This window comes from Trachypithecus francoisi, unplaced genomic scaffold (genome assembly GCF_009764315.1).
Source record: "Trachypithecus francoisi isolate TF-2019V2 unplaced genomic scaffold, Tfra_2.0 Lachesis_group2, whole genome shotgun sequence".
Classification (NCBI taxonomy): Eukaryota; Metazoa; Chordata; class Mammalia; order Primates; family Cercopithecidae; genus Trachypithecus; species Trachypithecus francoisi.
In genome coordinates this window covers 168,546,621-168,618,709 of record NW_022681465.1, presented here as the reverse complement: position 1 = coordinate 168,618,709, position 72,089 = coordinate 168,546,621, and the positions used below count along the sequence as shown (strand labels likewise).

Sequence of the window (72,089 nt, the reverse complement as noted above, 5' to 3'; positions counted from 1 at the left end):
GTATATTATTTAATCTTGGTTAAATGTAACTTCAAATTTTATTTCAAATCTTTAAATCTCATATTTCCATAAGGACACATAAGGGTGACTATAGTTCTTTATATATTTTACATATTAATATCATTTATATTGTGAAGGCTTAAAAGAATAAAGGTTATGCCTGCGGATAGTTCACTTTGTTTTGATTCAAACTTGTATGCCTTAATTGAAATGGCATATAGCAAGAAATGCTCTATTTTGTGTAAGAAAGCATCACGTTTTATTGTCATGAATTAGCTATGAAATGGTCTCATTTTCAAAAAGATATGCAGGACATATGCTTGCACATTCTGTTAGCAGTTGGTGATCCAAGTGGAGAAAACATTTCCATGAGAAAAGAAAGTTACATAATGAAAGAACACTAATAATCCAGAGAAGACTATCAAAAAATTCCGTATCATCCACATGAAGGATACACATTTTGAAATGTTTAAAATAAGAAGTGTTCTCTTTGTTGATGATAATTTGTATTTAGTTAATGACCTAACAAGATCATCCAGGATATTTTCTTTAGTGAAATCCTCCCCCTGCTCAGAAAAGCATGTTTCAGACAAAGAGGCCCTTTGTTGCTGTTGGTTGAAGTGCATACTCTGTGTGCTCTGGTGGTACATTCATTTTCCTGACTCATCTTCAGCTTCAAAAAATTGCATGTTTGTTTGGCTGTTTGAAAAAACCTTCCAGTATTTTTTTTTCTCATGTCTGAAATGGTTCGTATTAAAGCTTTCATAATACCCTTCGGTTTCTGTGTTAAATTGATGTTTAAATTGGAAAGAAAGTGGGAACCTTGGCAGTTTAGATAATTCACTTCATCTGGTGGCCAGCTATGTTAACAATCACATCATATGCCAGCACTTAGATGAGATGAAAGGAGCCCCCGGGGCACTGAAGCTACATTTTAGGAGCAGAGGGAAAATACAGTTAGAGTTCTTTGTTTCATCATTTTATTCTATAAAATGGTAAATTATTTTGACCAGAATTTTAAAATGTTAAAAGAACAATTTAAAGGTTATGTGATGCCTTAGCTGTGAAGCTGAATGCAGATTGTTGATCAGTATGCTGGACAGAAAGTGTTGAGCCCCATGTCAGCAAATGATGTCTTTTATTCCCTGTGTATTGAGTGCTGTGAGGAAATGGTGATATTGTTAGCATATGAATAACATCAAAGCCCTCCACTGGAAGATAAACCTCCATCTTCTGAAATAGAGTGCACAGCCTCTCCTCGTGTATTGAAGTACCTCCTTTTCTAACAGTGTGTTCTGTCCAACCCCAGAGCAGTTTCATCCAGAACAGGCAAGTTGATATTCAGCACTGGGTTGCTGGTGCATGACTGCACATTCCATCACTTAGGAGAAAACATTTTCACATCAAATTGCCTTTCTACATGAAGGGTAGGAAGGCTATTAGCTTTTTTTTGTTTGTTTGTTTAGCTTTTTTGGAGGGGAAAGCAACACTTTCTTTTGAGGTCCCGCAAGATGTTCACAATTTTTATTATTTGTCCTAAAAATGAGGGACTGATCTAACCAGTTGATAAGAGAGTGGATAACGTAACTGCCTCTTCTTTGAATGCAGACATGACTCTTTTTACTGCTGCTGGATTCTTCAATCAATACTGACATGCTGGCCAGACACAATTTTAAAATAATGCATTGGTCCCATTCCTCTCTCTGTGAATATTATTTGAGCATGATAAGCAGTTCTCTTCACACACCTTCCCTTCCCAACTGTCCTGATCAACAAATGCTGCTGCTACTCAAAATGGAATTTCAGTTCAGCAGCAGAATGACTGGGGCTTTTAGGAGCAACATCCATGTCAAATGGGTCCTGGGATGATAAACTGTATGACAGCCCATAGCAGAACAAGTAATTCCAGATGCCTTGGATGTTTAGTCTATTAGTTCATGGGGACATGTAAGAAATAGTCAGTTTCCATTAATGTTCAATTTATTATTGGCCAAGATGCTTAGGATATGATGCTGCTAGTCATTTTCTGTAACAACTTTATGTATAGAGGAAGTCTTTTCTGAAAGGTACATGACTGGAACTTCATTTCTGAGCTCATACGTTATGCTGACCAAAAACGTCTGTCAAAACTTAGATCAATGTCATGTGCTATATTTTCATTTTCATTAATCTTGGAATCCTTTTTAAAAAATTCATGTTGCCAGCTGTTATATGAACATTCAGTTAAGTTTAGGTTAGCTGAACTCCAGCCTATGGTTTAGAAATAAGCAGAGCATAATGCTGACGTGATTGATTTCCAGTTACTCTGTGTGGTTTCTCTTGCATATATAAAGACGTATCTGTGTACAAAAGCAAAGCAACAACACATTCGCTTTATAAAGACTGAATGTATGAGACTGATGGAGAGCTGTTTTGGTGTTATTGTAATAGAATAGCTTTTCTTAGTTTTTGTCTCTAACACAGTATAGCAAGTTACTGTTCTCATATTCTCACTGAGTGATATACTTTGAGAGTGTGAATCTTGGTTAGTTAAACTTGTTTGATTGTTGGATTCTGGGCTGCTTCCAAATGGGAGGTTAGAATCAAAGGAACAAACACAAAGGTTTCCCGGACATGTTAGGAATACCAAGTACTATCTCTAGATTTTGTAATTAATTTTCAAGACAAATGCTCAGGAAATTACAACAATGGACCTGATTCAGCTCACATTTTAAACCTAGTGGATTTTAATAAGAATTAGTATCCTACTTTTAGATGATTTTTCACTTTAGGTTTTAGTTTATTTAGTTTTAATATTTTAAGTCCTAGACTCCTTTTTTTTTTGACCCATATATTGATCAGCAAATGTCGTTGCTCTAAAGTGGATTTTCCTCTCTGAAGAAGAGGCAGCTTCATTTATATCTATTCAAGAAAGATGAAAAAGACATCTGAATTCAATAATGGATAGGTTCACATGCCTGGCAGAGCATAAGAGCCTGCTAGTTACTCTTCTAATTATTTTTTAATAATATCCCTTGGTAATAATTTATACATTTTAAAGAACACTTTACACAGAAGTTAGGAGGGCAGAGGTTGGAATGAACCAAACGATTTCACCGATAAAAAGAATAGTCTTATTTAATGATGTCAGAGTTGGATGAACTGATGGTTTTATATGTCAGAGATTTCAAAGCATCTAAATTACTCTCAAGTTATTGTCAGCTATCCTGATTGGGATAACTATGAAACATCATACACAATCATTAATATCCAAGCTGGCAAAAAAAAAAAAGATGATGTAAGAGACCTATAGAAATAAGAAATACCATACTAGCAGAATGTAAAAAAAGTCAACTGGTCAAGTATTATTATGAGACTAAATAGAGTATGAAAACCTTTTTGCCAGTGCGGTTTAAAGCAACTCGTTCCGTGAATAATGATTGAATAAGGTCATGTATCTCTACTAGAATCAGGACCTTGGTTGCCAGAGAGTCTAGTGACTAAATATGTTTCTTTCTGGAATATTAATAATAATCTCACTTCCCCAAATCCACCCTTCACAGGTTGTAGTCGAATAGTAATTTCTAAGGCATCTTCAAAGTATATTTTTACTTAAAAGTCTGCTGAGTTATGTCTAGTTCTAAGTATTCTCTTTCTATTCCTATGAAACGTTACTGTCTAACAAGGACTTAAAAATAATTGTATTTCAAAACGAGATGGTAGCCTTTGGGGTGGCATACTATAATTCTTCAGGAGCAGCTGTTTTATTTATCTTGGTCTTTTAAAAATTAGATGGATATATTTTTTCTTTATTAGAATTGTATGTTATTTGGTCAAAGGAATTATTTGGAGGAGTTAATGATCAGGAAATGAGTACAGATATATCACTGTACTCTTATATAAGTAAATTAAAAATATTTTTAATCATTATGGACACACAATAGTTGTTATATTACATATTTATGGGGTTCATGTGATGTTTTGACCCAGGCATGCAATGTGTAATGATCAAATCAGGGCAATTGGGCTATCCATCACCTCAAGCATTTATCATTTCTTTGTGTTAGGAACATTCCACTTCACCTCTTCTAGTTATTTTGTAATATACAATAAATTATACTTAACTCTAGTTGCCCTGTTGTACTACTGAACATTGGATCTTGTTCCTTTTGTCTAACTGTATGTAGTACCCATTAATCATTTTCACTTTTTCTTCTACCTACCTACTACCCTTCCCAACATTTGATAACCTTCCTTCTACTCTCTCTCTATGAATTCAAGTTTTTTAAATTTATTTTTGATTTTTTTAGTTCCCACTTACGGTGAGTACGTGTGACATTTATCTTTTTGTGCCTGGCTTATTTTACTTAATGTCCTTCAGTTCCATCTGTGTTGTTGCAAATGACAGGATTTCATTCTTTTTTTGTGTGTGGCTGGATATATTCCGTTGTGTATATATACCACATTTTCTTTATTCATCTGATAATAGACACTTAGGTTCATATGTTGGATATTGTAAATACTGCTGCAATCAACATGGGACAGCAGATATCACTTTAATATACCGATTTCCTTTCTTTTGGATATATACCCAGCAGTGGGATTGCAGGATCATATAGTAGTTTGATTTTAAGTTTCTTTTGAGAAACCTCCATACTCTTCTTGATAGTCGCTATACTAATTTACATTTCCACCAACAGAGTATGAGAGTTCCCCTTTCTCCACATCCTTGCCAGCATTCAGGATTGCTTGTCTTTTGTACAAAAGCCATTTTAACTGGGGTGAGGTAATATCTCATTGTTTTAATTTGCACATCTCTGATGCTTAGTGATGTTAAGCATTTTAAAATATACCTGTTGGATATTTGTATGTCTTCTTTTGAGAAATGTTTGTTCAGATCTTTTGCCCATTTAAAAATTGGATTGTTTATTTTTTATTAAGCTGTTTGAGCTCCTTATATGCTCTGGTTAGTAATCCCTTGTCAGATGCATAGTTTGCAAATATTTTCTCCCATTCTGTTGTTTGTCTCTTTACTTTGTTGATTTCTTCTTTTCTGAGCAGACGCTTTTAAGCTCGATGTGATCCTATTTGTTAATTTTTGCTTTGGTTGCCTACACTTTTGAGGTCTTACTCAAGAAAGCTTTGCCCAGACCAATGTCCTGGAATGTTTCTTCAAGATTTTTGTCTAATATTAATAATTTCATAGTTTTAGATCTTAGATTTAAGTCAGATTTAAGTCTTCATTTTTGTTTTTTCTTTGTATATGGTGAGAGATAAGGGTCTAGTTTTATTCTTTTGCATATGAATATCCAGTTTTCCAGCACCGTTTATTGAAGACACTGTCCTTTCAGCAATGTATATTCTTGTCACCTTTGTCAAAAATGAGTTGATTGTGAATATAAATAATTTATTTCAGGATTCTCTATTCTGTTCCATTGATCTATGTGTCTGTTTTTATGCCAGCACCATGCTGTTTTGGTTACTATAGCTTTGTAGTACAATTTGAAGGCAAGTAGTATAATGTGATGCCTCTAGGGTTTTTGTTTGTTTGTTTGTGTGTTTTTTTGCTCTGAATTGCTTTGTTTATTCTGGGTATTTTTTTCTACATAAATTTTATGATTATTTTTTCTATTTTGTGAAGAATGTCATTGGTATTTTGATAGGGATTGCATTGAGTCATATGATCTATAAATTGCTTTGTGAGAATACACATTTTAACAATATTGATTCTTGTAATCTATGAACATGGAATACCTTTTCATATGTTTGTATCCTCTTCAATTTCTATCAAGGTTAAATTTCAGGGTTCAAAACCTTGAATTTCAATGTTTTACAGTTTTCATCATAGATGTATTTCACTCCTTAGATTAAGTTTATATTAGGTAGTTTTCTAGTATTTGTAGCTACTGTAAATGATACTACTGTCTCGATTTCTTTTTCAAATTGTCTGCTGTTGGTATATAGAAATGCTATTGGTTTGTGTATGTTGATTTTGTGTCCTGCAACTTTACTGAATTTGTTTATCAGCCTAATAGTTTTTAGGTGACGTTTTTAGGGTTTTCTGAATATAAGATTATATGATCTGCAATCAACACTAATTTGACTTCTTCCTTTCCAATTTGGATGCGCTTTCTTTTTCTTGTCTCATTGCTCTGGCTAGGACTTCTAGCACCATGTTGATTAAAAGTGGTAATGGGGACATGGTTGTATTGTTCCAGATCTTAGAGGAAAGGCTTTCAGTTTTACCTCACTCAGTATAATACTAGCTGTAGATATGTTGTGTATGATTTTTATCACATTGAGATATGTTTCTTCCATACCCCTCCCCATTACCTGCAGCCGGACCTGTCTTTGATTCTTGGCACCTACTCTTATTAACTGCACCTGCGTTCAGTACTCTGGCCAAGCATAATACCATAAGGTGTTAATTAATTCATGCTTGTATGACATAAGAACAATTAATGGATAAACTCTCAACTGCTCCCTATACCAGGCCTTACAATAAAATTCCACAAACCTCCCCTCCCCCATCTCTGACCTCACCAACCCAGGAAAAAGGCACCCTTGCCAAACCCCAAAAACAAAAAAGTCTTAATCCAATTCAGCCAGAGCCTGAATATTTATATTTTAGCTATGGGTATTCTCAACAGCTACCCCTCAACTAATGCATTTATTTTTAGAAACTCCACTCCATTACCCTCCCAAATCTAATTCTATTTTTATAGTAACTTCATCTGATGCATATACTCATCCATTACTAAGCCCATACCCTACATTGATGCACCCCCAAAAACATCACCTATCTCCCCACCCCACTCCTCCAACCACTCACCAGTACTGGCAACTACTCCACCAACTCCTGCTAACTCCACTTGAAACCCCTAAGCCCTACAACTGTGGATAATATTTGTCTCTTCTAGGCTCCAATTTTTCACTTAATGTATATGCAGTTTATGTAGCTTAATTATTAAAAGCATGACCCTGAAAATGTCTAGACGGACTTACATTACCCGATAAACGCATAGGTTTGGTCCTGGCCTTTCTATTAACTCCTAGTAAGATTACACATGCACGTATCCCCATCCCAGTGAAAATACCCTCTAAATCATTACAATCAAAAGGGGTAAGTATCAAGCATGCACAAATGCAGCTCAAAACACTTTGCTCAGTCACACCCCCACGGGAAACAGCAGTGATAAACCTTTAGCAATAAACGAAAGTTTAACTAAACTATACTAATACCCAGGGTCGGTTAATTTCGTGCCAGCCACCATGGCCATACGATTAACTCAAGTTAATAGAATTCGGTGTAAAGAGTGTTTTAGATTTATTGTCAACAAAGCTAAGCTTCATCTAAGTTGTAAAAAACCCTAGCTGAAATAAAATAAACTACGAAAGTGGCTTTAATATTTCTGAAGACACAATAGCTAAGACCCAAACTGGGATTAGATACCCTACCATGCTTAGCCCTAAACTCCAATAGTTAAATCAACAAAACTATTCACCAGAACACTACAAGCAATAGCTTAAAACTCAAAGGACTTGGCAGTGCTTTATAACCCTCTAGAGGAGCCTATTCTATAATCGATAAACCACAATTTACCTCACCATCTCTTGCTCAGCCTATATACCACCGTCTTCAGCAAACCCTAGTAAAAACCGCAAAGTAAGCACAAGTATCTACATAAAAATGTTAGGTCAAGGTATAGCCCATGAGGTGGTAAGAAATGGGCTACGTTTTCTGCTCCTAGAAAATCTCATGACAACTCTTATGAAACCTAAGGGCCCAAGGAGAATTTAGCAGTAAATTAAGAGCAGAGTGCTTAATTTAATAAGGCCATAAAGCACGCACACACTGCCTGTCACCCTCAAGTATATTTTAAAGACACGATTAACTAAACCCCCTATTAATCCTCCAGTTTTTTGAGAATTTTTATTGTGAAAGGATGTTATATTGTGTTGAATGTTTTTTGGCATCTCTTGAAACAATCATATAGTTTTTGTCCTTCATTCTGTTAATTAGATTTTATCACATTTATTGATTTTTGTATATTGAACCATCCTTGCATCCTTGGGATAAATCCCACTTGATCATGATGAACGATCTTTGTAATGTGTTGTTGAATTCAGTTTCCAGTATTTTTTTTTTTTTTTTTTTTTTTGAGATAGAGTTTCACTCTTGTTGCCCAGGCTGGAGTGCAATGGCGCAATCTTGGCTTACCGCAACCTCTGCCTCCCGGGTTCAAGTGATTCTCCTGCCTCAGCCTCCTGAGTAGCTGAGATTACAGGCATGCACCACCACGCCAAGCTAATTTAGTATTTTTAGTAGAGACAGCATTTTTCCATGTTGATCAGGCTGGAGTCAAACTCTCCACCTCAGGTGATCAATCTACCTCGGCCTCCCAAAGTGCTGGGATTACAGGCATGAGCCACTGCACCCGGCCAGTTTCTAGTATTTTTGAATATTTTTATATCTATGTTCATCAGGGATATTGGCCTGTAGGGGTGTGTGTGTGTGTGTGTGTGTGTGTGTGTGTGTGTCTTTGACTAGTTTTGATATCAGGATGATACTGGCCTTGTAGGATGAGTTTGGAAGTATCACCTCCTCCTTGACTTTTTGAAATAGTTTAAATAGGATTGATATTAGTTCTTCTTTAAATGTTTGGTAGAATTCAGTAGTAAGGCCATCAGGTCCTGGGCTTTACTTTCATGAGAGACATTTTATTACTGCCTCATTCTCGTTATTTGTTGTTGGTCTGTTCATAGTTCAATCTTGTTAGGTTGTGTGTGTCTAGGAATGTATCCATTATTTCTAGATTTTCCAATTTATTGCCATGTAGCTCCTCACTATACTCTCTAGTGATCCTTTGAATTTCTGTAGCGTCAGTTTTAATGTTTCCTTTTGCATCTATTATTTTATTTGGGTCTTTTCTCCTTTTTTCTTAGTCTGGCTAAAGGTTTGTTGACTTTGCTGATCTTTTCAAAATTATTATTTTTTTCTTTTTTGTATATTTTAAGCCTCTATTTCCTTTAGTTCTGCTCTTATCTATCTTTCTTTCCTACTAATTAAGGATTTGGTTTGCTCTTTTCTAGTTTTTTTTTTTCCTTTTTTTTTTTTATTTTTATTTTATTTTTTATTTTTTATTATACTTTAAGTTCTAGGGTACATGTGCATAACGTTTATATCATGTATAACTCCCCAATGCAATCCCTCCCTCCTCCCCCCTCCCCATGATAGGCCCCAGTGTGTGATGTTCCCCTTCCCGAGTCCAAGTGATCTCATTGTTCAGTTCCCACCTATGAGTGAGAACATGCGGTGTTTGGTTTTCTCTTCTTGTGATAGTTTGCTAAGAATGATGGTTTCCAGCTGCATCCATGTCCCTACAAAGGACGCAAACTCATCCTTTTTGATGGCTGCATAGTATTCCATGGTGTATATGTGCCACATTTTCTTAATCCAGTCTGTCACAGATGGACATTTGGGATGATTCCAAGTCTTTGCTATTGTGAATAGTGCCGCAATAAACATACGTGTGCATGTGTCTTTGTAGTAGAGTAATTTATAATCCTTTGGGTATATACCCAGTAGTGGGATGGCTGGGTCATATGGTACATCTAGTTCTAGATCCTTGAGGAATCGCCATACTGTTTTCCATAATGGTTGAACTAGTTTACAATCCCACCAACAGTGTAAAAGTGTTCCTATTTCTCCACATCCTCTCCAACATCTATTGTTTCCTGACTTCTTAATGATTGCCATTCTAACTGGTGTGAGATGGTATCTCATTGTGGTTTTGATTTGCATTTCTCTGATGGCGAGTGATGACGAGCATTTTTTCATGTGTCTGTTGGCTGTATGGATGTCTTCTTTTGAGAAATGTCTGTTCATATCCTTTGCCCACTTTTTGATGGGGTTGTTTGTTTTTTTCTTGTATATTTGTTTGAGTTCTTTGTAGATTCTGGATATTAGCCCTTTGTCAGATGAGTAGGTTGCAAAAATTTTCTCCCATTCTGTAGGTTGCCTGTTCACTCTGATGGTAGTTTCTTTTGCTGTGCAAAAGCTCTTTAGTTTAATGAGATCCCATTTGTCAATTTTGGCTTTTGCTGCCGTTGCTTTTGGTGTTTTAGACATGAAGTCCTTGCCCATGCCTATGTCCTGAATGGTACTACCTAGATTTTCTTCTAGGGTTTTTATGGTATTAGGTCTAACATTTAAGTCTCTAATCCATCTTGAATTAATTTTCGTATAAGGGGTAAGGAAAGGATCCAGTTTCAGCTTTCTACTTATGGCTAGCCAATTTTCCCAGCACCATTTATTAAATAGGGAATCCTTTCCCCATTTCTTGTTTTTGTCAGGTTTGTCAAAGATCAGATGGCTGTAGATGTGTGGTATTATTTCTGAGGACTCTGTTCTGTTCCACTGGTCTATTTCTCTGTTGTGGTACCAGTACTATTGATGGAACGTACCTCAAAATAATAAGAGCTATTTACGACAAACCCACAGCTAATATCATACTGAATGGGCAAAAACTGGAAAAATTCCCTTTGAAAACTGGCACAAGACAGGGATGCCCTCTCTCACCACTCCTATTCAACATAGTGTTGGAAGTTCTGGCTAGGGCAATCAGGCAAGAGAAAGAAATCAAGGGTATCCAGTTAGGAAAAGAAGAAGTCAAATTGTCCCTGTTTGCAGATGACATGATTGTATATTTAGAAAACCCCATCGTCTCAGCCCAAAATCTCCTTAAGCTGATAAGCAACTTCAGCAAAGTCTCAGGATACAAAATTAATGTGCAAAAATCCCAAGCATTCATATACACCAGTAACAGACAAGCAGAGAGCCAAATCAGGAATGAACTTCCATTCACAATTGCTTCAAAGAGAATAAAATACCTAGGAATCCAGCTTACAAGGGATGTAAAGGACCTCTTCAAGGAGAACTACAAACCACTGCTCAGTGAAATCAAAGAGGACACAAACAAATGGAAGAACATACCATGCTCATGGATAGGATGAATCAATATCGTGAAAATGGCCATACTGCCCAAGGTGATTTATAGATTCAATGCCATCCCCATCAAGCTACCAATGACTTTCTTCACAGAATTGGAAAAAACTGCTTTAAAGTTCATATGGAACCAAAAAAGAGCCCGCATTGCCAAGACAATCCTAGGTCAAAAGGACAAAGCTGGAGGTGTCACGCTACCTGACTTCAAACTATACTACGAGGCTACAGTAACCAAAACAGCTCTTTTCTAGTTTTTTAAGATGCATCTGTAGGTTTTTTATTTGACGTTTTTCCACTATTTTGTTGTGGGCATTTGTTGCTATAAACTTCTTTCTTAGTACGGCTTTTGCTGTATCCTATAGGTTTTGGTATGTTGTATTTACATTTTTATTTGTTTCAACAAATTTTTAAATTTTCTTCTTAATTCCTTTATTTACCCAATGGTCATTCCGGAGCATACTGTTTGATTTCCACGTGTTTTTATAATTTTCAAACTTCCTCTTGTTATTGATTTCTAGTTTTATTCCACTTTGATCAGAAAAAATACTTGATATGTTTTCAATTTCTTTGAAATTTTTGAGTCTTGTTTTGTGGATTACATGTAATCTATCCTTGAGAATGTTCCATGTGCTGAGGAGAAGAATGTGTATCCTGCAGCTGTTGGAGAAAATTTTCTGTAAATGTTTATTAGGTCCATTGTCTACAGTACAGATTAAGTATGAAGTTCCTTTGTTGATTTTCTATCTGGATGATCTGTTCAATGCTGGAACTGGGCTGTCGAATTCCCCAGCTGTCATTGCATTGGGGTCTATCTCTCCCTTTAGCTCTAATAGTGCTTGCTACAAATATATCCACATGCTCCCATGTTCAAGGCATACAAATTAACACTTGTTATAGCTTCTTGCTAAATTGACCCCTTTATCTGTATATAATGAACTTCTTTTGTCTTTTTACAGGTTTTGCCTTGAAATCTGTTTTATCTGCTATGAATATAGCTATTCCTGTTCTTTCTTCATTTCCATTTGGATGACATATCCTTTCCCATCCCTTTATTTTGAGTCCACCTGTTTCTTTGTAGGCAAAGTAAGTTTCTCGTAGGCAAAATATGATAGAGTCTTTTTTAAAAATCCACTCAGCCACTGTATGCACTGTATGTCTTTTGATTGGACAATTTAGTCAATTTGCATTCAATGTTATTGACAGTTTAGGACTTATTACCGCCATTTTGTTATTTTTTTTTTTTTTCTGACTGTTTTATTTGTTGGTCCTGTCCCATTTTTCTTGCTTCCTTTGTGTAAAAGTGATTTCCTTGGGTAATATCTTTTAATTTCTTGCCTTAAATTGTTGTGTATTTGTTATGAATTTTGATGATTGCAAATAACATCGTATAACCAATTATTTTAAATGAATGAAAGCATAGCTCTGATTATAAATAAAAGAAAAAGCAAGAGAGAAAACTAAAAAAAAAACTACAATTTAACTCCATCCTTGCCCCCTACCTTTTTTACTTTTTGTTGTCTCTATTTATATCTTTTTATATTGTCTGTCTCTTAAAAAGTTATAGTTATTATTTTTGATAGGTTTGGCTTCTCATCTTTCTACTAAAGATATGAGTGGTTTATACACCACAATTATGTCAGAACATTCAGTTTTTCAGTGTTTGTGCACTTACTATTACCATTGAATTTTATACCTTCAGATTATTTATTTTTGCTAATTAATGTTTTTTTTTTCGGAATGAACATTTTCCTTCAGCATTTCTTTTTTTATCAACATTTATTTTAAGTTCTGGGATACATGTTCAGGATGTGCAGGTTTGTTACATAGGGAAACATGTGCCATGGTGGTTTGCTGCACAGATCAACCCATCACCTACGTATTAAGCCCAGCACCCATTAGCTGTGCTTCCTGATGCTCTCCCTCTCCCTGCTCCCGCAACAGGCCCTAGTGTGTTGTTGCCCACCATTTGTCCATATATTCTTATTGTTCATCTCCCAATTATAAGTTAGATCATGTGGTGTTTGGTTTTCTCTTCCTGCATTAGTTTGCTGAGGATAATGGTGTCCAGCTCCATCCATGACCCTGTAAAAGACATGATCTCATTCCTTTTTTGATTCCATGTGTACCATGTTGTATATGAACCATGTTGTCTTTATCCAGTCTATCACTGATGAACATTTAGGTTGATTGCATATCTTTGCTATTGCAAACAGTGCTGCAATGAACATATGCATGCATATATCTTTATAATAGTATGGTTTATTTTCCTTTGGGTATATAGCTAGTAATGGGATTCCTGGGTCAAATAATATTTTTGCCTCTAGGTTTTGAGGAATCACCACAGTGTCTTCTACAATAGTTGAACTAATTTACATTCCTGCCAAGAGTGTAGAAGCATTCCTTTTCTTCCGCAACTTCACCAGCATCTGTTTTCTCGACTTTTTAATAACTGTCATTCTGACTGGCATGAGATGGTTCCCCATTGTGGTTTTGATTTGCATTTCTCTAATGATCAGTAATATTGAGCTTTTTTTAAACGTTTGTTGGGCACACAAATGTATTCTTTTGAGAAGTGTCTTTTCATGTATTTTGCCCCGTTTTTTAATGGGTTTGTTTGTTTTTCTTCTTGTAAATTTGTTTAAGTTCATTGTAGATTCTGGATATTAGTCCTTTGTCAGATGGATAAATTGCAATTTTTTTCTCCCATTCTGTAGGTTGTCTGTTCACTCTGATGATAGTTTCTTTTGCTGTACAGAAGCTGTTTAGTTTAATTATTAGGTTGTTGCAAAATTAATTGCTATTTTTGCTATTAAAAAGTAATTAGAAGTAATGGCAAAAACAGCAATTACTTTTGCACCAATCTAATAGATTCCATTCGTCAATTTTTGCTTTTGTTGCAATTGCTTTAGGCATTTTTGTAATGAATTCTTTGCCCATGCCTTTGTCCTGAATAGTATTGCCTAGATATTCTTCTAGAGTTTTTATAATTTTGAGTTTTACATTTAAGTCTTTAATCCATCTTGAGTTGGTTTTTATATAAGGTGTAAGCAAGTTTGAATTTTTTGCATATAGATAGCCAATTCTCCCAGTACCATTTATCAGATAGGGATTTCTTTCTCTATTGCTTGTTTTTGTCAGGTTTGTCAAAGATCAGATGGTTGTAGGTGTGTGGTCTTATTTCTGAGTTCTCTATTCTGTTCCATTGGTCCATGTGTCTGCTTTTGTACTGGTACCATGCTGTTTTGGTTACTCTAGCCTTGTAGTATAGTTTGAAGTCAGGTAGTGTGGTGCTTCCAGGTTTGTTCTTTTTGCTTAGGATTGTTTTGGCTACACAGCCTTTTTTTTGATTCTGTAGGAATTTTAAAATAGTTTTTTTAAATTATGTGAGCAATGTCAATGGTAGTTTAATGGGATTAGAAATGAATTTATGAATTACTTTGGGAAGTATGGTCATTTTCATAGTATTGATTCTGCTTATCCATGAGCATGGATATTTTCCCCTTGTTCGTGTCCTCTCTGATTTCCTCAAGCAGTGGTTTGTAGTTATCTTTGAAGAGGTCCTTCACTTCCCTTGTTAGCTGTATTCATAGGCATTTTACTCTTTTTGTAGCAATTGTGAATGGGAATTCATTCATGATTTGCCCCTCCACTTGTCTGTTGTTGGTGTATAGAAATGCTAGTGATCATGTTGTCTGCAAACAGGCATAGTTTGACTTCCTCTCTTTCTATTTGGACACTCTTTATTTCTTTCTCTTGCTTAATTGCCCTGGCAAGGACATCCAATACTGTGTTGAATAGGAATGGTGAGAGAGGGCAACCTTGTCTTGTGCTGGTTTTCAAGGGGAATGCTTCCAGCTTTTGCCTATTCAGTATGATGTTGGGTTTGTCATTGATGGCTCTTATTATTTTCAGGTATGTTTCTTCAATACCTAGTTTGTTGAAAGCCTTTAACATGAAGAGATGTTGATTTTTATTGAAGGCCTTTTCTGTGTCTATTGAGATAATCATGTAGTTTTTGTCTTCAGTTGTGTTTATGTAATGAATTACATTTATTGATTTGTGCATGTTGAACCAACCTTGCATCCCAGGAATGAAGCCAACTTGATCGTGATGGATAATCTTTTTGATGTGCTGCTGGATTCAGTTTACCAGTACTTTATTGAGAATTTTTTTCATTGATGTTAATTGGGGATATTGGCCTGATATTTCCTTTTTTTTTTGATGTGTCTCTGCCAGGTTTTGGAATCAGGATGGTGCTTGCCTCATAAAATGACTTAGGGAGAAGTCCCTACTTTTCTATAGTTTGGAATAGTTTCAGTAGAAATGGTACCAGCTCCTCTCTGTACCTCTGGTAGAAGTAACCTGTGAAACTGTGTGGTCCTGTGCTTTTTTTGGTTGGTAGGCTATTTATTGCCACTTCAATTTCAGAACTTTTTATTGGTCTATTCAGGGATTCACTTTCTTCCTGATTCAGGCTTGGGAAGGTGTACGTGTCCAGGAATTTATCAGCTTCTTCTAGATTTTCTCGTTTATGTGCATAGAGGTGTTTATAGTATCCTCTGAAGGTTGTTGTATTTCTGTGGTGTCAGTGGTGATATCCCCCTTATCATTTCTGGTTGTGTCTATTTGATTCTTCTCTCTTTCCTTCTTTATTAATCTAGCCAGAGGTCTAGCTATTTTATTAATTTTTTCAAAAAACCAGCTCTTGGATCCATTGATTTTTTTTTTTTTTTTAAAGAATTTTTCGTGTCTCTATCTCCTACAGTTCTACTCTGATCTTAGTTATTTTTTGTCTTCTGTTAACTTTGGGCTTTGTTTGCTCGTGGTTCTCACTCTTTTAATTATGATGTCAGGTTGTCAAATTGAGATCTTTCTAGCTTTTTGATATGGGCATTTAGTGTTCTAAATTTCCTTCTTAACACTGCTTTAGCTGTGTCCCAGAGATTCTGGTATGTTGTCTCTTTGTTCTCATTAGTTTCAAAGAACTTCTTGATTTCTGTCTTAATATCATTAATTACTCAGTAGTCATTTAGAAGCAGGTTGTTCAATTTCTATGAAACTGTGGTTTTGAGTGAGTTTCTTAATCTTGAGTTCTAATTTGATTGTGCTGTGATCTGAGACTGGTTGTTATGATTTCAGTTGTTTTGCATTTGCTGAGGAGTGTTTTACTTCCTATCATGTGATCAATTTTAGAGTAAGAGCCATGTGGTGATGAGAAGAAGGTATATTCTGTTTTGGGTGGATAGTTCCATAGATATCTATCAGGTTCATTTGAGCTAGAGCCGAGTTCAGGTCCTGAATATCTTTGTTAATTTTCTGTCTTGATGATCTGTCTAATATTGTCAGTGGGGTGTTAAAATCTCCTACTATTATTTTATGGGAGTCTAAGTCTCTTTGTAGGCCTCTAAAAACTTGCTTTATGAATATGGGTGCTCCTGTATTGGGTGCATCGATATTTAGGATAGTCAGCTCTTCTTGTTGAATTGAACCCTTTACCATTACATAATGTCCTTCTTTGTCTGTTTTGATCTTTGTTGGTTGAAATTTCATTTTGTCAGAAACTTGGATTGTAACCCTGCTCTTTTCTGTTTTCCATTTCTTTGGTACATTTTCCTCCATCCCTTTATTTTGAGCCTATGTGTATTTTTGTATGTGAGGTGTGTCTCTTGAAGACAGCATACCCATTGTGCTTCACTCTTTATCTAGCTTGCTGTTCTGTGCCTTTTAAGTGGGGGCATTTAGCCCATTTATATTTAAGGTTAATATTGTTGTGTGTAAATTTGATCCTGTCATCATGATATTACCTGGTCATTTTGCAGATTTGTTTATCCAGTTACTTCACAGTGTCACTGGTCCGTGTACTTCAGTGTGTTTTTGTAGTGGCTGGTAATGATTTTTCCTTTCCATATTTAGTGTTTCCTTCAGAAGCCTTTGCAAGGCAGTCTGGTGGTGATGAATTCCCTCAGCATTTGCTTGTCCGACAAGAATCTTATTTCTTCTTCCCTTATGAAACTTAGTTTGGCCACATACGAAATTCTGGCTTGGAAATTCTTTTCTTTAAGAATGTTGAATATTGGGTTGGGCATGATGGCTCATGCCTGTTATCACAGTACTTTGGGAGGCTGAGGCGGGCAGATCACTTGAGGTCAGGAATTTGAGATAAGCCTGGCCAACATGGTGAAACACCATCTCTACTAACAGTACAAAAATTAGCCAGGCGTGGTGGTGTGCACCTGTTATGGCAGCTACTCAGGAGGCTGAGGCAGGAGAATTGCTTGAACCTGGGAGGCAGAGGTTGCAGTGAGTCAAGATCACGCCACTGCCCTCCAGCCTGGGTGACAGAGCAGCACTCTATCTCAAGAAAAAAAAAATGGGGTGAATATTGGCCCCCAAATCTCTGCTGGCTTGTGGGGTTTCCTGTGAGAAGTCCACTGTTAGTCTGATGGGCTTCTGTTTGTAGGTGACCTTGCCTTTGTCTCTTGCTGCCGTTGACATTTTTTCTTTCATTTTTACCTTGGAGAATCTGATGATTATGTGTCTTGGGGTTGATCTTCTCATGTGTTATCCTACTTGGGTTCTCTGCTTTTACTGATTTGAATGTTGTCCTGTCTTGCTAAGTTGGGGAAGTTCTCCTGGATGATATCCTGAAGTATGTTTTACAACTTGGCTCCATTCTCCCCATCTCTTTCAGGTAGCCCAATCTTTCATAGGTTTGGTCTTTTTACATAATTTTCTATTTCTCAGCGGTTTTGTTCATTCCTTTTCATTCTTTTTTTTTCTATTCTTGTCTTCCTATCTTATTTCAGAAATACAGTCTTCAGGCTCTGAGATTTGTTCCTCTTGTTAGTCTATTTGGCTGTTGATACTTGTGATTGCATTGTGAAGTTCTTGTGCTGTGTTTTTCAGCTCCATCAGGTTGGTTTATTTTCCTCTCTAAACTGGGTATTCTGGTTATTAGCTCCTATAATGTTTTATCATGATTCCTAGCCTTTGTGCTCAATCTTTGAGGCTGCTGATCTTTCAATAGGGTTTTTGTGGGGTTGTTTTTGTTGATATTGTTGTTGTTGTTGCTTTCTGTTTGTTTTACAGTCAGGCCTCTCTTCCATAGGGCTGCTGCAGTTTGCTGGGGGTCTGCTCCAGACCATAATCTCCTCAGACCTTTCCTCACCAGGAGGTATCACCAGTGAAGGCTACAAAACACCAAATATGGTAGCCTGCTCCTTCCTCTGGTAGGTCTGTATCAGGGATCACTGACCTAATGCTTGCTGGAACGCTCTTGTAGGAGGTGTCTGGAAATCCTTACTTGGTGGTCTCACCCAGTAAGGTGGTACAGGATCACTCAGACTCTCAGCACTCAGCCTGCCCCTTGGCCAGGCAGGTGTACTGTGCTGGGGGGAATCTCCCTTGTCCACACCACCTGTACTTTTCAGAGCCATCAGGTGGGAAAGGCTGTCAGCTTAGCTGCAAATACAGCAGCTGCCCCTCCTCTCAGTGGCTCTGTTCCAGGAAGAGATCAGAATTCTGTTCATAAAACCCTGGCTGGAGTTTTGGAAATTCCCACAGGGAGGCCCTGCCAGGTGAGGAGGGATAGATTGAGTATCCACTTAAAGAAACAGCCTGGCTATGATCTGCCACAGTAGCTGTGCTGGCTGTGGGGAATTCCTCCTGGTCTGGACTGCCCAGACTCCCTGGATCCAGCAGGCCAAAATGGTGGTCTTGAGCCTCAGAAGTCATCTACCATTTCTTGCAAGACAGATCTGGTGTTGATGAAATCTCTCAGCTTTTGATTGTCTGGGAAAAATCTTTATTTCTTCTTCATGTTTGAAAGATAAGTTTGCTGAATATAATATTCTACATTGGAAGTTATTTTTTCCCTTCAGTAGTTTAAATACGTTCTTCTACTCTCTCCTGGCCCATAAGATTTCCACTGAGAAGTCTATTTCCAGATGTATAGGTGCTCCTCTATATCTTGTTTTCTTTCTCTTGCTGCTTTTGAGATCCTTTACCTTTTACCTTTGAGAGCTTGATTATTATATTCCTTGAGGTAGTCTTATTTGGTTGAAAACTTCTTGGTGTTCTTTGACCTTCTTGTACCTAGATATTCACATATTTCTCTAGTTGTACAAAATTCTGTGTTCTGCTTAATTTGAATAACATTTCTAACCAAACCTCTATCTATATGTATCCTCTTTAAGGCCAATAATTCTTAGGTTTTTCTCTTCTGAGGCAATTTTTTTAAATATCGTGTAGGATTGCTTTATTAGATCATATTCTTTTTTCTCCTCTAACTGTATTTTCATAGATTGTCTTGGAGATAATTAATTCTTTTCTTCTGCTTGATCAATTCTGCTAAGAGACTCTGATGCAGTCCTGACTGTTAGAAGGAAAACTAACAAACAGAAAGGACATCTACACCAAAACCCCATCTGTATGTCACCATCATCCAAGACAAAAGGTAGATAAAACCACAAAGATGGGGAAAAAACAGAGCAGAAAAGCTGAAAATTCTAAAAATCAGAGCACCTGTCCCCCTTCAAAGGAACACAGCGTTTCGCCAGCAATGGAACAAGGCTGGACAGAGAATGACTTTCAGTTGAGAGAAGAAGGTTTCAGATGATCAAACTTCTCAGAGCTAAAGGAGGAAGTTTGAACCCATCGCAAAGAAGCTAAAAATCTTGAAAAAAGATTAGATGAATGGCTAACTAGAATATTCAGTGCAGAGAATTCCTTAAATGACCTCATGGAGCTGAAAACCATGGCACGAGAACTACGTGACAAATGCACAAGCTTCAGTAACCAATTCGATCAACTGGAAGAAAGGGTATCAGTGATAGAAGATCACATGAATGAAATGAAGTGAGAAGAGAAGTTTTCAGAAAAAAGAGTAAAAAGAAATGAACAAAGCCTCCAAGAAATATGGGACTATGTGAAAAGACCAAATCTACTCTGATTGGTTTACCCGAAAGTGATGGGGAGGATGGAACCAAGTTGGAAAACACTCTTCAGGATATTATCCAGGAGAACTTCCCCAACCTAGCAAGGCAGGCCAACATTCAAATTCAGGAAATACAGAGAATGCCACAAATTTACTCCTTGAGAAGAGCAACTCCAAGACACATAATTGTCAGATTCACCAAAGTTGAAATGAAGGAAAAAATGTTAAGGGCAGCCAGAGAGAAAGGTCAGGTTACCCACAAAGGGAAGCCCATCAGACTAACAGAGGATCTCTTGGCAGAAACTCTACAAGATGGAAGAGAGTAGGGGGCAATATTCAACATTCCTAAAGAAAAGAATTTTCAACCCAGAATTTCATATCCAGCCAAACTAAGCTTCATAAGTGAAGGAGAAATAAAATCCTTTACAGACAAGCAAATGCTGAGAGATTTTGTCACCACAAGGCCTACCTACAAGAGCTCTGGAAGGAAGCACTAAACATGGAAAGGAACAACCGGTACCAGCCACTGCAAAAACATACCGAAATGTAAAGCCCATTGATGCTAGGAAGAAACTGCATCAACTAACGAGTAAAATAACCAGCTAACATCATAGTGACAGGATCAAATTCACACATAACCATATTAACCTTAAATGTAAATAGGCTAAATGGTCCAATTAAAAGACACAGACTAGCAAATAGGATAAAGAGTCAGGACCCATCAGTGTGCTGTGTTCAGGAGACCCATCTCATGTGCAGAGAAACACATAGGCTAAAAATAAAGGGATGGAAGAAGATTTGCCAAGGAAATGGAAAACAAAAAAAGCAGGGGTTGCAATCCTAGTCTCTGATAAAACAGACTTTAAACCAACAAAGATCAAAAGAGATAAAGAAGCCATTACATAATGGTAAAGGGAACAATTCAACAAGAAGAGCTAACTATCCTAAATATATATGCACCCAATACAGGAGCACCCAGATTCATAAAGCAAGTCCTTAGAGACTTACAAAGACACTTAGACTCCCACACAATAATAATGGAAGACTTTAACACCCTGCTGTCAATATTAGATAGATCAATGAGACAGAAAGTTAACAAGGATATCCAGGAATTGAACTCAGCTCTGCACCAAGTGGACCTAATAGGCATCTACAGAACTCTCTACCCCAAATCAACAGGATATACATTCTTTTCAGCACCACATCACACTTATTCCAAAATTGACCACATAATTGGAAGTAAAGCACTGCTCAGCAAATGTAAAAGAACAGAAACTATAAAAACGCTTCAAAAAATCAATGAATCCAGGAGCTGGTTTCTTGAAAAGATCAACAAAATTGATAGACCACTAGCGAGACTAACACAGAAGAAAAGAGAGAAGAATCAAATAGACACAATAAAAAATGATGAAGGGATATCACCACTGATCCCACAGAAATACAAACTACCATCAGAGAATACTATAAACACCTCTACGCAAATAAACTAGAAAAGCTAGAAGAAATGGATAAATTCCTGGACACATGCACCCTCCCAAGACTAAACCAGAAAGAAGTTGAATCCCTGAATAGACCAATAACAGACTCTGAAATTGAGGCAATAATTAATAGCCTACCAACCAAAAAAAGTTCAGGCACAGATGGATTCACAGCTGGATTCTACCAGAGGTACAAGGAGGAGCTGGTACCATTCCTTCTGAAACTATTTCAATCAATAGAAAAAGAGGGAATCCTCCCTAACTCATTTCATGAGGCCAATATCACCCTGAAACCAAAGCCTGGAAGAGACACAACAAAAAAGAGAATTTTAGACCAATATCCCTGATGAACATCAATGCAAAAATCCTCAGTAAAATACTGGCAAACTGAATCCAGCAGCACATCAAAAAGCTTATCTACCATGATCAAGTGGGCTTCATCTCTGGGATGCAAGGCTGGTTCAACATATGTGAATAAATAAATGTAATCCATCACATAAACAGAACCAAAGACAAAAACCATGTGATTATCTCAATAGATGTAGAAAAGGCCTTTGACAAAATTCAACAGCCCTTCATGCTAAGAAGTCTCAATAAATTTGATATTGATGGGACATATCTCAAAATAATAAGAGGTATTTATGACAAACCCACAACCAATATCATACTGAATGGGCAAAAACTGGAAGCATTCCCTTTGAAAACTGGCACAAGACAGGGATGCCCTCTCTCACCAGTCCTATTTAACATAGTGTTGGAAGTTCTGGCCAGGGCAATAGGGCAGCAGAAAGAAATAAAGGGTATTCAATTAGGAAATGAGGAAGTCAAATTGTCCCTGTTTGCAGGTGACATGATTGTATATTTAGAAAACCCCATTGTCTCAGCCCAAAATCTCCTTAAGCTGATAAGCAACTTCAGCAAAGTCTCAGGATACAAAATCAGTGTGCAAAAATCACAAGCATTCTTATACACCAATAACAGACAAACAGAGAGCCAAATCATGAGTGAACTCCTATTCACAATTGCTTCAAAGAGAATAAAATACCTAGGAATCCAACTTACAAGGGATGTGAAGGACCTCTGCAAGGAGAACTACAAACCACTGCTCAATGAAATAAAAGAGGACACAAACAAATGGAAGAACATTCCATGCTCATGGATAGGAAGAATCAATATCATGAAAATGGTCATACTGCCCAAGGTAACTTATACATTCAATGCCATCCCCATCAAGCTACCAATGACTTTCTTCACAGAATTGGAAAAAAACTACTTTAAACTTCACATGGAACCAAAAAAAGCCCACATAGCCAAGACAATCCTAAGCCAAAAGAACAAAGCTAGAGGCATCAAGCTATCTGACTTCACACTATAATACAAGGCTACAGTAACCAAAACAGCATGGTACTGATACCAAAACAGAGATATAGACCAATGGAACAGAACAGAGTCCTCAGAAATAATACCACACATCTACAACCATCTGATCTTTGACAAACCAGACAAAAACAAGAAATGGGGAAAGGATTCCCTATTTAATAAATTGTGCTGGGAAACATTGTGCTAGCCATATGTAGAAAGCTGAAACTGGATCCCTTTCTTACGTCTTATACAAAAATTAATTCAAGATGGATTAAAAACTTAAATGTTAGACCTAAAACCATAAAAACCCTAGAAGAAAACCTAGGCAATACCATTCAGGACATAGGCATGGGCAAGGACTTCATTACTAAAACACCAAAAGCAATGGCAACAAAAACCAACATTGACAAACGGGATCTAATTAAACTAAATAGCTTCTGCACAGCAAAAGAAGCTACTATCAGAGTGAACAGCCAGCCTACAGAATGGGAGAAAATTTTTGCAATCTACTCATCTGACAAAAGACTAATATCCAGAACCTACAAAGAACTCAAACAAATTTACAAGAAAAAAACAACCCCATCAAAAAGTGGGTGAAGGATATGAACAGACACTTCTTGAAAGAAGACATTTATGCAGCCAACAGACACACGAAAAAATGCTCATCATTACTGACCATCAGAGAAATGCAAATCAAAACCACAATGAGATACCATCTCACACTAGTTAGAATGGTGATCATTAAAAAGGCAACAAACAACAGGTGCTGGAGAGGATGTGGAGAAATAGGAACACTTTTATACTCTTGGTGGGACTGTAAACTAGTTCAACCATTGTGGAAGACAGTGTGGCTAATCCTCAAGGATATTGAACTAGAAATACCATTTGACCCAGTCATCCCATTACTGGGTATATACCCAAAGGATTATAAACCATGCTGCTATAAAGACACATGCACATGTATGTTTATTGCGGCACTATTCACAATAGCAAAAACTTGGAACCAACCCAAATGGCCATCAATGATAGACTGGGTTAAGAAAATGTGGCATGTATACACCACGGAATACTATGCAGCCATAAAAAGGATGAGTTCATGTCTTTTGTAGGGACATGGATACAGCTGGAAACCATCATTCTCAGAAAACTATCACAAGGACAGAAAACCAAACACTGCATGTTCTCACTCATAGGTGAGATTTGAACAATGAGATCACTTCGACACAGGGGAACATCACACCCCGGGGCCTATTGTGTGGTGGGGTGAGGGGGAGGGATAGCATTAGGAGATATACCTAATGTAAATGATGAGTTAATGGGTGCAGCACACCAACATGGCACATGTATACATATGTAACAAGCCTGCACATTGTGCACATGTACCATAGAACTTGTATAATAAATATAAGTATAATAAAAAGAAATAAAAGCATATGCATGTCTCAGTATTTAATTTTAAAATTATTACATAATTATGTACTCCTTTGAATCAGAAAAAATGCAAATGCAGCTATATATTATTTTCTCCTATGTATTTTCAAAATGAGAGGGTAAGCCAGTCCCTCTCCCTCTGCCATGCCTAATAACTCAAAGTTAAAGGTAAAGAAACAAGAAAATATGGTGAAAGTTAACCAGCTTCACTTCAGAGGAAAGGCATGTTGTAAAGTTCACAAAGTTAAAAAACTCCCTGTTGTCAGTAAGTATTCAAACACAATTTTGAACCTGCAGGATTACTTTAGGGAAGTTGCATATAGAAATTGCCTAGAGAAGAGAGAGATGTTAGGTGGAAAAAGTTGTCTTAAGTCAGGTTACAGTGAATATTGTTTTATGGCAAAAATTGTATTTTCCTTCTTGCAGAGTTTTTCAATAACAGAAGATGAGGATTTAGAGGGCTAGAATTCCAGCTTCCCTTATGTTTAGTCTTCTCATTCTGCTTCACAAAGTGCTTTTTATTTGACAAAGCAGATGAGAAAAATAAGCTCAGATGAATATGGTCTAATAAGTGGCTATTTTTGGCCGGGCGCGGTGGCTCAAGCCTGTAATCCCAGCACTTTGGGAGGCCGAGACGGGCGGATCACGAGGTCAGGAGATCAAGACCATCCTGGCTAACACGGTGAAACCCCGTCTCTACTAAAAAATACAAAAAACTAGCCGGGCGAGGTGGCGGGCGCCTGTAGTCCCAGCTACTCGGGAGGCTGAGGCAGGAGAATGGCGTAAACCCGGGAGGCGGAGCTTGCAGTGAGCTGAGATCCGGCCACTGCACTCCAGCCCGGGCGACAGAGCGAGACTCCGTCTCAAAAAAAAAAAAAAAAAAAAAAAAAAAAAAAAAAAAAGTGGCTATTTTTGTGAAAGGAAAGTTCAGTTTGATATACTCCTAAATGAATGATGTTTTTAAAGACACCCAACCCACAGTCTTACAAACAATGAAAATCATACTGTATATAAATGAACAATATTTACATTTTACAGATCTAAGAAGTAACTTATACAGTATCATGCACCTTCCCTTATTTATTCAAAAATTGAGGCTTCTATTTCAACCCAGTTGCTTGGTATTTGGAATGGAGCGAATGCAGCATGAGAAATCTCAATGAGCAGACTGATGTGACTAAATGAGATAAACGATTTCATTGAAAGAGTATCAAAGAATACTCTGGCACCGGATGTTACTGAAGTCCATCATTTTTTTTTTTTAAAAAAACTTTATATTGATAACTAATTTTAAAGAGACATGTCTTTGGTAATTTTTTTAGACTTTAACAAAATTAATTGTTCACATGGATGGAAGTTACAGAGATATTTCAATGAATTGATTGTGTTCTAAGGTTTTTTTGAACTACTACTGGCTAAGATTTTTAGTTTTTGATCATTGTGTTGTTATTTTAGTCTTGGTATGGGTCCAGCACTCTTTATTTTCTGGGTTTGACTAGTTTTATTGTCAGAGCCTGGGAGCATGAAGAGGAATGCCAGAGAGGTGGCACACTGTAAGCCATGTGTGTCTATTCATCAGCTACCTGAGTCACTCCCCAGCCATGCCTCTCACAGGAGGAATTTAAAGTTACTACAGTTAGTACTAAAGATAAAGTTTGGTAGCCCCATATCTAAATTATAGTAATTATTTTGCTTCTAGCATTCTCTAATGGTGTTTGGTTTTGAGAGCTAATGACATTTCTATTTTTTTCCACAGTAAATAACAGTTTAATTAAATCATTAGGGTTGGGTCCAATAGTTACAAGAGATTGACTTCTATGTAAATCAACAGAAAAGGCTTACAGATCACATGATATGTTTGATAGTTTACTGGAGTTTTTCTGATGGCCACCTTACTTATAGTCAGACAGCATAAAGATTGGAGATGTGGGGTTGGAGGTGGGTTGAAAGAATACCCGGAGAGAAAAAGAGCTATGAGAAATGTGTTACATTCTTTCACACTAAAATAAGAAGTTGGGTCATATTCACAGTTCTAAAGAGTGACAGAAGTATAATATAGCTTAAACAACTAGTTGGGGACTTACGTTCCTAGATTATATGATTTAGTAGCTATACATGGGGTTTTATTACACACGAGGTACTTTGAAAAGTCAGCCAATAAAAAGAAAACATAGGATAGCTTACATTTTTGTCTATGGTTTCTATTTCATTATGCCTAGTAACTTTAAGAATACAGAAGCATACGTGTTAAAATGAAGAAATTAATATTATGGGGAACGCTGAAATCTATTTTGGAAAATCAAGTTCAGAGTATCAACTGTGGGAATTCAATAAAACTTTTGGCCTTCAATATAAGATAGACCATAAATCAATGAAGTTTAAATAGTTCTGCTGTCTTGAACACCTGCTTATCTGTCTTGAGAAAATTCTGTAGTGTTTTAACCATCATTTTATGACATTAAAAAGTAATGCTCACTATTGTAGTACTTGGAAAGGCTATTAAAGTTAAGGGTCTGTCAGCCATTCCATTATAAACCCTGATTTCCAGGAGTTTAATATAATGTAGACATTGCATGTAATAAACCCTAATGCAGGAATCTGAGACTTGGATCATTATTTTCTCTATTTAAAGACCGATTCCCCGACAAAGACTCTCTTTAGCTATGGCAAATACTTTTTGGATAAGTTGCAATTTAAAAAATTTACCAAATGCTATCTTTTTTCCTTTCTGTAATATTTTATCTCTAATTTAAGATAATCCTGCACAAAGGAATGCTGTGTGTAAAATGGCTTTTGAATAAAGTTAATCTATGTACTTGGAAAGGTGTCGCCCACCAGAATTTCTTGCTGTTTCTCATAGTGAAATACCTGTGGGCCCATAAATATGGCATATTTTCTATTTTGCTGTAACAAACTGATACAAACTTAGTGCCTTACAATACCATAAATTTATTCTCTTAAGGTTCTGGAGGTCAGAAGTCTGAAATTAGTTTCACTGGGCTAAAGTCAAGGTGTCAGCAGGGCTGGATCCTTCTGGATCCTTCTGACAGAGAATGTTTCCTTGTCTTTCTGAGCTTCCTGTAAAGCAGCTTCTGTTCCTTGGCTTGGGGTGAGGTCCCTTCTTCCATTTTTAATGCGTATTACTCCAATATCTGCTTCCATCAGCAGGTGCTGGAGTAATCAGTATTTCTTAATGAAATGGGAGTTTCCTGATTCCCCTCACAGGATGTGCAACAGGGATGTCGCTTGACTATTTGGTAGCCCTGCAGCTCAAACCCTTTACGAGACAGGGAGCATGCAGATAGGCAGGTGCAGGAACCGCGATGAATGCTTTTGGGCTCTGTCCAAATGGCAGTGCCTAGGGGTGGGTGTCTGCAACTCCTGAAGCCCAGCTGGGCATGTGTTACCATGTGTTCTTCTAGCTTTGCTGTCTGCAGACAGCTTGTGTGTTCATCAGCCTCATGGATCATCTGCCTTATGGCAAGGACAGGGGGCCATTGTGACAGACTTCTGTATTCCAAGCTCTTGCCCAGTGTCCTGAAAGAATTGGATCCAATGTGGGCTCAAAGCATGAGTGTAAGGTTTTATTGAGTGGTGGAGGTGGCTCTCAGCGAGATGGACGGGGGGCTGCAAAAGGGGATGCAGTGGTAAAGTGGTCTTCCCCTGGAGTTGGGTTACTCAGCGCCAGACTCTTCTCTGACTGCCCCAGCTAAACTCCCCTGGATGTCCATACATCCCTTCTCTTCTTTGTCTGCCGCATTGTTCTGCCATTACTGGTCTGCTGATCTGCCAGTCCACGAGTCTGCTTGCCTTCTCATCTCCTCGCTTGCAGGTCTTGTCTGGAACTTAGGGTTTGAGGTTTATATGGGGGTAGAATGGGGGTGTAGCGGGCCAAAAGGCAACTTTTTGGGCACAGAACCAGAAATGTCTGTCCTCATTTAGGGCTGTAGGTCTTCAAAGGCTTGAGGGTTGGGCCTTTGCTGGCAAACCACCCTCTTCTACTCAGTATTTTCCTGTCTCCTGTGCATGTCATTATGTAGATAGTATGAAAAATTAATTGTCTAGGATATGAATTGTTAGGTGGTCCCAAGTTCCCGAGTGGTGATGCTTGGATAGGATAAGAAGAAAATTTCAGAAGCTGACAAGTTTGCTGACTCTCAAGAGCTTTATATATGCCTCAAACTGGGGTATGGGCTTTGATTTTCTTCAGTATTGTGAGTTAATCACAAGAAAAGCCCTCAGAGTGACTTTATATTTTGAAATTAAGTTTAGCTTGAGATACATCTTCAGGTAACTCTGAGTCTCAAATATCTGAGGTGCACATAAAAATGAGTACTTAAGCCTGCCCAGAACTTGGGAGAAAGGAGTATGTTTTGGAGGAATGGAGAGGAAGAAAGATGTGGAGAAGTAGTTTTGTTTCTTGTTCACTGATGATCTCTGCTGTGGGACAGGCTAAGATGTGATGCTCAGCAGCCTCACTGGATGTCATCACCGTGTACTCCTCCAAAAGCAAGACAGTTTGTTTGTCATGGGTGCTGGGTGTCTTATGGTTATTATATTTGTGGTGGGAGGTCTGCAGAGATAAGTGTTCCTTGATGAATTGTATTCCTTTCTCTTTGTCTGTTACAGGATATATGTTTCTGAAGAAATCATGTTGTAAATAATATTTTTGGAAAGAAACTTAGGATCCCAAATTAGCTTGCCAACATAGCTTTATTAATCCCTGATGGAGCCAATATATTTGTTTTAGGGAATGAAGTGTAAGAAGTGTAAGAACAGAAGAAAGAATAAGAAATGGTAACAGGCAAGTTGACCAATTCAAAAGAGAAGTGTGTATTAAATTAATTTCTACTTCGTGATGATTTAAATGAGGTTTTATTTCTTTTTTTCTCTTCTTTTTTAAAGATACTGAGAAAGTAACTTGTGTAGGCCCTTGTTTCTCTGAGTGTTTTCTAAGTGACGAAGAATCAAAGAAGAAGCTTTTTGAGGGCCACCTGGTAGAGTCAGGAGTCTCAAGACCACTCCTAGGCTCAGTGCTTCACTAGAAGGACTCACAGGTCTCAGGCTGTTGTACTCACAGTTGTGGTTTATTACAGTGAAAGGATACAGATCAAAATCAGCAAAGGGAGAAAGCACACAGGCAAAGTCCAGAAGAAAGCTGGCACAAGGTTCCTGGTGTTCCCTCCCAGTAGAATCACATGGAGATTTCTCCCAGAAATGATGTATGATGACATGGGTAAAGTATTGCAAACCAGAGAAGCTCTCCTGAACTTTAGTGTCCAGGTATTTTACTGGGGGTCAGTTACATACGCATGCAGCCCCTGTGTGATTAATCTGAGTCACTCAGTCTCCTGTCCTATAAAAGTTAAACTGGCACATGTATGTTAGGGCCTCAGTTGCATGAAAACGCACATTCACCACATGTCACATTTTAGCAGAAACTGTTTGGTCAAACTGATACAACCTGGTCCAAGGCCTCAGGCATATAAAAACACTCTATGAGGCAGGATGTTCCAAAGGTTCAGAGGTCATGTTTAGGAGGTGGTCAAGGGCCAGCCCTCTTGAAGTCATATCTTTCGAATGTGCAGGGCTTGAGCAACGTGGGCCTGCAGAGTTGTTTACTGTTGAGTCACCTTGATGTTGCACAATTTAACTGAGGCAGCAGAAACAATGATATTTATGGCACAGAACCTTTTCTAAAGCCTTTTCTGGAAATCATGTCTCTAAGCTCTCAGCTCTGAAGCGCCTGTTTACCTTGTTATTAATATAATCATTTTCTCTGAATACTGAAGGGATATTACATAGAAGGATTCTTTTTTTTTTCACTTTCTTCATCCAGGGTTCAAGGGAGACAGACAGAATAAGTAACCATTTCATGGCAAAAGGATTTTCCTCTTCACCATCCTTTATCCTCATGGCTCCTCCTTTCTCTCATCTCTTCCAGTGATTTATTGACTTGAAACACAAGAATGTAAAGAGCCAATTGAGCCACATCTGTGTGAACAGTAGAAGTACTGCCCACAGCTCTGTCATGGAACATGGAGTGAAAAATATGTAAAATTCTAAGAATATATTTATCAAGCATGTGAATTATAATATCTCAGTTTAGTAAAGAAAGTAAGTGGATTAAACTTTTTGCCCCTAAAAAGCCCCCAAATGGAAGACCCTCTGCTCTTAACTTGAAATTGGCTTGTTTTGGTGGGTAATTCAATTCCTCTGGCTTATGTGATTATTACAGGATTGGTTCGTGTGTTACAGTGTAAGCTTAAGGGGTTATGTGTGTGATTGTACCATTATGTCATAACTTTACAGCTATTTGAAGTTCACCACTTATTTTATTAGAAAAATATCTGGGTTTTGGGGAAAGAGCCAACATTTCTTGAGTTTCATGTGTTGTCAGTAATGGATGCCTTTTCTCCCTTGTAAATATAAGCAGCATAGATTTTATTGGTATTCACCAAATTTTCAATCCAGAAATCCCTAGATTCAGCACAGATGTCTGGTTCCGGTTCTTATCAATTGTCACGGGACTATAGCTAGTGACACTGTGTCAGTGCTAACCATGAGCCTTTAATACCTCGATCTAAAAGGAAACTTAGTACTACAGTCTAAAAGTCTTACAGCTACTGCATCTGGCACTCTTGGAGTCTTGTGGGCTTTTCCTTCTCTTCTCAAGGGAATTTGGCACTGAAATAGTTTCCATGCCATGCAAGACAGAAAAACACATCATCCTGGATCAAAACAACCTGCTTTCTTTTTCAAGGATTTTTTTTTTTTTTTTAAATCACTAACATCTGTCAGCAACATGAAACCTGCAGGATTTATAAAAAGCATTTCCTTAAGGACTGTTGTGTGTGATTACTTCTCATTGGTCTGACATAATTTAACCTAGACATCTTTCTGCATTTACTTACTTTTAAGTTTCAATATATTGTTTATAGGCTATTTTTGGAGCCACTGTGAGGAAATTGCCCATATGTAATGCATTTCTCAGGAAGACCATGTGTTTTCAGTGATGAATCAAACAAAGCCGTGCAGCTGATGCTAATGGAGAAGAATCTTTCTCCTCTCTCTGTTTCTCCCTCTCTCTCTCTCTCTCTTTCCTTGTATCCTGAGCCAGGGAGACAGCTGTTTTCTCCCACACAGTGGAGGAGAGGATGAATACTAAGCTGTGGTGTCTGGCTGCCTGTCAGAACAATAGTAAACTGCACACCTGTCGGCTCTTGGCAAGCAGGGATGGTAAAATGACTAACATTGTTTTCCTAGCTTTCTCTTCTTGACAAGCACACCACTGGCTACGTTTCTTTCTCATTGGGTTCACAAAGGCTTAGATTTCTCCCTAGAGGCACCAAGGGAATTAAGCAGTTTTACTACTGCTTCTAATAAACAGCTTCCTTTAGAGAAGGTGGATTTTCTTGTGGGACATGGTTTATTGCCATCTCTCCACCCTTTTTCCCACACTAGCCCCCTTCACCCTCCCAGGAGCACTGCCACAAGAGTGCTTTCTCCCTTTCTAATCGCTGCTTTGCATCTGTAAGCATTTTTCTTTTGCAGCCACTCTGATTTCCTAGAGGCAGTCCAAAAGCCCCTTCAGCTAATGGCTCATTTAGCGATCAATTTGTCAAATAATGTTCACAGATGTTTTTCTGATGGAGCAGCATGCAGTGCAGGTAATGACTGAGTGAGTGATCACTTGTGATAGGTGACAGGATCAAGCCACTGCCTTGCCAGGCAACTTAGAGGTTGGGGTTACTGGTCAACCAGAAGGAGGACAAGCTCCTTTTTATTTTAAAACATTAAAACAGTCCCTATGATTCCATTTCAACTGAGTCACGGACTGGCAGCTTCAGAAGTTCCTTATATCCATACTGGAAGAGTCAAACTGGCATGATACATATGGGGAAGTAAAAGCCATGTCTCCCTTAACTCTGTGCTTCCTGGTTTTTGTGCTTTGACCATAATGCTAGGACTGGGTATATAAAAAGAGCATAAAAATATTATACATGTAGTAACATCATAAGTGGCTTGAAACTGCCTTGATACCTGTTGACACTTTCTAGCCTCAAACACAACTCAGAGTCAGTCAAAAGAAACATTTACAACAAACATGGAAAACTCTGTAGACATTAATCTGGAATGATCTGTTGAAGATCTAGAAGAATGGAATCCAACTGAGCTTTACCTAAGCCAGGACAGGACTACTGAAGTGAGCAGGCTGAGATTCCCACAGCTGTACTACCTATGCTTTCTTTCATGGTCCTGAATTGTTGCCATTAGCCTGAAAAGGGTTATAAAACCTACAATCAATTTAGTTTCTGGGGCATTGTGTTTTGAATACCGTTTAATAGGGTGTGACAAAAACACATAATTTCTCCACATGTTCTTACATTGCAAGCAGATCTTATGTGGTGCTCGGCAGTGCACCAAATAATGTGAGCAGTACCAGAAGCTTTGGAATTGGAAATAAAGGAGCAGCAACAGACAGCTAGAATGTTTAGGGTATGAGGAGAATTTAAAATTTACTAGTTGAGCACAAAGCGATAACCAAAATCTTTATCCTCTGCTTTCAACTCAGCCTGGCATTAGCCAGAGATAAAGAAATTTAATTATTTCATACATGAAAAGTAAAATCATGTTTCAGAAAGGAAAAGATGAGCTAGAACACAGATGGACAGAATACATTTAATAAGAACATTAATAAGAAGAGATGGGTTGAATCTGATTTGCAGCTGTGGGTGTTATACGATAAGGATTTCTGCTCCCTTTTGATGAGGAGAAATTGAACTGCTCTTCCAACTTGATGCCCAGAATCTTCTTTTTTTTTTTGTCCTCAAATGAGCAGGCTCATTTATTTTAATGAGAGTTTTTTGACTAAGGACAGAGACCAGCTCAGCTCTGCAACCGCTCTTAATCCATTTAGGCACTGTCTGAATTTCTCTCTTTCATGGTTATGTTGTCTCCTAACACTGCAGTGGGTTACTAAAAAATAGGATCTGCTGGTGCTTGTTAAAATTGCTAAATTTGCATACTCTGGAAATTTCATTACTTGGCATACTTGTGATGTAGGTATTTTAGGTGACTTACAGAACACAGGAACACAGATTGCTCAGCTATAATAGACAACAGATTGAAACGTGAGCCACATAGTTGTCAGAATGTTTCTCAGCTTCACTAGCCCACAGTACACTGTTCAGGGCAGGCATAATACACCCTGCTTTTGGCCTGTTTGATCTGAATGTGGGGATGTTAAACTCACTGGTGAGAAATAGCTGTGACACTGTCTCTCTACTTGGACTCCTGTGCACGATACTAGCATGTTGGAAGTTTTTATGAACTTCATATTCAAATTTTCACTTGGAAATTTGACTAGGATGTGTGAAGAATCTTTCTAGGCAAATTGATTTACCATTAGTTGAACTTATTTTTTGCACTTGCTGTTAGCACTTTATGGATATTAGTTAATTTAGTTCTCAAAGCAGGTCTCTGAATTAGATATTATTGTCCCTATTTTACAAGGGAAGAATTTAAACATTAAAGAGATTAAATCTTGCTGACACAGGCTATTGTATGAACTGAAATTTTACTCTGAAATTCGTACTGTTATAGCTTTTAATTTTAAAAAAAGTTGTAAAAAATTTCAAACAATCCAGGCATTTCAAAGAAAATCAATCCTTCATAATAACATTAATAATGTTTTTGTGAACATGTTTTCAGACATCACACCATTCATATATGTACAGGCATACCTCATTTCATTTCCCTTCACTTTGTTGTGCTCCACAGATACTGTGTTTTTTACAAATTGAAGGTTTGTGGCAATCTCGGGTCAAGCAAGTCCATTGGTGCAATATTTCCAATGACCTGTGTCACATTTTGGTAACTCTTGTGATATTTCAGACATTTCATCATTATTATATGTTGTGGTGATCTGTGCTCAGGAATCTTGGATGTTACTATTCCAGTTGTTTTGGAGCATCACAAACTGCACCATATAAGATGGTGAACATAACCGACAAATGTTGGGTGTTCTGACTGCTCCAGTGACCAGTGGTTCCTCCATCTCTCTCCCTGTCCTTGGGCCACCCTATTCCTGAGTCACAACATAAGGCTAATTAATAGTCCTACAATGGCCTCTAAGTGTTCGAGTGAAAAGAGTCGTATGTCTCTCACTTTAAGTCAAAAGTTAGAAATGATTAAGCCTAGTGAGGAAGGCATTTTGAAAGCTGAGGTAGACCAAAAGCTATGCCTCTTGTGCCGAACAGTCAAGTTGGGAATGCAAAGAAAAAGTTCTTGAAGAAAATTAAAAGTACTATTCCAGTGAACACATAAACAATAAGAAAGTGAAACAGCCTTATTGCTGATATAGAGAATGTTTGAGTGGTCTGAATAGATCAAACCAGCCACAATATTCCGTTAGGCTAAAGCCTAATCCAGAGCAAGTCCCTCTCTTTAATTCTAAGTAGGCTGAGAGAAGTGAGGAAGCTTCAGAAGAAAAGTTTGAAACTAGCAGAGGTTGGTTCATGAGGTTTAAGGAAAGAAGCTGTCTCCATCACATAAAAGTGCACGGTAAAGCAGCAAGTGCTGATGTAAAAGCTGCAGCAAGTTATCCAGAAGATCTAGCTAAGATCATTAATGAAGGTGACTCCACTAAACAACAGATATTCAGTGTAGACGAAACAGCCTTCTATTGGAAGAAGAGGTCATCTAGGACTTTCATGGTTACAGAGGGGTGGTCCTTGCCTGGCTTGAAAGCTTCAAAAGATGGGCCAACTTTCTTGTTAGGGACTAATGCAGCTGGTGACTTAAAGTTGAAGCCAATGCTCATTTACCATTCCAAAAATGCTAGGGCCTTTAAGAATTGTGCTAAATCTACTCTGCCTGTGCTCTATAAGTGGAACAGCAAAGCCTGTGGGATAGCACATCTGTTTATGTCATGGTTTCCTGAATTTTTAAGCCTACTGTTGAGACTTACTGCTCAGGAAAAAAGTTACTTTTGAAATATTACTGCTCAGTGATAATGCACTTAGTCACTCAAGAGCTCTGATGGAATGTACTAAGAGATGTATGTCATTTTCATGCCTATTAACACAACATCCGTTCTGTGGTCCATGGATCAAGGAATAATATTGACATTCAAGTCTTATTTAAGAAATACATTTCTTCTAATGGATCTGGGCAAAGTAAATTGAAGACCTGCTGGAAATAATTCACCATTCTAGATGCCATTTAGAGCATTCAGAATTCATGGGAAGAGGTCAAAATAGCAACATGACCAGGAATTTAGAAAAAGTTGATTCCAGTCCTCATGGATGACTTTCAAGAGTTCAGGACTTTAGTGGAGAAGGTAACTGTAGGTATGGGGGAAATAGCAAGAGAGCTAGAGTTAGAAGTGGAGCCTGAAGATGTGACTGAATTGCTGTAATCTCATGATAAACCTTTAATGGATGAGAAGTTGTTTTCTATGGATGAGAAAAGAAAGAGCTTTTTTCCTTCTAGATGGAATCTACTTCTGGTGAAGATTCTGTGAACATTTAAAAAATGACAGTAAAGTGTTTAAAAGATTACATAGACTTAGTTGATAAAGCAGCAGCAGGCTTTAAGAGAATTGACTCCAACTTTGAAAGAAATTCTATTGTGGTTAAAATGCTATCAAACAGCACCACATGCTACCGGCAACCATTCATGAAAGAGTCAGTAGAAGTGGCAAACTTCCCTGTTGTCTTATGATAAGAAGTTGCCACAGGCACCCCAACCTTTAGCAACAACCACCCTGATCAGCCAGCAGTCATAAACATTGAGGTAAGACCCTTCTTCAGCAAAAGATTACAGTTTGCTGAAGGCTAAGATGATTGTTAGTATTTTTTGTAGCTATAAAGTACTGCACACTTAATAGACTACAGTATACTGTATATATCACTTTTATATGTACCAGGAGACCAAAACAACTGGGTAACATGCCTTTTTTTTGTGTGTGTGATATTTGCTTTATCATGGTGACCTGGAACTGAACTCAAAATATCTCCAAGGTATGCCCGTATTCATAACCAAAATCTTCTAAGATTGGGTGATGACGTCTGTGTGTTGGGTTGGGGTTGGGTGGAGGGATTGGAAGGCACCTGCACATTCAACTTTCTAATAATTATGAAAAAGCTTCCAAAATGATATATATCATTTCTGCCAATTTGCAAATGGCTTAATAAAAGTTAACACTGTAAACCATGTTCATCTAGGCTCATGGGATATTATGTATTTTTGCAGGGTGCCTTATGGCCTGAAAGAGTTCATTCTCCTTCCAAAATTAAAATGTATTAGTCTGGAACCAAAGATGCAATATCTCTTGAGACATGCCTATACCTATACTAAAAGTCTGAAATTTCATATAAATTAGATCTTAATAAACCTGCCTATAACTTGCTTTTTCAAAAAATATGTTAGATATTTTTCCCTTAAATATCTATGCCACATTTAAAAAAAAAAGCTGTGTGATATTGCAGTGTATGTATCAACTAACTCTACTCAACTAATACCATATGGATAGTCATATAAGTTGCTTCCAGGTTTCACTGATATAAATAATGATTAAAGAATCACCTCTTTTGTGCATACCCCTTCCCTTTTTCAGTTATACTATAATCTTTTTTTAAAATAGAATTACCATTATGAGTTAAAGACTACGTGCATTTAAATGTTGAGGTAGGATGTAAATATATAAGTAATGAAGATCACAGGTTCTGGAATCAGTCAGGCAGGGTTTGAATTTCAATTTTGTAAATCAGTAAAAGTGAATTTCAAACCCTGAATCCACTTCATTGGTGTTAATTTAGTAACGTTTCTTAACTCTCCATCTTAGTTTTTTAATTTAAAAATAGGGATGATAAAACTAACATTGTAAGTTTATTGTGAAGACAAAATAAGATGATGAATGCAGAGCACTTACTATACTTTTCAGGATCTGATGCATAGTAAATAATCATAAGGGTTAGCTATTATTGTTGTTGTTGGATGTATTTTGCAAAACTATTTTTCTACAAAGGATTTACCCATTTATATTTCCATCAAAAATTTAAAACTGCTCATTACACATACCTTGTTTTCACTGGATTTCTTTAACTGTTTAAATCTTTCCCAAGCTAGTATCTGCTCCTCTCTGCCTCTCAAACCAAAAAACAGACAAATTTCTTTATTTTCATTTATCTTACTATTACTGAGCTTCAGTATCTCTAAAAATGTCATTTTTTAAAAAATTGCACATTCTTTTTTTATAAGATAGAATATTCTTATTATTTCTTCTGTTCCTCTCTTCCTTTATTTATTTTTATTTTATTTTTGAGACAGAATCTCACTCGGTTGCCCAGGCTACAGTGCAGTGGTGTGATCTTGGTTCACTGCAATCTCTACCACCTGGGCTCAAACGATTCTCCTGCCTCTGCCTCCCAAGTTGCTGGGACTACAGGTGCCAGGCACCATGCCTGATTAATTTTTGTATTTTTACTAGATACATGGTTTCACCATGTTGGCCACGCTGGTCTCGAAACCCTGACCTTAGGTGACCTGCCTGCCTCGGCCTCCCAAAGTGCTGGGATTACAGGTGTGAGCCACCACACCCAGCTCTTTTGTTCCTTTTTAAAACCATTTTTTTATTGATTTACAAAATTAACAATTGCAAATATTTCCCCCATTTTCATGTCATTCAGTATTTTTTTCTATTTTTTTGTTTGCTTATGCCATTTAGAACTTTGACATTTTTATATAATTGATCTTTTTTTTGTAGAAGTTCTGCTTTCCACTTAATCTTTAGTGAGAGTTTTTTCACATGTAATTCATGGTAATAACCACATTTTATTTCAGTATTTTCAATGATTTTATTTAAAACAGTTTTAAATCTGAAATAATTCTTGTAATAAAATCCTTCAAATTAAAAAAACTGAGTAAATTTTTTTGTATATTTTTCTTCATGATACAGTTTGGAGGAAATAATTTAATCTTTATCATTAAATGTGATGTTAGCTATGTGTTTTGCAGATATTTATCAGGTTGAGGAATGTTCATCCAATTCCTGTTCACTGAGCATTTTATCACAAATGGATGTGGAATTTTGTCAGATGTGTTTTCTGAGAAAATAAAATAGTTTTTCTGTTTTATCTTCTTAATGCAATGAATTATATTTATTGATTTTTTTTTTTAAAGGTTAAGCCAATCTTGCATTCCTGGGACAAACCTCACTAGTTCATGTTGTATTACCCTTTTCACATACTGCTGAATTCAATTTGCTAGTATTAAGGATTTTTGTGTCTATGTTTATGGGGTATTTTGATGGGGAGTTCCTTTACTTGAAATGTCTGTCTGATTTTGGTATCAAGCTAATGCTGACATCATCATAATTGGTAAATATATTTTTACCTTATTTTTTGAAAGATTGTGCATAAGATTGTATTATTTCTTCCTTAAATATTTCGTAGAAATTCCTAGTAAAACAATCTTAGTGAGTTTTCTTGTTGGGAAGGTTTTCCTTTAGAGATACTTATATTTTCAATGTCTTCTGTAAAGGTTTGGGTAAGATTTAAAAAATAAATAAATAAATTATTTCAATTAATTAGCATTAATTTATATTCTTTTGTTTCCCTTTTAAATGTGTTGGGTCTGTAGTAATGTACCTATTTCAACCCAAATGTGGATATTTTGTTTTTTCCTTTTTTCATTAGTCTTGTGAGAAAGCTATCATTTTCATTAACTGCTTCAAAGAACTAAATTTTAGCTTTGTTCATTTTTTTCTATGATCAATTTTCTAGTTCATTGATCTCAGACCTAATTTTTATTTTTGTTCTTCATTTACATTGAGTTTAGTTTGTTCTTCTTTTTTCTATCTTCTTAATGTAGATTGTTATTTTAAATGTTTTCTTTTTAAAACTATAAATTCCCCTCTGAATACCATTTCAGCTGCATTCGACAAATTGACAGATCATGTTTTCGTTATTATTAAGTTCCAAATATATTCTTATTTCCCTTGTGACTTTTTCACTGATGGATTATTAAGAAACAAATAGCTTGATTTCCAACTATCTGGAACTTTTCTAGAAATCCTATTACTATTAGTTTCTAATTTACTACCATCTTTGTTAGAGACCATATTCTGCAAAATTTATAACTTGATACTTATTGCATTTTTTATCTCCAGCGTATGTATTAACTTAGAGAGTTTTCCTTCCATCTGTACTCAAAAAGAATGCCCTTGGGTGTAATGTTCATAAATGTCAGTTAAGTAAGTTGGTTGATAACGTTCAGATATTTTATATTTTCTCTGTCCTTATTGATACTTTTTCTTATTTTATTAATTACTTTATATAATAGCTATAAAATCTCCAACTACAATTGTAAATGTTTCTATGCCTCAGTTTAGTTCTGTAATTATTTGCTTCATGTAGTTTTAGTCTCTATTATTAGGTACATATACATTTAATTTATTATGCTTCTTGATATATTAATATATCAAAAAGATATCACTATGAAATACTCCTTTATCTCTAGTAATGCTCCTTGTCTTGGAGTCTATCAATATTAATATAGCCATACTAGCTTTTTTACACTTACTATTTGCATGTAATGTCTTTTTATCATTTTATTTAAAAACAATCAGCATCTTTGTGAATCAGAAAACAGTATATACAGACATGTAGATACTAATTTTGCATCTTGTGACCCAGAACTGACCTCCATTACTATTTTTAGGAGTACTTCCTTCGAACTTTTGTTCTTTAAAATCGGTACTACTTACCTCTGCAAGGAAAGGAATGATGAGTTGGTTGAATGAAGATCATTAGGTTTCCTTTTGCCTGGAGTTCTGAGAGCTGGATATGAATGTGGGAGTGCAATGATCTAGCCAACAGTAGTAGGAGCAAAGGAAAAATAGAAACAATGCTCTGAACAAGGATTGGAGAAATAGATAGACACTGGGAAATTTTACATTGAATGCAGTGATCTTAGAGACAAGATCTTGCTCGGAAAAAGGATCCTTAGTTAAGGATAGAAATAATAATGCAATGGATTCAAGAGGCAGAACTACTGTGTTATAAAGAGAAAGGTACACTTTTGAATGGTACCTAAATGCTGATGGAGGAAGAGGTAGTAGGTGTTCTGAGTTGTTTCACATGGAAAAACCAGATTCTTTGAACTCATCATAGTAGTTTAAGGGTTTTCTATATGTACTTGATCCTCTTCCAAGAGGTGACAGAAGCTGCTTCTGTCCAGAAATTCCAAGTCGATATATTCAAATAAACTTGGAGATTAAGATTTGCAACTTGGTGTTCAGTTGCATATTTTCATCGCTTTGGTTTATTTCCCTAAGTGTAGGGTCAGGTGCCTGCATGGAATTTTATTTGCTGGTTAACTGACTTCAGTCAGATTTGTATTGTTGTTCTTTTAAAAAGATATTGAGAGACAGTGAGATGAAATATTGAAGGAAGACAAGCAAATGAGTGATCTTTACTAATAAGTAACTATTCTAGCCAAAGCTGAGAAATCATAATTGACAAAGATGTTTTTCATAATATGTGAAAGAAATAGGAGTAGAGATCGGTACTGAAATGGATGTAACACAGGTTTTGGGGTGAGAGCTTCAGAAGTAGAAAACATGAGTTGGTGTTTTAACACTCACATGAACTAGTTGTATAATCTTTTACAATCTCTTAATGTCTCTGAGCCCTGATTCTTCCTCAGTAATTGAGAATAATAGTCAACCCTAAATCATAGGCTTGAGTTTCATCTTACATAAAGTATATGAACTAAGTTTGTGTGCTGTAACTAGTACTTACTGAGTGCTTGCTATGTATGGACTGCACCTGTTTTAGCAGTTGGTGCTAGATCAATGAATGAGACAAAAATCTGAGGGCTTAAGGGGAACTCATAATCCACTGGGGGCATTTACTGTTAATAAATTATTAATACTTCAGAACAGGAAAAGACAATTTCCATTTCTGCAAATATCAAAATAATACATGTTCTTTAGATGAAATAGCACTAAAGAAAAGTACATAGAAGAAAGGGTGTCCTAGTCCAGCTTTTGTTGCTTATAACAGAATACCTAAGGCTGACTCATTTATAAGGAAAAGTGGTTTGTTTAGCTCATGGTTCTACAGGCTGGGAAATTCAAGGACATGGCCCTAGCTTCTGGCAAGAGCTTTTGTACTGTGTCATAACATGGTGGAGAAGGTCAGAGTGGAAATGGACAACGCAAAGAGATGAAACCCAAGAGGAATCCTCGTTTTGTAACAACCCACTCTCATGGAAACCAATCTATTTCTGTAGGAACTAATCCAGTTTCACCAGAGCAAGAACTCACAAGCCATTCAGGAGGGATGTGTTCCCAAGACCCAAACATCTCCCACTAGGCCTCACCCCCAAAACCACCACATTAGGGATGACATTTCAACTTGAGCTTTGGTGAGGCCAGACAAACCATATTCAAACCATAACAAAAAGGAAAAAGAACCTAAAAATCTATCACTGAAATAACTGTTGTTCTCAACTGAGGTGGTGACCCTCACTCTGTAAATCTCTCTGTGAATACACACAGTAGAACGTTGGGTAGAGATAGATAGATAAATAGGTTTAATTAATTATGCAGAGATAGAATCTTACATGTTTAAAAATAAAATTATTGGCCAGGTGCAGTGGCTCACACTTGTAATCCCAGAACTCTAGTAGGCTGAGGCAGGTGGATCACAAGGTCAGGAGATCAAGACCATCCTGGCTAACATGGTGAAACCCCATCTCTACTAAAAATACAAAAAAAAAAAAAAAAAAAAAAAAAATTAGCTGGGTGTGGTGGCAGGTGCCTGTAGTCCCAGCAACTTGGGAGGCTGAACCTGGAAGGCAGAAGTTGCAGTGAGCTGAGATCATGTCATTGCAGTCCAGCCTGGTGACAGAGCGAGGCTCCATCTCCAAAATAAATAAGTAAATAAGTAAATAAAATTATTGAATTTAATTTTATTTGAATCTAAGTTTGAAAGCAAAACTAAAGGATAGCAAAGAATTGATGAACTTTAGTTTTTTGCATTGCAAATTATGTAGAATTCTAAAAGATCTCTGTAAGATTAAGATGCAAGATTATACAAATTCAGAAATTAAAGTATTTTTTAAACTTTCTTTCAAATTTAGTCATTAATTGATTATTTGTTATGGAAGTTGAAGAAATTGCACTCTTCCTTTTGTATACCTTTTCTCCCCCTGCTCTCAACTTTGTTTTACTTTTATTGTTATACTACTAAGGTCACTTTTTCTTCTATAACCAAAATTTCCACAGTTTTTTAGTCTTAGTTTTATACTGAATGCTCATTGAATTCTATATTGATACTTATCTATATCAAATGTTATGTTAATGCTCATTAATATTCCTTTTATAATTTCTAATGTCCTTATTTTGATTTACCCCTTGGCTAAACTGATAAAACATACATAACCATTTCATGTGGAGGCCACTAGAGAATTGCTTAGGAATGAGAGGGCAACACAGGCAGCCAGGACTTGAAGGGCTAAGAACGTGGAGAGAATAAGGTGCACAAAAGGGAGACCTGCACTCAGAAGTTTTACTATTGAGGCGTTTGCTAAATTATTAAGCTGCAAGGAAAGAGAGACTAAAATGAATAAAATTTTTGGCAAGAGAAAAAGTTGGAGATCATAACCTAACAAAGAAGGGCTCTAGGAGACACTCTAGATCATCACTTGAGACTAATGCTACTAATGAAGGCAAACCAGAGACAAAACCTTACAAAGACTGTAATGCAGCCTAGGTTAGCTCAGTCTCTAGTTAGATTAAAAGAAAATTCCCTATATTGTCTGCTCACCAGAGGCCAGGGAAGCTCTGTCTGAAGGATGACTTTATTTTCCAGAGATTCTATTTTTCATGTGTATTTCATGTACATTTCATACGTAATGTTAGTCCCTTAGTAAAAAATTCCCATGTGTATCAAAAAACCAAACCTAGAAAACAAATAGTAAAAATAGACTCATAGATGTCCTGGACGTCGGAATTACCAGGCACAGATGATATCACAACTCTGATTAATATATTCAGAAAAATATATGACAAGATAGGTAATTTTACCAAAGAACAAGATTTTATTAAAGAAAAAATATTAAATGAAAATTATAACACTAAAAATGTCTCAAAGAAAGAAATAACTGATCATCTCCCCTAGAGCTCCAGATCTGAGTTAATCTTCTGTTGTCTTTAATGGAACTTCCTTTTGTTCTTTTTCCACCTATTTTTCTATTTCTTTTTTCAGAATGGTCATTACTGTCATCCTTCTGAAAAATAATATAAATATTCTTCAATATATTTCAAGATAGTCACAGTTCTGTACCGAGCATATCAGACTTGTGAAACTTTGTTCTGTTATGGAAGAAAAATTTAAAATTTCACGTGATGTGATTGAGCATATGGTTGAGAGAAATTTTCTTTAAAAATCATCTTTGGGGCCGGGTGTGGTGGCTCACACCTGTAATCCCAGCACTTCGGGAGGCCGAGACAGGTGGATCACGAGGTCAGGAGATCGAGACCATCCTGGCTAACACGGTGAAACCCCCGTCTCTACTAAAAGTACAAAAAATTAGCCTGGCGTGGTGGTGCGCGCCTGTAGTCTCAGCTACATGGGAGGCTGAGGCAGGAGAATGGCGTGAACCCAGGAGGCGGAGCTTGCAGTGAGCCGAGATTGCGCCACTGCACTCCAGCCTGGACGACAGAGTGAGACTCCATCTCAAAAAAAAAAAAAAAAAAAAAAAAAAATTCATCTTTAACACTCCTGAAGTAAATGCCAGCATTTGATATTCTTTGCTTCTCAGAAAGGGCTAGCTTTCATTCTTGCAATTCTACATTTTATTTTTCAAGCCTAATTTTGAATATAAATATTACTATTGTGACATACCATATTTAGGAGAATTACAAAGAAGGTAGGAATTACAAACTGAAAATATGTTAGAAATTATATATACTTCCTTCTGGTACCCTAATTTGTGTGTGTGTGTGTGTGTGTGTGTGTGTGTGTGTGTAAAGACTAAACAACCCTGAGGATAACACTTTAGTATCTGACTATTGATGATGTTACTAGCTATAGTCATCACCCTAAAGTATTTTTGACTACTCATTTGTAATTCATTCATTCATTCAGATGATATTTACTGAGTATCTCCTATCTGCTATTATACCGTCCCTGCTTTTGAGAAGTTTGAAATCTAGTGGTATCGGCAGACATTCTTAATTTCAAAAAGGATAACAAAGGTGGTGAGTGTGAGTATGAGCAGGAATACCTTATGTTATTGAGGCTGGGTGTCAATTCAGGACAGGGATCTTTAGAGAAGCCTTCAAAGTGAAGGGTGTGTTGGAGTCTTCAATATTAATAGGAAGCCACCAAATAGAAAAGGGGAGATAGTATGTCCAAAGAAGAGAGCAATTGTGTGTGTGTGTGTTCTTGAAGTGGGGAGTGTTTTAGTCTTTTTAAAGAATGCTAGAAAATGACAATTTAAGGATCTCACAGGGTGCTTCATGAAATCACCCTTCAGCCTGGCCTGCACTTTTGTTTTATAGAGGTGGTGCTCAGGTCCACATCTGCAGACTGACTGTGCTTTATTTTCTCTAAAACATCCTGCTTCATCTAACATGTTCTTTTCTCATCTGGTCCGTGGGAATCTGCACAGATCTTGTTACTCCCAGAGGCTGCTTTCTTGTGAAACTCAACTCAGGGATAAAGAAGAGTGGAGGGCAGAGGCTTTCCTTCCAACTTCAAGGTCACTGGCACTGAATTAGACATAACTAGTAGGTGGGAAGAGACAGTGAAAAACCGTCAAAGGAAAAAAAGAGTCAGGTGGTATGACCACCAGAACGGACATTCTCAAACTTCAGTGTACATCAAAAACACCTGAAGGGCTTGCTAAAACACAAATTGATAGTCTATGATAGATTTCTAGGCTATGATTGATTGCTGGGAAACAACAGGTTTCCACACAGTAGGTCTGGAGAAGCTTGAGACTTTGTATTTACATCAAGTTTCCATCTAAGTGATGCTGGCACTGGTGGCCCAGGCACCACACTTTGAGAACCTCTACCCTAGAGAAGGCAGATTTTCTTTACTTGTACAAATCAGGATCTAGATGAAAAAAAAACAGAAAAACATTTTATCTAGAGTAGTATCCAAAGATTTGGTGATTCCTAAAAATTATGTAGCATATGGTTTTATTTGGTAAAGGATGATGTTATAGAAGGAATGTCTTGAGCAGTTTTGGTGGATGAGATATGGCTTAAGGTTTAGAAGCTGTCAAATTGAAAACTTCTTAAAAGGGAAGGATAATGTAGATTACTTTATAAAGGCCTTGGGAGGCCAAGGTAGGAGGATCATTTGAGCCCAGGAGCTTGAGACCAACCTGGGCAATGTAAGGAGACCACGCCTCTACAAAAAATTTTTAAAATTAGCCAGGCATCTTGGAGTGTACCTGTAGTCCCAGCTACTTAGAAGGCTGAAGTAGGAGGATTGCTTGAGCCCAGCAGGCTGCAGCTGTAGTGAGCTATGATCACGCCACTGCACTCCAGCCTAGGCAACAGAGCAAACTCTGTCTCAAAAACAAAAAAACGACAAAAAATGACAAAAAATTTTATGAAGGGAAAAACCCAACTAGATGTTAAAACTTAAGATTACAGAGTTTAGTTTTCCTCATTTGATCAATATATTCTTTAAATATTAATTTATAAACTGTAATAATGTGATTGGTAGCTGTAAATGCTTAGTGTTGGATATCTAACCTTATTCAAGTTCTAATTAAACAAATAGTTATGTATTTGATGTATTACCCAGGTCTGTGGTTCTCAACACTGGCTGTACACTAGCACTTGACTGAATCTGGATTTAGGGAATCTGTAGTGGAATCTAGGCATTGGCGTGCTTTTTAAACTCCTCACGTGATTCTAACGTATATGAAGTGTTGAGAATCACTGGTATAGTCACTGAACTAGGGATAACCTATATTTCATGAATCAAGATTTTGCTAATTGTTTTTCTTTTTTTTTTTTTTTTTTTTTTTTTTTTTTTGAGACGGAGTCTCGCTCTGCCGCCCAGGCTGGAGTGCAGTGGCCGGCTCTCAGCTCACTGCAAGCTCCGCCTTCCGGGTTCACGCCATTCTCCTGTCTCAGCCTCCCGAGTAGCTGGGACTACAGGCGCCCGCCTCGTCGCCCGGCTAGTTTTTTGTATTTTTTAGTAGAGACGGGGTTTCACCATATTAGCCAGGATGGTCTCGATCTCCTGACCTCGTGATCCGCCCGTCTCGGCCTCTAGGAAGCCCACATCAACAAATGTCTATGTGAAGGTTTTTCATTTACATATTCCTTCATGAAACAACATTTTCATAACTTTGGTAAACACTTCGAAATAATGCTGTGCTCCATTTATCACCAGCTGGTACAGGAATCATGTGTTTCTTTCTAACGAGTGTCATTGTATATGCAGATTAAGAACACATTTAAAAAATTATACGTCATGGCAATGGGAAAACTGGACAAGAGTGTGTTCCAGCAACATGACAAACATGATGGAAGTTCTCAGAAACTTGCTGGCGGCAAATTCACTGCCCAGGAGCCACAGATCATGTTAATGCCTTGTTGGCTGTCATCCTGTTAGTTAAATTGAAGGGAGCTTTTGATTAAGGGTATCGTCCAACCTAGATCAAAGTGGAAATGACTCTTGACACTTGGATTCTTTTTAAGAAAGAGGAGTTTGATTAGTCACTCATAAACTTGACTGACCACATAGAAGGGCATAAATTACTTGGTGAAACAGGTTCCTGTTTAGAATCATAGGGGTTCCAAGAGCAATCCCACCACTTAGAGGTTTGTGTTAGCAGCTACATTCTAGACTTATTTCCCTCAGGTTTTCAGATTTAGCAAATACAAGTGTTTGGGGTGTCCAATGAAATGTGAACTTCACATCAACAACAAATAATTTTTAATACAATTAAGTCCTAAAGATTGAATGAAGTTTCTTCTCCTAAAAAAATTTCATTTTTTACTGAAATTCACATTTAACTTGGCATCCAATATCTTACCTGGCAAATTTAAATCTTACTCCATCCTCCAAGGAGTTTTTGGCAGAGCTGAGTAAAAAGAAAAGGACTCTCTTGAAACCACTATCTTAGAAACATTTTAAACCTAAGCCTCACTCAGACTCTTAATCCCTTTGCAAGTAATAATAGCAAAATATACTCCTCTGCTTTACTATGGTAAAGTTAGGAAAATAAAAGTATAAGAAAGACAAGACACAGCCAATGACCAGAGTTAGGTAAGAATATCTTCCTAATTTTCCGTTAAATTTGTCCTCCACATTTATCAAAATCTGTAAAAACTTGAGCTTCTGGTTGTCTCGGAGTTTATAACCCTTTATGATTTCATTTTCTCTTTTTTCCTTCCCTGCCTAGATTTATCTTTTGAACCTTATTCTCCCAACACGTTCAAATTGCTCATTCTTATGGTCTATATAATCATGAACCCTACTCCAGGGGAGTGAAAGAGTTATACTGTTAGAATGACCTGGGAACTTTTTCTAACTAGACATGCCTGCCTTCCCTTCCTGCCTCCCCTACAGGAAACCTCCTATCCTAGCGCCAATAGGTATGAGAAAACCAGGATGTTCGTCTTAAGTCTTCACAGGGATAAAAGACAATTGTTTATGCCTGGTTTGCCTTTTAGGAAGCGGTTTCCAGGAAGAAGGCACAAACAGTCCTATCAGCAAATAGGTAGTTCTTTGGCTGTTCCCACTTAGCTCTGATTGCTTTTATTAGAAAGAGGTTAGTTTTGCCTTCTGTTCTCCCGGTGGCCATAACTGTTGGCATTTAGAGCTCCACAAATCATGGGATGCTTCCAGTCACCTTAGGGCTGAGTGCATCCCATCAGTGTTGGCTTGTTGGACACCCGTGCAGGTGGTCACCCCCGAGCAAGCAGATATATGAAACAAATTTAAAGAACCTACAGTGCCTGTCAGCTTGTTTAAATTCATAGCCACAAAATAAAAATTGTAGCCTCACCATCATCACTACCCCATCTTAGAACAAACCCAATATAATCATGCGTTTAGCTTTGGGCACATATTTAAAATAAAATAAAATGCATTGCAAATTGCTGCTTGCTTACAAGAGTCAGGATTTCTTTTTTATCCTTTTAATAGTGAATATTTTCTGTAAATATTGAAAAGCTGAAGTCTTCTGAAAAATAAGTTAACCTTTAAAACCATGTATTATATTGGATACTTTGTTTTATTTACTTGTGTTGATGCTATGTAACTGTTTCTGTCTTCCTGACACGTGAAAACTCACTCTTCACTGAGCTAAAAGCAGTTTGAAGCTCAAAAGAATATCATTTGGCTGTGCTTGTCAGACAAGCAAGTGATTATGTAAAAACGCTTAGTTTGAATTCACAGTTTTCTCCTGGGAGGAGCAAAAGAAATGATTGAAATCTCTCTTTGTCGTGTTGCAAATAGTGGAGTTGGTCATTTGGATGCAGATAAACTTATCTAGGATTCTTGAGTAGTTTGCAAAGGCCCCACATGGAGCAGCAGTGCCCACAGATTGGGAAGGGCTAGTCTTTCTAAACATTGTGGGTTAGCAGAGCAGTTCAGTGAGTGACCCCAGCATATCGGACTTCCTCTCCCTAGAAAGTGGGCTTGTGCTTGTGGTGAGGTTATCAGCATGCCGACAAAGGCCCTTTACTGTGGCACGGTTGGGGTCATGTCCTTGAGTCACTAAATTCTAGCTCTGGGTTTTCACTGAAAAGGAAAACACCCTCACTGAATCTTCTTGATTGAATTCCTGTTTTAGCTGTTGTTCCCACTACTGGGGCTCAGGGCACACTACCCCAAATTATGGCATCTTGGCATTGGAGAAAATGGCAGTAGCAGGAAGGTCATTCTCACCTTCCCTTTGGCCTTCTCCCCTGAAGCAGGTAACAAGACCCTCATTCACGAGGTGCCGTTCTTATACCCAGAGGAAAGGAACATCCTTATCTCTGAAGACACGGGGACACAGAGAAGAATCTGAACAAACAGACCTTGCTCAGTCCCACCTATGTTATTACCATTAGATCCCACTTTCTTTGTTCAATCGTAATTCTCCACAACTGTCCACTCCTCATCAAATGGAAGCATAAAAATATAAAAGTTATCTCTTTCTTTGGGCCTTCAATCCCTTATAAGACTTCTGTGTCACATAAAACTTACATTAAATACATTCATATGCTTTTCTCTTGTTAATCTGCCTTTCGTTATAAGGTACCTTAACCACGAACCTAGAAAAGAAACCCGCCCCCACTTCACAAACCACAGAGCCCATGACTGCCAGGCTTGCGTGCCAAGATAATTGTCTGTCTGTTTGTAGCTGCTTGTAGTAGCCCAGGTGGTAATACTGCTCAGACCTGGAGGTCAGAACTTCCCCTCCAGGTGTGTTACAGAATCCTTGCCATAAACAGCAGCTCAGTACAAGAAGGATGTGTCCTTGCATGTGGATCTGGCTGAGGGGCCTTCAGGCACTTCTCACACTGTACATGAAGTTGAGCAGTGAACTTGCTAGAAGAGATGTCTGGGGAGTTCTGTGAAATATGGGCTCTGAGGTTCCCAGAGCAGTTTTGCAAATCTGTAGGAATGAAAGTGCTCCTCTAGCTTAGTGGTCCTTGTGCCAAACATGGTACAAATGAGCACTCTTTTCTGGCCAGTGAGTATTTGTCATTGGTGCTGGGGTCATGATGATGGTAGAGAGACCATGGGCCGCTGAGACTACAAATACAGGTTAAGCCAGAAAGCTGCACGTGTGTGTGTGTGTGTGTGTGTGTGTGTATTTCAAAAATGGGTCTAAGGATAGATCTTTGAAAACTGATCTTGATCTTTGAAAAAAATTCTAATATGGGAAAACATTTGAGTCTAATTTGCTTTAGCTGTTTGAGGCTAGCAAGTGCAGTATTAGATTCCCTGTTAAAATTTAATACATTTGATGGAAAATTACAAAAGGAAAATTTCACTTAAATGTTTAATAACTAGGGTAGTAGCTCAAAAAACTCAAGTTCAGTGATTCTGAGGGATGAGTGTTAAGTAAGACTACAAAATTATTTGTCTCCTGGGAAAGATTCCTATCTCTTTATTTCATATATATTTGTGTATAGCACAATATATGGTAAACATAGAGAAGAAATATGTGTTGCTGGTGCAAAATAATACTTGTAGGAAGATAATTTAATGAGATTCAAGTGTGTCAGTTTGCCATCAGAAGCCAAGAAAGAGGAAAACTATGTTACTTACGGTTTTGTACAGCATTTTAAACATGTATTGTGTAATCTTCTGTCATTTAGTGAAGTTCTATAATACAGAATCATCAATTTGTATCCTAGAATCTATAGATGAGTATATAAACACGCACAGCAATTTTTATATTGGGATCAAGTTATAAAGCCAACAAGTGAAACTGAAATCATGAATTAATAAATGTACCCTGAAAAACTTTTAAGTTACTCATAAAAACAGTATGTACAATTTTGTTTCTGTGTCATCACTTGTGGATGCTAAAGTTGAAGTGTGTCTAGAATGAGCTGGACTGAAGAAAGAACAAAGAAAGTGCTTCATGCTGATGTTTCGGTGTTTAATCCATTCCTCTTGACATAGAGGGCAGCCATTAAAAACAGGTCTCAAGTCCCCAGTGGAATGATGGGTGGGTGATTTCAAGGGGTTTCTGCTTTTTAGCAGAGTTTATTCCATTGTGTTTTAATGTCAGGCCTCTGTACTTTTTTTTTTTTTTGAGGTAGAGTCTCACTCTGTCACCCAGACTGGAGTGCAGTGGCCCAATCTCGGCTCACTGCAACCTCCACCTCCCAGGTTCAAGCAATACTCCTGCCTTAGCCCCCAGAGTACCTGGGACTACAAGCATGTGCCACCATGTCAGGCTAATTTTCATATTTTTAGTAGAGATAGGGTTTCACCATGTTGGCCAGGTTGGTCTCGAACTTTTTTTTTTTTTTTTAACGGGGTCTCGCTTTGTCGCCCAGGCTGGAGTGCAGTGGTGCAATCTTGGCTCACTGCAAGCTCCGCCTCCCGGGTTCACACCATTCTCCTGCCTCAGCCTCCCGAGTAGCTGGGACTACAGGCACCCACCACCACGCCGGGCTAATTTTTTGTATTTTTAGTAGAGATGGGGTTTCACCGTGTTAGCCAGGATGATCCCAATCTCCTGACCTTGTGATCCACCCGCCTTGGCCTCCCAAAGTGCTGGGATTACAGGCATGAGCCACCGTGCCAGGCTAGGCCTCTGTACTCTTAATAAATATTATTAGCTTTTCTTTTGCTATGACTAGAATTAGAAGAGATCCTGGTATATCAACTCACAGGCATTGGGTTCCAAAGTCTGTGTAAAATGTAAAGAAGTATATGATGCAATTCCATTTTATTTTGAGACACTTTCAGTTGAATTGGTTTCACTTTGGAAGTAATGTTCTTTGTTATGTCTACCTGCATGCTATAACTTGAATGCATTCCTCGAAAGTCATGTGTTGGAAACTTAATCCCCAATGCAATAGAGATGGGGCAATTATTAGGTGGGGCCTAATGAGAGGTGATTAGGCCATATGGGTGGAGTAAACGGATTAATGACATTATCATGGGGAATGGGTTCATTATCTTGGGAGTGAGTTTGTTATAAAATGAGGAATTTGGTCCCCTTTTACTCTCTCTTGCTCTCTCCTTGCCCTTCTGCTGGGTGATGACTTCTGCCATTGGATGATGGAGCAAGAAGGCCCTCACCACATGCCAGCCCCTTGATCTTAGGCTTCCCAGCATCCAGAACTGTGAGCCAATAAATTTCTGTTTATTATAAATTACCCAGTCTCAGATTCTATTAAAGCAGCACAAAACAGACCAAGACACTGCACATACTTCTTTTTCTCTTTTTCTTTTGGTAAAGGGAAAGAAGATGGATTTCATCTCCTTAAGTCAGTAAGTTACTTGCTTGTTTTACCATATTTACCATAGAACTAATTTTTATAGATAGTTGAACCATATCAGTCTCTCTTACAATTCATTTTGCATGTGCAGCATGTGTTGGTGTATGTATGTTTCCATGTGTGTGTGTTGGGGTGAGTGCCTGAGTGTATAAATACATCTCGTACAAATCTATACTGTAGCTTGGATTAGGAGATACAGATGTGTCTGGAATTTCTTATATACTATGGGAGTAAGATCCAGCAGAAGCCTCTTGATAGGAAGACAGAGGAATCTTGTGTGAAAATTCCTCCTCAGGGAGGAAGGAACCTGGCTTAGGGAACTCAGCCTGGTAAGAAAGGCTTGGAGTGGTGGAGAGGACAAATCTGAGGACAACATGATGTTTTCTACTCAGGTCTTTCTCCTAGCCCAACCCTTAATGGGTTCTTTCCTGGCTCCTTTGGAAAGCACAGTGAGCTATTCTACCAGAAACTCTGTAAAACAATGTGGCTCAAGTGGCACTGCCCTGGTAACCCTCTAACAGAGGACTCCACAAAAGACAGATGAGACAGAAGCTGGGACCATGCCAAGCCCGATGCCTGATGGAACAGCCATGGTGTAAGCAGATCAGAAATATTTACAAGCACATGTGAGCCCCTGTCTGGGGACTCCTAGTAATTGCTGAGTTCACAAAGCAGAGAAATTTGAGTTACTACTGCTAATGGGACCACATCTGTACACATAGGCTGGTGAGGCCAAGAGGAATTCTGTTTTCACCTCTATTATTACACAGTGCATAGAATGGTAATTATTTGTTTACACATCTGCTCCGCTGCTATGAAATAAGACTCTACAGGCCAGGAACTATATTTTACTCATCTTTGTTTTTCCAGAATATAGCCTTTGCCCCTGGCATATAGTAGGTGCTCATTAAGTGTTTCTTTTTTTTTTTTTTTTTTAAGATGAAAGAGTGATTTTTGTGTTGGTATGTGTTGATGATGATAGAAATAACTATTGAAAATAAAAAACTATTTGCTGAGGTTTTGACTCTGTTTTTCATCATTGCAGCATGTTCCTTCACAGGCTGTTTCTGTGAATATGAATAAGGTCTCTGATAGAACTCCTGCCTGAGAGAAAAATGCTGAATTAGAATTTGGAGAGGGAACCTCTAAATATCCCATTAGATTAGAGCAGTCATGTTTTTATACAGAAGCTGGATAAAGGAGAAAAGGGAGTATTTCAGCTAGAGGCTTGGAAAGGCTGACAATGAGTATAGCACAATACAAGCCTCAGTTTATTGTGTCTGGATGAATGCATTGGCATTTCTAGACAGTAACCTATACATCTGCTTTCCCGGGAGGAGGGGATGAGCAAGGGAGCCAGAAAAGGAGGTGTTCAGGTTGTAAAAATAGAACTAGTGTGAGAGACTGAAGAAAGCCATGCTAGCAATGACTGGGCTCAGTCACTTATGCAGCTCTGCCACATTCCTCAGAACAAACAGCTATTAAAATCTGAGCACACAAAGCCTGTAGCAGGCTTAGTAATGACAAGCACTGTCAGCACACTATAATTAACATGGGGTGGTATAATTTATAAGGAATGCACTATACAGTTTAATGCCAACACAGGGGGAATATCTGTTGTTAGCTTGCAGAATCAAAAGTAGCCTTTCCCTTGATGCCAGCATCTTTCTTTACAAATGCCCTTTATTATTATTTTTAACTCATAAAAGCCTTTGTCACACAGAGTTAGTTTTGTGCAAGGCAGGAGCGAGGCTTGTAGGTGACCCGTGACCGCCCCTCCCCCTCCCATATTAATCAAGAAGGAAAGTCTCAGCAGACTCTCTTTACTGTACATAATTAAGCAGTTCTGAATGCTCAGTGAAACTCAAATGGGATGGCACAGAGCCTGGTAATATGACAGTTAATGGGATGAGACTAGCACTTATTCTGCCTCTATAATAAGCAAAGGCTTTTTGCTTTCCAACTGAGGACAGGAAGAGAAGGAAACAGTCACAAAAGATAACAACAGTGACAACATTGTGTGTTGGGCACCTCTCTCTACCTCTTATGATTGTTTCCAAAAAGAAAAACACACCCTAACTGGAGGAGATTACCTCTTAATTACCCTTGTTCAGTGGCTGTAAGAAGCAGAGGCTTTTACTTCGGCATAGCCATGGATTGGTTGGAGAAGCATTTCCAGCAAATAGCTCTAATGGGAAGATTTATGTCTCTTTACTCTTCTTTCACCTCCTGCAAACTTTTAAGGTGGCTGAGATACTGCCTTCATCCTCCTTCCCCAGTTAGGAGGAGATTTAATGAAATGATGCGTTATTTTGCTTTTAGAAGATGGTCAACATAAGTATTTGTCATCAAGGACCATTTGCTGCATCTGTGGCTTTCTTCCACCGATCTGCAAACACGAAAATAGCATCTCTTTCCTTCTCTTAAGAAAGAAACTGGGTAAAATTACTTTTGAGGCAAGGAAATGCAGTGATAGAAATTAACAATTATTTTTAGCCACATAACATTGGTATCACAAATTTAAAATGCTTGTTGGCTTTGTCCATTGAACAACTTGGAAAAAAAATCCTCTGTGCTATATAAGCCGTGAGAATAACTAGCGTAATGCAGTCATTAAATAATCCTGCAGAGGAGAAAACATATCAAACATTCATCTGGGAGGCAACTGAGCAGCACCATGAATCTGTACTCTTTGTGCTATGAGACATCCGTGGGAAGCAGAAACCTAAAGGAAAAAAAAAAAAAAAACGGCCCTATAATTCAAGAACAAGTCCCAGTGACTACTCAGAATCCCTTAGCATGTAATTGTCTTTAGAGAGATACTGAAAAGCGAACTCTTATTATTATGGTTTCCAGGGAGGAAGGGGAGGCGGTGGCCTGGTAGACTTGGCTTTACAGAAAGCTGAGATTTGGAATTTGGGATTCTATTTTAGGCTCTGCTTCTGACCTGTGCTTCCTTAGAAAGGGCTTTGATTTCCTCACGAATAAACCAGAAAAAGCTCTTTCTGTGCTGCGAGGCTTTCAAATGCAAGGGAGTCATCAGAGGCCTGATCAGCATCCAACATTCTATTTCATTGGGGGATTGTGTTCTAAGATTAGAGATAGCATTTGGCTCCTGAGAGTGTTTTCCCTGGGCTTAGTTGGGAATGCAGGTGTTTTGCTTGAGAAATTAGGGCTGGAAACAGTGAGAAACCCTCCGTTTTTGAAAGGTAACAATTTGGAGAACTGAAAACCTTCACTTCCTTTCCATAAGGATGAACAGAAGTCCTTTCATTCACATCCATCATATTTTATTTCAGATTCAGAAACCTTTTAATTTCAGCAGAAATCTCAGCATATGTTATCTTGCTCCAAAACAGCAAACGATGGCTTAAAATATATTCATGCATTTGAAGTGCTCACTCTCAAAACAATATCTATATATGTATAGTTCTATTCATATGGCACATATTTCAGCAATTTTGTAGAGGTTTTTTTTTTCCTCTTTCTTCTTCCTCTTGCTTTAAACCATGTAAGCACGAAGCAAATATAAAGAGATTTCAAGAGCATTTTGTAATTCTTGAAAGGTTAATTGCACTATTTATAGACCAAACTGTAAAGCAAAAACCCTCAGCATGACCCTTCAGGGTCACCGTAGTAATAGCAACCTCAATGGAGCCCTGACCAGTCGTGAATTACTGTCTGTGGTACTGAGAATGCTGACAGTTCAATCACAGCACTGTTTCAATAGAGAACTCCATATATTTAAAGCGCTGATACTGTTTTCCCTCTAAATGACAGCCCTGACAGATGGGCCAAAAGCACCGCAGACGTTTGAACAAGGAAATAGAGAGGGAGCCTGCTGGAAGCTGGGCCTCATGCAGCCAGGCGAGAATGATGAATAGAGTGTGATTGTGTCTGACAGGTAGTAATATAACTATTCATTCACCACAGAACACCTGGAGCACACTATATTAAATGGTACAAGATGGAGAGATTCTGTGACAAGAATAGGAAGTGTGAATTCCGGGCTGAGTTTAGGTACAGCCATATAAAAGGTCAGGGGTCAAGCAATATAAACTGCCTCTGAGAAGGCCGTAATTAAATTATTTGCTTACTAAAGTGTTTCTAATGTTTTGCTAACATGTTGCCAGGATCATTACTTCAGCATGTCTGAACATTTCAAATAGAAGCAGTGTCCTCCTCTCTCTCTTTTATTTTCTCTCTCTTCCTGATAACTCTGGTTATTATTATTATTTTTTTATCATCTGAAGTCTCTTTCTCTACTTCTGGCTCTGTTGCTACTGCTTCAAATAATAGTCCTGGAAAAATCAAGAGAGAGGTTGACTGGCCAGAGAGCTGTCATCCTAGCAAAAGCACCTCCTGCCACCCCAGTGTCACTCTGCTTGGATGAGGGTGGCATGGAAGTCAGTCATTGTCGGGTCATATGACTGGTGGCATTCTTTCATGTGTGAAGCAGCAAAGAAAGCTGAAAGAACTGCAGGCCTCATGGAGGGACAAGGGTGTGTCTGCAAACGTTTGCCTTTTGCCTCTGAAGTCAGGAAAAACACTGAGATGCTGCTGACCGGCTAAATAATTATTTTCAAAGCAAAGGGTGAGGTTAGCGCCAGGGATTTCAACAGAGTTGGACTATTTTTCAGACCATGTGACTGACCTCTTCTACAACCTTTCACTGCACACATGCTAAATATTGCTACACCTGCTTCAGTATTAATTTTTAATTACCGTGTCTCATTGTCACATTCTGAAAGCTTTATTCCCAGGAAGTATCATGACATAAGACTTGATTGAGCAGACTCTTTCCAATTTGGCATTTTAACTTATGTGTGCATGTATTATATATCACTTATATATACAGAAAAGACATAAAATGTCAGTTAAGATAGCACTCCATTTCACAATGTGCATACACATGTATATATATGTAGGCGTGGATGAGAGCACATACATTTATATTCTGCATTTTGAGTCTCCCTAATAAACAAGAAGCCGGTAGTGAACCCTAGTTTCTTTTTTTTTTCTAAGGTCCTTGTGAAAGGAAACACTTGGTGGTGGCTTTTACATGGGCAAATGTTCATCAACTGCCGCTTCAAATTAGTTTTGCTTGTCACTTTCTTTATTCACAGGATCCCATGACAGCTAAGGAAGGTTACAGTGCTGCCATTGCTGTGCGATTTGGAGGGTCCCTTTGGGAGCTGAGAGGCTGGTCACTTTTGTCTTTTCACATTCCATTTTCTCTTTTTGTCTTTGAGGCTGATCTGGCTGGTATGAAGATGGTTCTGACAACAGGCTCACTGCCTACGTAAAAGTCCCATGTACCCAACTGCACAATTTCAGATTTGCCTTGCTTATGGAAAACACATTGTAAATAGGTGTAGTTCTCTTTTCCCAGCTTACTGCAGTGTGAGACCATGGGTTAACACTCACAAAAAGATTTTGCATGTGACCTCTCTGATTAGCTCTGGAAAACAAAATCCAATTAAAGCAGCATCACCTCCCCCATATAAACCCTATCAATCTTGCTCCTTCCCTCCTTAGCACTCCTTCACACCTTTCTTTTCCTGCTGGTATTGCTCAGCTATTTTAAATATTGTTGGTTATTGATTGAATTATAGATATTTCTATATCTTTATCTATATCTTCAAATCTTCATATATTTTATCTGGCTCATCCTATGAAAGAATATTTAATAGCTATTAGTTCTATTCTGGCCTCAGAAGAATGTGTTCTTGAGAATTGGGCAAACATGCAAAATCCTATGAGACATACCAAATAAGAGTTCATAATAAAACCTCTCTGTTTTTTCCAGTCTTAGTGAGATTTCTCCTCCATATTAGTCTTCTTTGTGGATATTGAGTGCAGATACTTTTTGTAGACATACAACCAAATGTTTCTCATTGCCTCTCCACTTTCTTTTTAAAATGAACTCACTTTACTTGTTGAATTGAGCACAGTCATTGTGTGGCCTTGTATCTAATGCATATCCTTTTTCCTTCCAGTTGAGAGCCTGCACAATACTTAGTGCTGCCAATAAGGGGAAAGTGACTGTTTTGCAAAATAAGCAAATTGGATTATCCAGTGTGTAAATAGGCACTCGGTCTTTTTTTTCCCATGTAAATCAGCAAAAGCAATTTGTTTTTGCAGAAAAAAACCTGCACCGCTGCTCATGGCTCTCCCATCTTGGCTGGCATTGGGAGTTCATTATAGGTGAGGAAAAGGAATTTGTTAGCACCCATACAGCTGGAGACAGTAATTAACTAATTTGCTTCCATTTTTCTTCAGTTTAAACATAGGTATTATGAAAAATATTCTGTTGAGTAACTTGAAATCTTTAATTCATATTAAAATAATAACATGAGCTAGGTTTTTAGATTCTTAAAGATCCATTAAACTATAAGCAAATTTGCCCAATAATTTATAATTGGTGTGTAGTTAGAATCAGATTTGTGCATCACAAGGATGAATTAAACCTTGGTTTCTTTCAGGAAACAATGAGTCAGGGTTGCCATGGTGCAAATTGGGCATCAGTTGAAATGAAAAGCTGTATCACTTCATTTGTGCATTGAAGAAAATTGCTAATTTTTAAGAACTGTTTTCATCTTATGAGAGTAAATCAGAAATGTGGTTAAAATTAATATTAGCAATTTAATAGTCTTGGGCACCCATACTGATTAGGGCTCCTTTAATGATTGCTGAGAAAGTGGAATTATAAAATAGTAGAGTTAAAAGGAATCTTAGCAGTCATTTTGACCTGTGAAGCAGCCAGACTCAGAATTATGGTTTACAATGCTGTGTAGTGCTTGGACAAAAGAATTCAGATTTGCTTCATTTTAGTTTAGGGCCTACTCCACTCACTGTAGTGAGAAAGAGATGAGGCATAAAATAGCCACCTGTTGAAAGAAATGATATACAGAACTGCTGGTTATCATATGATATAAGTTTATAAGGTTTAGCATTTAGTTTAAAATGTATAATGAGCATACATAGGTATGATTCATGCTTATTTTCACCTGTTGTCTCTTTTTTTTTTTTTGAGACGGAGTCTGGCTCTGTCTCCCAGGCTGGAGTGCAGTGGCCGGATCTCAGCTCACTGCAAGCTCCGCCTCCCGGGTTTACGCTATTCTCCTGCCTCAGCCTCCGGAGTATCTGGGACTACAGGCGCCCGCCACCTCGCCCGGCTAGCTTTTTGTATTTTTAGTAGAGACGGGGTTTCACAGTGTTAGCCAGGATGGTCTCGATTTCCTGACCTCGTGATCCGCCCGTCTCGGCCTCCCAAAGTGCTGGGATTACAGGCTTGAGCCACCGCGCCTGGCCGCCTGTTGTCTCTTTTAACAGTATCAAAGGTAGACATTGTTTTCTTTCTATTCTTGCCTTCCATTAGCCTAGTTGAAAGTCCTGAGCAACTAAACACTGGAAAATGAAAATTTTAAAAATGTTAAGTTCTGTTAGGAGGAGGGTTGTAGTCTCTAAGCAGGTGGTCTTGAAGAAGGAGAAGGAAGAGGAGGAGGAGGAGGAGGAGAAAAAGGAGGAGGGGGGAATAAAGAGAGTGAGTATTGGGGGCTGATATGCAGAAGATTAATCTTTGTATTCTTGTGTATCATACAAGGCTACCTTGGTTAGGTTTTCTGATCTCCATTGCAGAGATTAATATAGATACAACCCATGGCATCTGTGAAGTGATATTTGTAGATCTCCTTGAACTAGCAAGGGCAGCAATATTCTAGATGTGAATGTGATTATGAAGGTTTCTTGGCCACCTTTATCATTGCTGATCCTCACGTTTGATGTCTCAAGCAGTATTTGTAATCACAGATTATGACTGGTGCACACATTTCTGAGAAAGTGGTATTTGTGGATCTCCCTGAACCAGCAAGGGCAGCAAGTTCTCTGACACAAACCACAGTGTCCCCATGCAGAATAAAGTAAGGACTATTAAAATAAACAAACAAAAAACCAAACTGAGCAGACAGCCAATAAAAAGGCAAAAATCACATCTTCCCATAGTTTTAATTTATGGGGGCAAATTATAGGGAATAAACTAAAAACAAAAGACATTTAATGAAGGATTTTGCATAATATTGTGTTTGAAAGTGCAAATGGCATGCTTGTAAGGGAGGACAGAGGGGGAAAAATAGTAAAAGAGCATTGTGCTAAAGCCTGCAGGTAAATATTAAGCTTTAAGATGAAAAGCTACATTTTGGAAAAGTGTTATTGATCGGAATTTTCTCTGCAAGTATCATTTTAGGACACATCTATAGGATTTATTCCATACAATAGAGGCTTGCAGTCACCATGTCAGGATCCGCCTTGCTTGGGCATCAGACTTCAATTAGATAATGACCATGCCAGGGAGTGAATAGCCAGAGAGTCATTCATCTTCCTCTGTACATGACACAGTGTAACGGGTGTTTCTGATGATCCGTGCACATTGAATTAGGTCATTGCTGAGTTTGTCGGCCTTTGAGAGAGTCTGTGCATTTACATGTGATGATTTCACCCCCCTTTCCTTCCCTCTCCTTCCTCTCAAATAGCATCTATTGTTCCGGAGCCCATATTGTACTGGGATCTGAATTTATGTTCGTGGATTATAAGCAAGGGACACTACCACAGACCATAATCAGCTCATTAGTATTCTGCTCATGTGAGCCAGTGTGAGTACAATTTTCAATGGCCTAATGTGACAGGTAATCATAAATTAGTATTTGCTTTAAAACAACAGCAGAGTACACAGCCTGCATGCTTAAGGAGAATGACTCAGTAAGTAGTACAGCTCTGTAATGAAGTGGGAGCTCATTAAACAGATGCTATCTACTTCACTGAGCTGCAGCAGCAGCAAACAAACCAAATGGAAATGTTTCAACAGAACACTGCAGTCAACCAGGACAAGTTCAGGTTCATTAGCTGTGGCACAATCTACAGGAATTAGTCACAGTAATAATTAAATAGTTGCTTGCTAATTTATCATTTTACATTTGTTACTACATTTGCATAATGTGTCCCCCCATCTTTGGTTATATTAAAACGCCCTTATCTGTGTGTGAAAAATGAAAACCATGTTTTTTGTTTCTTTTTTTTTATTAAAAAAGACTTATCAGAAGTGGCCTGTATTTGGCAGTTCATTGGTGATAACCTTGTTGTTTACTTCAAATATTTAAGCTGTGTCTCTATTATAATATTGGCGTTGTGTCGTTTTTAACAAGCAGCACTTAGGAGGCCATCCTGGGAGGAGATAAAGACCCAGACTTGTCCTTAAGCGCCTAAGTGGCGAGCAGGGTAAAATAGGAACTTAGCAGCCGATACTGCTGAATTAACCTGCTGTTGGAAAGAGCTTGGCATGCAACTCTGTAATTTCACTGTCCAAAAATAACAAAGCCATGGAGTGAGACTTAATGCAGAGCAGAGGTCAGGAATAGTTTTTCTGTAGATTCCGGGGGTTGTGTTGGGGTGATCTGCTCTTCTTCAGAAACAAAGTCATGTGGTCTCCTTTTTGTGAAGCAGTTGCTTAAAGCCGATAAAATACCAAATTTCACCTTGGCTAGAGAAGAATTTAGAGGGAACTGCTAAACACCATGGTGATTAGCATTAAAATGTCTGTGAAGCCACAGGATTCAAGAGGTGGGGAGTGAGAAGGTTGTTGGGGGTAGACGTGAGGCTGGGAGAGCCAAATTAAAAGCAGAAGGAGAGAGACTGCTCCTTCTATCGTGGCCATGTTTGGGTTGGTTGGTGAGGTGGTGATAAATTATTCAGCGGAAACAACACAGAACAAGGACACATTTTTCAGAATTTTAATTAATTATCACTTATTGATATGAATCCCCTTTATGATGTAAAATAAACCACTGAATGCTTTTTTTGTGTTCTCATTATTTTCTTTCTCAGGGAACTTCCGTTTTAGCAGCAGCCTAGGAAGTGTGTCTGGGGAAGTAAGGGTTATCTTGAAAAGCTTTGGCTCTATGGGCTCTGAGAGATAGAAACCTAGAGGGAGGCAAACACCGAAGACAAATTTTTCTTATTTGCTTACGTTTGGCCAAAGTTGGAGTTCAGCCAGGGATAGTACTCCTTTCTCCCCTCTTGATCTTGGTTGTGTGCCTTTGTAAACCTAGCGTTTCTAGCAGTGCAAACCAATGAGGTATTCTAATGTTCTTAAATCTTTATTGAGTGTATGTGGGTGAAACCTACCTCCTTATAGTGCGCTGTGCGAGAAGGTGAAGACATTCAGAAAACATTAGTGGCCAATTAAAAATGAAGATGCATAAACCGAGGAGAGACGTGAAGCACATTATGTTTATGACAGAACAAACAGGCAATGCAAGCTGCCATTTAGTATGTCGGCAAGGGCCATTAGAGCTTTCTCAGGAAATCAAAACATATGCCTTGTTTTTTTTTTATTTATTTATTTATTTATTTATTATACTTTAAGTTCTAGGGTACATGTGCATGACGTTTATATCATGTATAACTCCCCAATGCAATCCCTCCCCCCTCCCCCCTCCCCATGATAGGCCCCAGTGTGTGATGTTCCCCTATGCCTTGTTATAAAGAGTTTTAGAATATGCATATTGCCTCTGTTTTGTCACTAAATTTAGGGTAGTAGAATATTAATTTTTAAAAATGTTAAATAATTCACTGCAGCGGTCATTCACATTTTATCTGTTTCAACAGCATCTTTTTCTTTCAGTAATTGTTTCTCCCTTATCCAGGGATACTAGAAACCACGTGGCCCCCATCCCATGCCCCAGGAATGGGCATGGTACCTGGCCTGGCTATCATAGTACACCATTCCCCTGGCCACAGTGATTGAGTCAGGTATGGATATGTGACCCACGAGGCCCGTTAGAACCTTTCCTGAGAGGATCACTGGAGCTTTTGAAAGAGCGCTCCATATCATTGAGGACTGCTAGCTCTAGTGCTCTGAGCTGCCATGGGCTATCTTTGACCCCAGGTCGAAAGAGCTTGTCTAAAAACAAATTCCATGCAGAGAAAAACTGAAAAGAGAGACAGAGAAATAAGAGTGAGCCAATATTTTCCCTCCTTGCTTAAGCCATTTTGTGACTATTTTCTAGTACTTTTAACTTGAAGACATACCTTTATTTTATGGTGGAAACCGAGGCCCAGTGGTGAAATGCATAGTCTGTTCACTTGTAGCCCACTTTCCTTTTCTCTTGTACATAAATGAACATATTTTAGATTAGTTCTGTGATCTGATGAGTCCTTATAAGTAGTGATTGCTTATAATATTAAATAATATTATTTGATATTATAGTAACAATAAAAAATATCTGTAAGACTAAACAAGATGTAGTGATTGAAGAAACATATTCTTGGGTTCATTGTGAGAAAACCAAATCTTCGCTGTTCTTAGTTTTAACCCATCTTTAACCACCTCCAAACTGGCTTCTGTCCCTTTCTTACCATCTTTATCTACTTAATCTCTCAATCTGTTGAACTTGGGTCAAAATTATCTTTCTCATGCCAACTTTCCCAACTCCACAGACTTGGGGAAACCAATCCGTATCATCTTAGGGTTCATCATTTTCTTCTGAGCTCTTCTCACACTTGTTGCTTTGCATTTTTTCCCATGTTTATCTGATTAATGTTAGATAAACATTATCTCTACCACTATGTGTATGTATTGTGTATGTGTGTGTATATCTATCTATATCTATATCTATATCTATCAATCTATTATTATTGACTGAGTATCCTATTCATATAGCATTTCTAGGTTAAATTCAGGAAACTACAAATGATGTTTCCTTAATTTTACATCTTTTTTTTTTTTTTTTTTGAGGCGGAGTCTCGCTCTGTCGCCCGGACTGGAGTGCAGTGGCCGGATCTCAGCTCACTGCAAGCTCCGCCTCCCGGGTTTACGCCATTCTCCTGCCTCAGCCTCCCGAGTAGCTGGGACTACAGGCGCCCGCCACCTCGCCCGGCTAGTTTTTGTATTTTTAGTAGAGACGGGGTTTCACTGTGTTAGCCAGGATGGTCTCGTGACCTCGTGATCCGCCCGTCTCGGCCTCCCAAAGTGCTGGGATTAGTGATTCACGTTTAGTTAATAACTATATTGTGATAATGTAATGTATAACTATATTGTGATAATGTAATGTAAAACTTATAAAATTTATAAGTTTTATAAATGCCCAAGTGTAGTTAATATGCAGCTAGAGAGCTCCCGACCGGGCATTGACAGTGATATTTCACTAATAATAGTTGCTGTGAGATGGATCAAGTGTATTTCAGAAGCAAGAAAGCTTGAAGAATGCTATTAACTCAGTCTTGGCCTGAGCATTCTAGGAAATAGATTTGGCATTGATCTGAGTGTTTTATCAGTAATTTCTTCAAAAGGCAAGTTCAAATAATTCACCTTTGCCTCCTAAGAAAATATGATTATTTGTTTTTTTTTTTTAGAGAAATATGTGACACTTTATTACCTATTTTAAAATTTTTTTGCGAGTACATAGTAGGTATATACTACATATCGTTACTTCAATTTGAGCTAAAGAATACCTTATTTTGACTCTTTGGTTCAAAGATCAAGGAAGGGGTTTGGAAGACCTTAAGTGTGTTTTCAACTTAGGCTTAGTTCCAGTAATGCTATAATTTTCAGTTTCCCATTCATAAAATTTGACTTAATATTACCTTTCCATAACTTCATGGTTGTTAGGAAAATAAATTGGCCTTTGACAATAATTTTAACTTCAAATTAAAGATAATCAATGACTACAGAATCTTTTATTCTTCTTGTGGCCATCTCTGCCACCAAAGGGGAACTAGGCCCCAGGAGAATACAAGTAATAGTTCTAACTAGATTCTAAAACTGGCACTGGGGGAATAAAATTCCTCGTCTACCTTACTTGGAAACATTGCTCCTGAGAACCACTCCAGTGACTTTCAGTAATGAATCAACATGTTAATTAAGTCCCTTATCTTTCCCCAGTCTCTTCAATCAGAAGTGGGGATAGGACCATATCAAGGGGAATTTCAGTGCAGGATTCGTTGTGATGGGAGTAGCAAGTTAGCATTTGAAAAATAGATAATTAAATTGAATGATAATTAATTGACTATGAAGCACAGATTGCTTTTACTGGATAGACTCAGACATTAGTTTAGCCTAAAGGTCACCCAGTCACTGCCAAGTTTATTTAGTGTGAATTTAGGGCTTATTTGAAAGCCTGAGATTGCACTAGAGCAAAAGTTACAATTAATATCTTGAATAGTTGTATATGACTATAAGGATGGAAATAATTTCATCTTTCTTAGTCTGGTTTTATGTTTTCATTGTGAATCATCCACAAAATGCTTTTTCCTGATAGAAATAGCATTTATTGGTTTCATAAATGGTATATAATGTGGTGATAACTACCACTTTTTGACAGATTTCAACTTTCTAAAATAGCTAACATTTAATCTATAGACTGTGAATTCAGTCACGTTGCCAAATATAAATCAGAATAAAGGCAGAGCATCTTTAACTGGTCAGTTAGCAGTACTGAACCAAGATCACCATTTAACCTTCCTTCATTGGGGGAAAAATGTTCTCATTGCAGAATTTGCATATCTGCTTTATAAACTTGTCTAGACCAGGAATTTTGGAAGAAGACAACTACACATGACATCATTAAACATATAGAGTGACTGTTCAAGTATTTTACAGACCTGAAGCTATTTCTTGGAAACCTGGTTCTACTTTTATGACAGAAATTCATGAAAGAAAGTGTCTGCACATACAGTGTATTGGTTCATGTCTTATAGTGTATTTCAAACATGAACAAAGCCATGTACAAGATAGGCCATTATTGACTACAGTTTCTTGTCCACAATTTATAATATTTTCCTGATGCTGCAACATAGCAATCACAAGTGATATTTACCTATGACTTGCCTAATACTGAGTATATGGTTTTATAAGTGCAAAATTTGCTTAGTAACAAAGTGATATACTTTTTTCTTGCATGTATTGAACTGGTTTAGTACCTTGAAATGTTTGCAGCGATGATTACTTGAAGGTGATGGATTTTATATTAATCAGATATGATGCCTAGGTAAGCAGTTTGCATTCCTTATTCTCTAAATGACATTCATTAGTATTATAGATTTGCTTCAATAGATAATTTTACTTTGAGACCATGTTAAAAAATACCTATGACAACCAATTCCTTTTGCTGCCCTACAGTGATTTATTAGAATAGAATGATAACCCATAACAACTCTGAAAACATCTCAGATAATTCTGTTTATTAAAGTCAGATGCTTGTCCTTTCCTAAAAGCTTATCTCACTTGTTCAAGGCTGGCATTTCACTCCATTAGAATTGGGTATATATGTTATGCACATTGGAGACTGAATTATTACACTAACCAGGAACATAGAACTTCTTTGCTTTGATATCATATTACTGTTCTCTCTGTTTACTTTTGGAGGGTGACTTATATGTGAATACATTCCAGGGTAAAATCAATGTCTTAATTTTTTTCAGTCTGTACTTTAGTATTGGCCAAGTGTTGTAATGTCAGTCCTTGTTCCTAAAAAAAAAGGCCACGAATTACCTGATGTCCTAAGAAAGCAGATGGAGCTTTTGGTCTTAGGATGTCATCTGAAAGACCCTATCCAATCAATTCTGTGCTACCCAATTTGCCTGCCTTCAAAGGGTGAAGGACAGAGTTGAAACATTTGAGATTGGAATCTCTGGTTCCAAGGAAACTTGAGTATTTTGACCCTGAGGTCTCTACTACTAAGCCAATCCTCTAGCTTCTGACAGTTCATATTTGTTGAATTCTATAACCTTGATCCTGGTCCTGTTTCCCTGTGAAATGTGTCATCATTTTTGTTTGCTCCTGAAATGCACAGCACATGTGGATACTGCTTCTCAGTAGCAGCCAAGCCACATAAATTCTGAAACTTATGTGACTGAAATGGCATCCACAAGGAGTTGAAAGTGTCTAATAGCTTTCATATGGGCAAGTCTATGTAAATTCACACTATCAGTCAATGGAGCAGCAGCAGTTCTTAGTGATTTCTGTATCTGTATTCCTGAAGACAACAGATGAGCTTTTCCAATACCCTAGTCTCTTAGTTCCATAACGTGCTCTCCTCTAATTATCTTGACCACCCACTATGGTAGGAATGTAGGCGTACCCGTCCCTCCAAAATTCATATGTAGAAACTTAGTCCGCAATGCAGCAGTTACTAGAAGGTGGGATTTAGGAAGTGATTAGGTGTTAGGGTTCTATGTTTGTGAATGGGTGAATGGGATTAATGCCCCATAAAAGAGGCTTCACACAACAGTTGCCCTTGTTGTTCTTCCGCCTTCCACCATATGAGGATGGCAGTGTTTATCCCTCCAGAGAACACAGAGGCAAGTTGCCATCTTGGAAGGAGAGAAACTGGGTCCTGACCTGAACCTACTGGCGCCTTGATCTTGGACTTCTAGCTTCCAGACTGTGAGAAATAAATTTCTGTTCTTTGTAAATTACCAAGTATGAGGTATTTTGTTACAGCAGCATAAACTAAGACATTACCATAATTCAATCCAATGAGGACACCTGAGAACTTGTCATTATTAATATTTAAAACGTTTCCAACTCAATTTGAAGTATGTTCCTCCCCAACTATGATCTACAATGTTTAATATCATTCCTTCTAGTATTACGACTCCGAATAATATTTCCAACCTCTCCAGGATCTATATTATTCACTGTTCCTACTTATCCCTCACTTTCCCTTTTATGTCCTAATTTACTTCTTCACTCAATTTAAGTTCTATGGTCCACCCTTATAATCACTCCTTTGCATACATGCTCAACTCCCTACACCTTATTTTCACACTAGCAAGACCCCATCCTGGTTAAATACAACTCTGACTAATCCAAGCCTGTGACTGTCGGCTAAACGATGGCTGGAACAAAATGGTAACTGTGCATACTATTGTCAGTTTACATTTATGCCATCTACCCCAGGTTGGCTCTGAGTGCTACCTGGCAATTCTATAACATTTCATTCTCCCACTTTCTGGATGGCTGTTTTATATCTTCCTTCTATTCCTCAAAGTTCCAGTGCCACCTTCCCCATTATCACTTTCAGCTGTTAAGCATGTTTTCAATTTATTTGAGAAAACAGAAGCAGAGAATTTCTAAGAGTTGTGATTACTCTGTCATCCCACCTACCAGGATCTGTGCCCATATACTCTTCCTTCCACACTATTTTGGGTGAATTGTCCATACACTCCTAGTCCTTCCATTTGTGAACTAGATCCCATTTCTTATCCTTCATCATTTCAGGATTCTCTCACTCTTTCTCTTGAATCATAATTTCTCCCCTTTCTACTGGATAATTTCCATCAGCACATACATATTTTGTAAATTTTCTCTTCTTAAAAACCTCTCTCTCTCTCTATGCCATATCCCCTTGAGGTCTTTCCCACTTCTTTGCTTCCTTTGTAGCAAAAAATTCCTGAAAAGCTTTGTCTGTATTCACTATTTCTCTCAAAACCATAGGATTAGGACTTTTCCCCCACCACACCCCCAAACTCCACTGAGAGTCACTGATGACAATTTCCACTTTGCTAAATGTACTGGAATATTTCAGTCTTCATCATACTTAACCCATTATCAGTGTCTGATATGACTTGTTACTCCCACCCCTTTGAGCTATTTTTTCACTTAGCTTCTAGGATAGCACATTCTACCCAGTTTCTTCTCAATTTGCTGGTCTCTTCTCTCATAGTTCTTTTTCATCTCTATGAACATCATAAAATAATGTGCCTTGGAAAATCATTTGAATCCCTTCTCTTCTGTCAACAGTTCCTTCTTTGGTACTTTGGTCTTATTTAGTTAGTTTTTAAAATTGCTACATTTACCATTGCTAAATTTTTTCATAGAGTTTTAGATTTACAGAATGATTGAGCAGATCATACATAGAATTCTATATACCTAACCCCAACCTCCTTACCCCCATATATAGTTTCTCCTGTTATTAATATCTTGCATTAGTAGTATATTTGTTATAATTAACAAGCCAATACATTATAATTAACTATGGGCCATAGTTTTCATTAAGATTCACTCTTTGTGTCATATAGTTTTATGGGTTTTGACAAATGCATGCCATGGATCTACCATTACAGTTTCATATAGAATAGTTCCACTGCCTTAAAAATCCCCTTGCTCTACCTATTAATGCTTCCCTCCCCACAAGTTCCTGGCACTGATCTCTTTACTGCCTCCAGAGTTTTGCCTTTTCAAGGATGTCATACAACTAGAATCACAGAACCTTTTCAGATTGACTTTTTTCACTTACTAATGTACGTTTAAGTTCCTCCATGTCTTTCCATGGCTTAATAGGTCATTTCTTTTAAATGCTGAATAATATTTCATAGTGTAGATATACCACTATTTATCCATTCACCTATGGAAAGACATCTTGGTTACTTTCAGTTTATGATGATTGTGAATAAAGCTGCTATGAAGAATTGCATGCAAATTTTTGGGTAGATGTGTTTTCAATTCAATTAGGCAAAAAATTAGGAGCATGATTGGTGGATCATGTGATAAGACAGTTTTTAGCTTTGTAAAAAACTACCAAACTCTAATCCAAAGTATAAAATATTGCATTTGTGCCAGCAATAAAGTGAGTATCCCTATTGCTCTATATCCTTCCCAGCATTTTGTATTAACAGTTTTATGGATTTTAACCATTCTATAATTGTGTAAGTGGTATCTCCTTATTGTGTTAATTTGCAGCTATCTAATAACATTTGATGTTGAGCATGTTGTCATATGCTTATTTGTTGTATGTTTATCATTGGTGTGGTATGTGCTCAGCTCTTTCACCCATTTTATAATTGGGTTATTTGCTTTCTTATTGTTGAATTTTAAGAGTTTTTTGGATATTTTGTTCACAAGTCCTTTATGAGATATGTGGTTTACAAGTATTTTTTTTTTCCAATCAGTGACCTGTCTCTTTATTCTCTTAACAGTGCAGAAGTTTTAGTGCAACTTATTAATTTTTCCTTTCATGAATTATACTTTTGATATTATATCCCCATACTCATCACCAACGCCCCTCCTCACTCCAAGATGGAGCACATAGCTTAGGGTTCTGGGGATTGCCCACCTCAATCCACTATCCTGGACACCTGAGCATTTCTCCAAAGGGGTTCGAGGTTGGGCCTAAACTCCTGGCTACTATTACCTCAGCTGGCATCTACCTGAGAATGCCATCTGTGGGTCTAAAGACTGGGCTGCCCAGCTCATCACAGCCACTGTCAATAGCAATACACACTTCTTGGGACCCAGAGAGTTATCTCACCACTGTTACTGCCTTTGCCCACACCCTGCTGGCCCGAGAACCTGCCCACCTGCCCAGTCCACTACTGGCATCCAAGTAAGACACCAGGATGTCCAATAATCAGGCTGCTGGTATCCACCAACATCAGTGCCAGTGTAAACCACCATGGGTCACAAGGATAGACATGCTCAGCCTGCCACTGCTCCACTGGGGCCTGAAGCTGGCCTACCTGGCATCTCAGTACCCAACGAAACTTGACCACAGCCTCCACTTTAAGTATACCCTCAAAAAGGAAATTATAGATACCCCTAATGCTGTTTACTGCCAAAGAAATCATACAGAAACAATACTACTGAATGCACCTAGAATCAAAGCCAAAGTGCCCTATCTAACCAACACAATAAATACACCTTCAAGAAAAAGTCCTCTCCTATGAAGGTAAAAATTAAAAACTAGAAAGAAGTGACTGGTATAACAGATGTGCAGATATCAACATAAAGACACGGGAAACAGAAAAGCACAGAAATATTTCACCTCCAAAGAAACACAGTAACTCTCCTGCAATATATCTTAATCAAAAAGAAAATTTTTAAATCCCAGAAAAAGAAATCAAAATATTGATTTTTGAAGAAGCTCAGTGAGATACAAATGAGTTCTGTAAGATAATACAAAGAAATCTATAAAACAGTTCAGGATTTGAATGAAAAATTTACCAAAGAGATAGCTATTTTGAAAAAGAATCAAATAGAAATTCTGAAACAAAAATATTTTGGAGGAAATACAAATATATATAGACATACAGACATGTATATATGTGTATATATGTATATATGTGTATATACATATATGTACACACATATATACACATATGTGTATATATATTTTCCTAAGATTAGGTAATTTTTATATATATACATGTATATATACACATATATATGTATATATACACACACATATATGTGTATATATGTACATATGTACATATATGTATATACACACATATATATGTGTATATATACACTATATATGTATATATATAAGCTTTAACAATAGATTAGATCAAGCAGAAGAAAAAAAAACCTTAGAATTTGAAGACAAATCTTTTGAAATAATCCAGCCAAGAAAAGTAAAGAATGAACAAAGCCTTTGTGACATTTGGAACAACATAAAATGACTGAATATTTAAATTTTTTGTATCACTGAGGACATAGAGAAAATGAACTTATTTAAAAAATAATAAAGACTTTCCAAGGCTCACTAGAGATGTAGACATTCAGATACAGAAGGCTCAGTGTTCCCCAGGTAGATACAATGCAAAAAGTTTTTTCTAGGGTACATTATAGTCAGACTGTCTGATATGGTTTTGCTGTGTTCCTACCCAAATCTCATCTTGAAATCTCATCTTCCCATAATCACCACATGTCATGGGAAGGACACAGTGGAAGATAATTGAATCACGGGAGCAGTGGCATACATGCTGTTCTCATAATAGTGAGTTTTCATGAGATCTGATGATTTTATAAGGGGTTTTTCCCTTTTTTCTCAGAACTTCCCTCTCTCCTGCCACCTTGTGAAGAAGGACATGTTTGTCTCCCTTTCCACCATG

The 72,089-nt window shown here is 37.7% G+C and overlaps 1 long non-coding RNA gene across 1 annotated transcript; it reads left to right on the top strand.

The window, feature by feature from the left end:
* The first annotated feature begins 35,959 nt into the window (after positions 1-35,959).
* On the top strand, positions 35,960-67,630 carry LOC117064619. The gene is made up of 3 exons (XR_004429557.1): positions 35,960-35,992; positions 66,171-66,241; positions 67,543-67,630. It is a non-coding gene; the product is annotated as an uncharacterized LOC117064619 (long non-coding RNA).
* Positions 67,631-72,089: the final 4,459 nt, after the last annotated feature.